Source organism: Rhyacophila brunnea, unplaced genomic scaffold (assembly GCF_057557595.1).
Source record: "Rhyacophila brunnea isolate RB1 unplaced genomic scaffold, BYU_Rbru_1.0 scaffold_23, whole genome shotgun sequence".
Classification (NCBI taxonomy): domain Eukaryota; kingdom Metazoa; phylum Arthropoda; class Insecta; order Trichoptera; family Rhyacophilidae; genus Rhyacophila; species Rhyacophila brunnea.
The window spans coordinates 3,664,098-3,736,186 of record NW_028232893.1 but is presented as its reverse complement, the minus strand read 5'-3'; positions in this window follow the sequence as shown (position 1 = coordinate 3,736,186).

The following is a 72,089-nucleotide window of genomic DNA, read 5'->3' as shown; positions in this document are numbered from 1 at the left end:
CAAACGCACGGCACGCAGCTTCATTTAGCAATGCAACGGGTGGCGTCTAGATGTATCTATAGTCTAAGGTTGGGCCCATCGGGCAGTCCCCACAAACAAACATCCCTGATAGTCTCAAATATTATATCTATAGCTTTGTTTTTTTTCAATGTCATTCTGTAAACCCGTAAACCTTTTGAATTTGTATTTTTGAAGTTATACTTCTTTAGGCGCGTTTGGGAAAACAGATCAGAGTGTATTTTTGGCGTGTGACAGTTGCGCGCGCCGATGTAACGCATTTGGCGTGTGACGGAAGTTGCAACACAATTTATTATTACATTGTTTCATAAAACTTTATTTATATTGTAGTGTATATTTATTTTTCGTTGTAAAGATTGTGTATCAAGATTTGAGGCTATATATTTATGTAAGTATTATTTATGAGTAAAATTATATATCAATAAATAAATAAATTTTGTGAATTTGGTAAATAATTCAAACAATGGTGTGTTGTAAATTAACAATATTATATAATACACAAAAATACATATGTTTACAGTTTATGATAATATTTGTCGTATATCCCATTTATTAGGGGTTTATAATATTTGAAGACAATAATAATTATTATGTTTCATCACAAAAGCCAATATCACGTTTCAGTAAAGTAAAATCATTAAATAGGATATGTTTTACTTTTGATTTGTAATAATTTTATTATTGTTACGTAACGAAAATAGTTATACAGTCATCTGTTTAAGCAAAGATGGTCAAAATAGCGGTTTACTAAATTTTTCAAACACAGGTTTTGAGATTTTTTTTCTTCCAAAGTAGGTACATTATGCAATAATATTATTTATTCGCATACATTATATTATTGCCGACGGTACCTTTATCGATAAAATGCCCTTGAGACCGAAATGAATATAATCATAATAACACGTCAATAAAATTTGATATTTTATTAATTCATCATGGACACTTCTGAATCGATTATAACCGCTGTATGGCAAAAATTAGTTTTGGTCCAATACAATAATTATTTGTTTTGTTACGCCAAAGAAGTATAACTATAACGAGCGTACATAAGTACAAACACCGATTTTTTTATTTTCACTACATTCAAATTGAAAAAAATTCAAAGTTATTTGAAAATATGTTAAAATCTACTTAAGACAGGGATACATAATTTTACGTAACGGTTTTCCTCCCAAACTGCAGGGCCAGTCATACTTTATCATGCTATGATACCAAGTGAATGTATGTGAGACTTTTCACCTCTCTGTATGGCATGCAATCAGTCCACCTTGTTTGCAGGTGAGAAACAAAGTCGCGATAAGATGAATGTACCTTACCGAAATATTGTAGGTACAGTTATGTGAGAACGTTGAGTCAAATTCAAGCTGGCTGAATTACAAAATTATATATTTATTGATGAAACTTGCATAGCTTGTAAAAAACTTGTTCCCACTGTGTTTCTGTTGCTCAGATGTGGCTCCATTAGTCAAAGCATTGAGTATGAGGAAGGTACGAGTAGCATGGACTTATTCTATTTTCCCTTATCTAGACTCATTCCAGTTTTTATGTATGCCATATTCTTTAAAACTATCTCCTCTCCGAGAATAAGACCAGAATTATTAGCTTCTGAAGATCTGATGCATATTAAATTAGCTTTAAAAATTGTCAAATAGGACAAACTACGTACTTAAATAAAACTTTCGGCCAGTGAGCCGTTCCAGAAAAGAGCTTATATAATCACCCACACCTTAGCGGCTTTATGCTACTATTATGCTACGAGCATCATGACAATAAACTAGTAGGTAATACATGAAATGCTTATCAAATTGCGTTATTATTGACTATCGGTTTTTGTGTATTAAATCAAAGATTATTAATTACCTTAATTACTAACCGACGCCCGGCGCTCACCATTTTTTTTAGTTATAACGTCTTCTTGAACTTGTCTAAAATTTTTAATAAACTATTTATTATATTCAACGAATAATGCACAAGATCAAAACAACATATTATGATAATTTGATTTATATAAAATCTATATTTTTATTGAGTACTAATATTATTTTAAATATTTATCATAGCTCATGTTTACTAAAATTAGCTTTAATATCACATTACGTGCAATGGCTTCCCACCTTCAAGATCAAAACTTGTAGCCATGCTTTGGAATATATTAGAGAAATTTTCTCTATGTACACGTATATACAAGAAATTCTGATAAAATATTACAACGCAATATTATATAAGTAGTATTTATAGAACAGTCCAGTTTTACTGGATAATCAATTAATTAATAAAAATGGAGACTCCAGACGAGGAAAAACTATCATGGACTTATATATATATATATTATATTATTATGTTAGTTGTAGTGTACTAGTGTGCCCCCCCCCACACAGGGTTTATCGTCCCTTCTCTACGTGGGATTTGTTTTTGTTTATTATTAAATATATACAACAATTAAGGATTTTCGATTCTTTATTATAGAAAGAAAATACATAATTTTGAAAAACCTCAGAACACGCCCACTAAAAAAGATCTTGGAAAAAAGCTAGATCGACTCGTATCTATCCGTTTATTTCTAATAATTACTAATTAGGTAATTACTTTTTTTAGTCAACAAATAATTCACAAGATTTAAGAATGTAACATTCCTACTTTGTACCTATAAAATATCTACTTTAATTTAAAATACAAAATCCGATAGCCAATATTAGCTCAATTTAGAAAGCGCTTCAGAGAGTATTGTAAGAGCCATTAGTTAAAATGTGTCTTTATTAAGTATGGCACCTTCAGCATAGTGGTATATGTGCATGGGCACGAAACCCGAGAGATGCAGGTTAGATTCCTGCGGGGTGTCTTACTTTTTTTTTAAATATTTTTTTATTGGTTATAATATATTTTCTCAGAAGTGTTTTCAAAAATGATGTATGTCTAATAATTACGTTTAACCCACCTATAATCTGAATTATTTGTTAAATACACTTATTTTAATGTCTTTGTGACAAGGTATTTCCCTCGTATCTCGATATTTTTTTTATAAAATAATAAAAATAAAAAATACTTCATCCCTAACGACGGGTAATTTTTCAAAAGTGCCTCTCGATAACAAGGGATGAAAATAGACCCAATATTGATACATTCCCACCCCCCAGAACGGCCAATAAACCGTAGAACAACGCCAAAAAAATACCCCGGATCAATTGTCCGGAAAATCGCTTAACCGTGCGTAAAATGCACCCGGAAAATTTCGATTCATAGACTGCAAAGAAGCCACCTAACTCGAGATTTAGCTAGGCTATATTTTAAGGTTTTGTGGGAAAATTTGATCCTCGAATAAGGAAAGTGTTTCACCTTATTGGATAACCCTAAGGCGTTAGATTAACAAATAATGTAAACATTTATTCTTGGCTTTGTCTTGGTATGTTTGAGTTTGGGGTAGTATTAGTCTGAGTAAAGGGATGTTATATTTCTTTGCAAAGTGCAAGCTAAAATAGGGTTCTTCTTTTTTGAGCATTCCTTCATAACTGAGGATTGAGGTCAAATTTCATCATCTTATAAGTGACCAAAACTTTCCATTCCTCTCGGTCTTCTGCTTCTCTTAGGGCAGCGTGAAGACTATCCTCAATAAGCTCATTCCTCCTCCAGATACTCTTCCTCTGCTTCTACAATATGTAAAAAACTGTAGAATGCGACTCAGACAGTGACGTCCCTAGACAAAATACCGCCCCTAGGCAGCGCCAAAATTCCGCCCCATTTTTTATACAGTATTTTTTATCATTCTTTTATGACTCCAATATCTAAGAACTGTGTTCTATGGATACATTACTTACTAACAAAATATATACCACTAAAATATACAAAATTAAATTTGGATATAAAAATCGAATAAAATAAATATAATAGGTTATAATGGTAGATACTTACCCAGATCACCAGAAGTATTAGGTTCTATTTGGTGGATATTTCTGACACATTTGGTCTGTGCCATTTAGTAATACACAGATTTATTATTTTCAGACCATTTTTACTTTACAACACGTAGATAAAATAATATTAGCTATGTCTATATATCGCACCGTGAGTGTAAGACCAACGCATCTGCAAAAGACATATTTTGGATATATTAGGGTTTGAAGTCTTCGTTTTGTTAGGAGAAATAGATTTTCTGAAAAAAAAAACATAATATTTGATTTATATCTACATTATATTGCATGTTTTTTCAGTTACTTCACTTTTACACGATCAGGTTCACGACTTCTGCAGTTGTTTTGCATTTAATCTCGAAATTGAAAAAATTGCAGATACGTTGGTTTTACACTCACGGTGCGATATACCTAATGTTTCTCCACGATCTCCGCCCTTCGAGTAACTGCCGCCCCCAAGCGACGCTCAATTTGCCTAACCCCATGGGACATCACTGGACTCAAATATGTGGTCATAGTGTTATGGATGAAGAAGTCGAGATTTGGTGGTTGCTCCGATGGATGGAGGAGCGAGTTTTATTTCCAGCGTAAACAGTCGGTACAAGAGTATGTTACAGTAGTTTTATTAATTGAGTTAGCATTTACTTGTTAGAATTCCATTTTACAAGAAATGAAAATATAATTAATATTACATTCTACAGGTTTTTAAAAAAGGTTTGTCGATAGCTATTTCGGTTGTAACACCATTATCAAGACTATTCAGATAGGCCTTGCCCTTGCTTAAATACTACACGTGTATAGATAGAGACAGAATACATTCTCTTACTCGTTCCAGCAATATTATGAATTTGTACACTTATTATTAATTGTAATATTATTAATACTTTGAAAACCCTAAGTGGGTTTTTTAATGGATATCAAATTTATCAAAACTGAATAGTCTTGATAATGGTGTCACAACCGAAATAGCTATCGACAAACCTTTTTTAAAAACCTGTAGAATTTAATATTAATTATATTTTCATTTCTTGTACAGTAGTTTTGTTACAATACTTATAATACTATTTCGAGGTCCGAATCTTGGTAGAATGAGATGTTGTGCGGAGCAATTATAGTGACTGAGATACTAACAGTCTGACAAACCGGGAACTTATATGCGAGTGACACATCCAATGAATTATGATCCGCTGTTTATTTACGTACTTACAATCAAAGTAATGTCTTGAAAATAATATTTAGGAAATATTTATTATAATTGAGTCAGCTACTATATAGAGTTTACGTCATCGGATATAGCTGACTATGTAGAAAATGGATATCGCAAAAATTGTAATTGCAGTTAGCTATTTACTGTTAAACGTTGTTAAAGAATTTGTAATTGCGGTAATATATTTAATATCGCCGATCAATATGCTGACACCGATTGAGTTGTATATCCCCTATAGACACATTATCGAGAACCGTTCCTTTATCTATAGTCTCTGGGTGACTGATTGATTCATTCTGTGATCTGTCCAAGAAATTTGAAACATTTAGCGCCAATAGTTGGCAGTAGCAATCTATTCTGACTTTGTTTATTTATAATTCGTATTATGTTTATATATTTTTTTGTTAATATACCATGAAAGGATTCCAAATAACAAGTAAATGGATCAATGCATTAAATTTTTATTTGACATTATTATACTATATACGTTCAATATATTCCATTTTCATAAAAATATATAGATATTCGATAAATACTTAAAACGTTAAAGTGAAAATTTAAAATTCATGGCCTAAAAAGTCAAGACATTTGAATCCCTTTTCTTTTACACAACAAAACATCTTATTTTTCCCTGTCGTTGTGTATCGAATTGATCTTTAAAATTTCCATAAATTCAATTTTGACTGTTTCTTGTACAGAGTGAATCAAAACTAATTTACTTTATTTTTATCGATTGATATACAAACATTCTTTTGTGTTTTTGTCTATATGCTATATAAGGCCTCTCTGTTCTGTACTATTTAGAAATATTGTTAAATATTGACCTGATCACTACCAGAGGCTAGTTAACTCGTCAAAGCATATATGTCGCATCAGGCCATGGACGAGTTAACTCCTGTGTTCTTTTAAACGCAATAACTTCTTAATAAACTGTTTGTGTATGGTTTCTAAATAATATTTATCATTTTTATGTGAAAATATTCATGATAATCTCGAGAAAGATGTTGATTTGGTAAGTTTTTACAAATATTTATCATTCTGTTCCTCTTTCATATTTTTAGGGATTTATTCTATTCCAAAAATGGCCTACAAGACAAGACAGTGTCTACCTAGCAAAAATTGGCTGGCAGTGATAAGCTGTTCATATTTTTATTTATTTTAAAGATTTAATTTTTTGTTTAAATTACTAATTTTTAACCGTATTCGGGTGTATTAATTATGTATTTTACAAAAAAATTAGAAGTTTTTACTTTTAAGACCTTTAATGTCTTCATTAATATTAATATTGCAAGCTTATATAGCTTAATATTGTATCAATACTACACAAGCTTCATTGTGTCTGTAGTTTAGATTAACCACAGTGATAGCTTCACAATGCGTTCTAAAATACTAATTTTATAAAAATCATAATTTGAAAAAGACAGTTATTATTGGTTTATAAATGCACAATTATAATATAATTATATAATTTCGGTTTGTTTAACCGTGTAAAGATTCTCGTGAATTCGTGCAACATTTCCAGCCCATACTGTCGATTTGCATTTCTCTCAGAAATACCGATAAATAAATAATAAGATTCAAAGTGCGTATGGCGCAAGAAGGGAGAAAAGGGGATGCTGCAGCTTTCCCCGATTCGACCCTGTGGTGCCATTGAAAACAAACTTATAGCACCATAATGTTAGCCATGGGACGTACTTAGTGCGAAAAAACGAACGTTAGATAATATATTACAGAATAATAATACTGAAATCGCGTTTCGCGTCATTTTTTCAATACAATATGTATTTATTTTTGTATTTTTCTTTATTTATTATTTCAATACATGTATTTGTTTCAAAAAAATACAGAGGTCTAAAATGATTCAGCGCCGGAACAACTGGACGTCGTGCAATCGAATGAAATTCGAAAATAAATAGACGTTCGTGCATTATAGGTAATTTTAAAATATATATTTAATAATATTATATTATTTTTAATACTCGGTGAAAATTTAAATATGCCTACGTAAATAATGATTAAATTATGCATATGTTTAAGTTCCAATAAGAAGAGAGTTCTTTTATATTTACATAAAACCTCAGGTATACTAATTCTTACTGCACAATAAAAAAAAACATTATGTTTAGAGCAAAATTAATTAAACTGATTAAAATTCCTCGTCTACTGTCTGTATAAAATCGTAACAAAGTCTATTTATTTCATTCGACAGTGCGGCGCCCAATTGTCCTGGTGCCCAGTTGTCCCATTCATGACAACAAATACTTAATGAAAACCATGAAAACAAATACCTAATTATATTATTATTAATACTATCGACCAAAGGTAGTTGGTGGAATTTGAATTTAAATTCTAATGGATTTAAGTTTTGTACTATTCCATTTGAGTCATTTTTTGTGACCCGATATTCGCTTTTCGGCATCTTCAGGCAATATGTACACTTAGTAAAAGGCAAACATACACTGACAATGAATAAAATTAGCTTTAACTTATATAACAAATCAATACAATAAAGTAGGTAAGAACTTTTTACTGTATGTCTTACAATGTAAATATTGCCTGAAGATGCCGAAAGGCAAAGCCCTGATTGCAAACAACGACTCAAATGGAATAGTATATAATTTAAAGCCATTATGGTTTATATACTTAATTATGTCTGACAAAGTTTAGTGTGCACTATTTATGCCAAATCTTAACAGCCTACCTCCACACTTCGCAACCTGCATACGTACAAGTTTCCGAACACGGTATTAATACTTTGGACGCTGAAGACGCACCTGGCGCGTAATTACCAGGCGGCCGATCGGTGTAATTAACGTGCATTTTAAAGGTCGTTATTATAAAATCATTATTCAGTCAGTTCCAGGTATTACATCGGCTAGAAAACCCACATCATCCAACACAAGGCTGGCAGAGACTAAAGTAGTAAAGTAAATCAAAGTATGACTAAATAATGGTGATGCTGATGATGATGATGACATATTAGCGATAGCTTTTCACATGCATAATATATTATTATTATTTGAAAGTTATCTTGGTAATTTCTTAAGCACGCCATAATATAATAATTATTACATATTTATTCGTTAGTAGGTGTATACTTGGCAAAGATCAGGAGTGATATGTAAAAACTTTGGTTAATTTAAACCCTGAGGATGAGTTTGCGGTGAGGTTCTGTAAAATCGAAGGGTGGCGGGAGGTCGATGTATGCATTGGTGTACAGAATTTATTTTTATTAAACTTTGTTTGATATTAAAATAAAGAATGTTTTTTTCTGATTTAATAACGACTGCTAAATAAGTCAATTAGACAATAATTCAAAATAAATACATATTCTTTGCTTCATTTACTTTGATCTTTCCTTAGATTACACGTAAGTAACTACTGTACATACATGAATCTACCAAGGGCCATCAAACAGACATCAAATGGTGATTGGAGATAACCAAATATTTGACTCCTGACAATCGCACCAGTCAATTTGTGACAGGCCACGGTGGGTTCGCTGGCAAGCTCTTTGAGCTTGGACTTGCCAGCCGTCCGACATTTCCATGCGGAGGAGAAATACAGGATGCCAACCAATCCTCTGGGAATGTCTGAGTATGTGCTCCGAACGGGAGGAGATGTTCCGGTCGGTCCAACTACCTGTTGGGCCCATCGGCCTGTCCGACTTGGTTACTACTAAGGCCAATTATCTTGCATTTTAAAATTTGCGGCGTCTTACTGCGGGCGTGAAGATCTCTTCACATAATCTTTACTGTCCGTATGATTAGCTTCGTTTTCTTTATTATAATATATACCTTAAAATCATTTTCCTTTTCGTAATTTCTATGTGCTTTTCTCTTCCTGGCATCTTTCTTGCATTAGAGTAAATTCTTCAAACTCAGTCAAAGCTCACCTTTAGCGTAGCAATCTCAGTCTTGGGTATTTTCTCCCAGGGCATTCCCAGGCAAAATTGAAATGGATGCTTCACATCGCCACTGTAGAGTCCCGCGAAACGCTCGATTAAGACCGAGCGTGGTGCTTGGGTTTTGGTTTGGAGGGATTAACTTCAATGTACATACTGTAGTTTCAGTGCTAGACGATATCAATATTTGGCCACGTATTTTTTTCGACTTCTACTTGGTGTAAATGAGAACTGTGCCATTCTTGGTAGTATTGACTTGTGTGTTCCTGATAACAATCTTAGAAATCGGGAGCATCAGTTGTTTGTTCTCACAAGGAGCAGTTGTCATTGGTGATGCTAATTGGGAGGGCAATAACTCTGTTCAACCAAATCCAAAGTTGATATATTCCACCTACGTGAGAATAAGTATTGGTGGACGTTGTTTTATAAATTCTAATAATAGGATCCACATAACTCACTTGGTGTATTTTCATGCTATATAATTTATATTTTTTATAATTTTTGTACTTTTTACTAACTTTACTTTTCATACCTACTGTTTTTGTGATACTGCATATATTTATTTCTTCTTTACACTGTTATTTTGTTTTTAAATGTCATGTTGTGAACGTCTTAAATTTAAAATTTGTAATGTTCACTGTATGTAAAAAAAAAATCAATTTAAATCGAATAGAAAGTTATTTTCTGATTTTGATATTATACAGAAATTCTGTTCTTACTTATGCGTTGTAAAACGTCAACATATTTTTGCATTCCTTCATTCTAAGGATTTAAAAGTATACATCGCCGTAATAATATGTCGAAATCTATGACATATTTTGACTTTTTTCTACACCTACATATTAAAGAATCAGGAGAACATAACACCGAACCACAAGTAGTGCCAAATCGACGCTTATGTCTTGATAGTTGATTTTGTGTACTTACAAAAACAAACTTAAAAAACATTTTTATCTTTTATAGTTATTACTATCAATTCATAATTGAAAATGCGATGTATTATTGATTTTAATGAAACGCAATTTTATGTTACTAAATCCATTTTTATTAAACTTTAAACTGGAACGGTTGTATCTGCCTCAGACGGATGTTTTCAACCAGTTGCGTTTTGTTTAAATGAATGAAAAATTCTTTTTCTTCTTTCACCCTGTCACGATCCAGCATTGGGGCATAAGACAAGCACGAGTACACGCCACTTCCCTCTATATGCTGCATTGCGTAGATCAATTTTGGTATACGCAATGGATTCCTTGAGGCTGTGTCATAAGGATACGAAGTGTCGCACTCTTTAGTACCATCCGGAACACATGTTCCAGCCACGTGAAGCGTCTCTTTGTGATTACCTCAATCAGCGAGGATTGCCATGTTCGCTCATGAACTCAAGTGTTTGTAACGTAGTCGTACCAGTGTATTGCTAAGATTCGGTCAAGGTATTGATTCTCAAAGCTAAAAAGCTGAGACCTTTAAAGCTTAGTAAGATGTTACGCAATACAGTCATACAGGAGCAAAAACAAAAGAAACATATCCGTCCGCAAACATAAATATAAACAGGTCCGTCCAAGCAATTATGTTGGATCGAGTCCACAATAGATTTCTTAGATTTCTCTACTTAAGAACATACGGATTCTTTCCTTATGATACTAATAATAAAATGATATTTCCAACTACTTTTCTTCTGGGTATGCTATCAATGCAATCCTTGTCCACCCGAAGAGTGATTGCTCTTTTAAAGCATTTCTTTCTACTTCTTCGTGGGTTCATTTATAATCCGTATATACTAGCAAATATTAATTTTCATGTTCCCACCAATATCACTCGTAACTCGACGGTCTTCATGATACCTCGTCGCAGGACGGATGTGATGGATCATGATGCCGTGTATCGTGCGATTAACTTATTTGATATCACCACAATGGTTGATTTATTTTTTATTAACTATATCATGTTTGTGGACGTGTTAAATAGGTTAAATTTACAATTGTAAATATCATTTTACTTTAATATCTACATTCTTTCTTGTTATATTGGTTGTTATTTGTAATTAAGTCATTTTTATAATTTGTAATTATTATGTATTATGGCACATTGGCCAATCGCTGTAATGCCATAAGTCTCTTTTATAAATAAATAAATAATATAATATACACAAATATAACGCATATTTTTTTTTAATGATGACCTTATATCAATTAGATAGATTAACGGGGTGCCACTGTGCAATATGAACGGATTGGTGGGAGGGGTAGTAACGTCTACCCCAGAGGGCCGATCTTTGACGCTTGATGAATATTCAAAATCAAAACTTGCCATCTTCTTCTTCTTCTTGTTCTTGCTCTGAACGGGACGGTGCGGGAAAGACTTCTTCGAATACATAACAAGCATCACACGAACACATTTATTGACAACCATAATAATGAAGGGTTCAAGCATTTAATAATATTACAAAAACATACTTTTATAATAATAAAATAAGATTAAACTGATAAGTGTTTTGGAAAAGAGAAGTATTTTAATTGTTTTGTTCTCGACAAATGAGAAGACAATAACTATCTTAAGAGTTACCCTACCTAATATGTATATTATGCAGACGCGATTTGTGCCAGTAACCTTCCATGATACTATAAACGTGTCTAAATGAAAAGATTTTAGTGTAATTTTTATTTGTCCCGAAATGAAGCCATATAGGACTGATGTAACTGTAGCAACCATACCACTCAGCATTAAATGAGTGACACACTTTAATATACATTTATTATGTTGTTATTAAAAAAACGCTAGATTTTGTGAAAATAAAATTGCAAGTAAATTTACTTCTTCTACCAAGAACGAAGCCAATACATTTTTACAATATACAAAATTTGAAAAAATGTTTACACAAATAAAAACCACACATATTAACAGAAATACATATATTTAAAAATCAACAACAAATTCCTATATTGTGTCAACGGCGTTCAAGTTTCGTTTCATGTCACTACGATAATGATAAACTGATGTCACATACCTGAGCACACATTACATAATTATATGAAACCATATCACTAGACTCCGGCGATCCGACGTCTTTTTTTTGGGGGACGGACTCTAATATTACAACATTTTTTAATTAAAAAAGGCGTTAATAATTTATGGAACCTATGTTTTTCAGAAAAATAAGGTGTACGATGTAGTAGGTACAATGAATTATGAAATAAGTAATATTGATATAGTTATAGTATCTTTATGGATACCGAGGAATTTTCATTATGTAGAAGCGATGGTATTAGTATAGTTTAGTACCTACTTATTTAGACAAATTATTGAAGAATACAGTCACAGTGGTTCATTAACTATTTAATGTGATCTACGGTGGAGAAAAAATAACAAGTATGTGAGAACATCCTATAAGTAGTTACTTACATGCTTCCCAGTAGTTTTCAAATAAATCACATATAAATGATATGTCAGAATTATGATGATTATGCCATTGTATTAATTTATTAGTAAATTAGAATTTATCGATGACAATTCTAAACACAATAATATAAGGCATAAAGCCCACCAAAAAAGCGTTCGGTGCGCTCACTACTGAGTAGGCCCCCTCCCACCCGCGCATTACCCTTCACCTATCTAATAAGTGGCTCAAGGAGCACAAAATAATTATTATTATCAGCGTCTCTCATAACAAAGCAATAAAAATATTATTAAATTTCTCGGGGCTTGTAATTAATATCGGACACGCAATAATGAAACAAAGAGATCACTGTTCTTAAATAATGGCTTCTTGCCCGTCTTATCGACGACGCTTCGAGGAGCGTGATTTTGCTTGCCGTGTTTAATGAATGGACTACGTTGTATTTTTGTTAATTCGTATCGCCGAGAAGCCAAAAAACGATGACTCATGGGGTAGGCGGGCACAATGCGTCGTCAATTTCAGTGTGCGCTGGCGTATTTGATTACGTTTTATTTTCGATTATTCACATAGAAAATGTGCGAGCGCCCCGCAAGCGTGCTTTAGTGGACTTTATGCCTAATAGGCATATTTTCGAGCTAAAGCCGTAATAAGTTACGTAATCCATAATAAGGCCATGAATGCTCCTATTGTTTGAAATGTTAAATTACGTTGTTTTATTTTTCACGCTACTAAAATAGGTAGTAAGTAATAAGTATGTATCTGATTTGACGCGCATGAAAATAAATAAACTAAATATCTAGCCACCCGCGCATTACCCTTCACCTAAGTAATAAGGGGCACGAGAAGCTCAAAATAATTATTATTATCAGCGTCTCTCATAACAAAGCAATAAAAATATTATATTATTTCTCGGGGCTTGTAAATAATATCGGACACGCAATGTCGTTATTCTACCAGCGAAATATCGGATACGCAGCAACTAAACAATGAGTTCACTGTTATTAAATAATGCCTACTTGCCCGTCTATCGACAACGCGTCCAGAAGCGGATAAAGTAAAGCAGCGCGCGCCTCTTTTGCTTGCCGTGTTCAATAAATGGGCTATGTTGTATTTTCGTTAATTCGTCCCGCTGAGAAGCCAAACCACGGGTGAATCATGGGACGGGCGGGCACAATGCGTCGTCAAATCCAGTGTGCTCTGGCGTATTTGATTACGTTGTATTTTCGATGATTCACGCGCCACTTGTGAAAATTTACGCGAGTGCCCCGCTCGACGCGCTCTATGGGCGCTATCGCTTAGAGGCATAAAAATGTAGTAAAATGCGTTTTTTTGCAAGCTAGATGCCTATCGAAAAATCCTAGATCTGGCAAGAAAAACACTATATTGGCATATGCATAAATGCAGAGTCTTCCGTTTAGAGGAATTATTTTCAGAAAACTCCTAAAATTATTTTATTATTATAGTGCTTCCAGGTTCTCTTTCTACTGGTTGACAATAGCTGCTTATCAAACTTACAATTGCGTATTAAAAACATTAACCTCGAGTTGTTTGAGAAAATAATATAGGTAAAATAATTATTAAATTTTATATACGAAAATGTTAGATATATTTAAAACGTATATAAATATTATTACCTGTTCGAATAATTTATATGTTATTTAAATTTAATATTTGAGGCAAATTAGTACGATAATATTGATGTTAGTATCTGAATAACAATTGTTATCTACTCGTCTACGCCTACAATTATTTAATAATAGCATAATTTCTTCTTCTTTTTTTACGTGAGTTTTTAACCCATTGAAGACAGATTAAAAAGAAGAGTTTTCTGAAACCTATATAATATGTGTTGCTAGATTTCAAAATCAGCCAAGTCCAACTTTAGGTATTTTTGACTTATTTGTGAATTGTTGAAGAACTACTGTTTTCTAACGTTTCTGCATTATCGAAATGCGGAACTTATTAATTTTAAATATTCTATAATCGAAATAATATAAACTTTCACCCTTGTTACTATGTACTTGAGAAAACAAAAAGCTAGGTTTTCTTCTATTCATCCATTATGGACTTGGCTGATTTTGAAATCTAGTGACACATATAACCTTATAACAGTGGCGAAGGGTGGAGGTAGGCTGTTGAGATTGATGCCTCAACTTGATTGATGCCTCAAATTGATGCCTATTGAGACAAATTGATGCCTATTGTCTAAAATCACTTGGTCAATAACGACGTCAAATTGACGCCAAATATCTCCAATAAGGTAATAAAATGAATCTTGCGTTCATATATTTTATTGGTAAAAAATAATTAGTAATAATTATTTATTGTCTTATTGTACTACTAGGTGTTTTGTTAATCTGTTTCGTTTAAGGAGGCAAGGTGATTAGCCCAGCGCTCCCGAGGCCTGAGCCACGAGGGCCCTGAAGGTCGGCTCGACCAGGTTTTTCTGTCGGGGATTTCCTTCTCTTAGCCAGAAGGCCAGTTTTATGGTGCCGGTCACTCGCCCTTCGCCCCCTGCTGTTAGCTACAGCTTACGCTGCATAGCCCGGAGGTCGCCGCGGGGAGGCCAACAGATGGGACTTGCTGGCAGTTTGGCATTTCCCAACTTTTGCTATGAACACATCTACTGGCGTCAATGTGTCCACTTGGGGCCGACCAGCCGTTGACCACCAAGATATCCTCAAAATACCTGATAATTTATCAAATGAATCACTTGAATTCATTTTTATCTATTGAAAAATCTCTATCAGTTTCTTCCAGCATTTCACAAATGTCAGACTTAACCACCATTTGTGTGTGCAGAAGATAAATATGGCACCCATAATGAATTATTTTATATTGTGATGACTGTAGATGGTAGTGTCATAAGACAGCATATTTGATATTTGAACCTGACAAAAAATGAATATTTAATATCGATAAGATCTATAACACAGTTTTTTTTTCATTTTTGTGGATTGGACAAGTCTGGTTCTGATCCACACAATATATTATATACATTACCAATTATTTCATATTATATTATCTTATTTTAGTTCTTATTACATATGTCGGTCTGTGGTGTCATAAGACAACATATTTAATATTTGAACCTGACAAAAAATGAATATTTAATATCGATGAGATCTATAACACAGTTTTTTTCATTTTTGTGGATTGGACAAGCCTGGTTCTGATCCACACAATATATTATATACATTACCAATTATTTTATATTGTATTATCTTATTTAAGTTCTTATTACATAAATAATGTCGGTTTGTCTGTTATTCGTAACAGAACATATTATTATTTCAATCTGATAATTCCCGATGATAAGAGGAAAGTAATAATTGCAAATGTCAGTCATGACGTCACGATTGACAAAGGTAGAGCATTTTTTCTACACGCATACCTGTCACACTTGATTTTGAAGGAAAGAAAATGAATCTTTTATCTATTTAGGGAAATTATTGTTATCGTACATATTCGTGTTATTTACCAAATTAGATTGAAGTTGCCCTGTCACTTTGCCATCAGCGGATGTATTTAACTACTAAATGAAGATCTAACGTGGTTCATCCACCACTCTCTGCATATGAAACGTAAGTAATTTGTAAACCCTCAAAAAAATATATATTTTTTAAATATCATTGAAAAGGTCACAATATGTAAATTGTACGCAAAACATTTTTCAGTGGCACAGTTCACCGTGAGCTCTCTTATCAGAAAGATATGAACGTATACTATACGGTCTCTAATTTTATTAGTATTTTATTACATTAATTCAATTTGCATAGCTGATTTTGGCAAAATTCATGAATTCAAGAATGAAAACCTAACCTAACCTAACAAATTATCCAGTATATCGGCTATTTTTAACATTTGTATGCTGCAGGTTTCATGTAAAGTGTAAACCGACAAGACAGTAAGAATTAAGCATGACAGTCGTAGCATAGTGGTAATGCACATGGGGCGATACCCAAGATACGCACGTTCGATTCCTGCCGGGTCTTACTTTTTTCAAAAAAGATTTTTTTTATTGTATATTTTCTCATGAGTGTTTTCAGAATTATGCATGTTCAATAAATAAAATGGTACATTTTTAAAATCTTCTGAATTATTCGTTGAATAAAAGAAATAGTTAATTTAAAAAACCACGAATAATCACAATTAACACAATATGAGAAGTACCTACTTCAGAGAGGTATAAAAAACTAGTGGTAAATTTCGTCGCAGTTAGATAGAACGCAAGTGGCTTAGTTGGTAGGGCATATTGGCGCGAATTCAGTGGGCGTGAGTTCATATCCCGCTAGGCGTCGTATTTGAGTACCTTGGTATCAAAGTGGGACATAAGCCATTTACAAAATTTTACAGGAGACTCACAAACATGTGTGAAAAGTTTCCGTTTTTCATATAACATACCAACTTTAAACTCAAAAATCTATATGTAAACTACCGTTTTTGATACTTTTACACTACCATGATCAATTAAAACATGAATTTAGTGGGAGGTGGCGTTTGTTCCACTTTGATACCAAGGTACTTATTTTTTTTTTTGGTTATATATTTCTCTAAAATGTTTTCAAATTATGTAGTAATAATAATATGTTCAATAATACGTATTTTTCTGAAATTTTCCAAATTTTTTATATTATTCATTGAATAAACAAGAGTTTGACCGGGTAAAGAAGACGTACTATTCTTTTCATCGTTTCTTACAAAAAATTTTACATCCTAATACACATTAATATAATTATATATTATATTACAATATATCTTGTATGGAGCGTATATTCGATGCGGTTAAAAATGGTTATATTTTATTTTTATACCCTTGACAATTCATCAACTGACGATTTTTCCTCAAAGTTAAACTTGTACGAAGCAGTGATTTATTTTTTATTTTTCTTTGTTGAACTTTGAACGATACAAAGTAATCATCTTCTTAGCAACTAAAATGAGCGTCGCGGCGCCACTTTGGAACGGAAAAATGACGCCCTCGACGTCGTCGGGGTATACCTTGTGATAGACATGCAAAGTGCCTGAGAATTAGTATGCGAGATATTTTGATAAGTTACTCGTTAAAGGAAAGTTTTATCGTATACTAATAAGTTAGTTTTCGCTCAGATAATAGATGAGTGGGAGTGAGGTTGATTGAGACCATAAGCGTTTTATAAAATATTGTTTTTATAGTAGCAGTCTACATAGTAAATTCACTCGGTTTTTATAAAAGATTATAAATATGCTTTACATGGCCCGCACATCCTGAAGCAGGCCCCCAGGCTAGGATATTTGGCGGGCCCCTCTACCTATCGATAAGGATAAAGGCAGTGTGATGCTCCACAGTAGCGTTTTCCAAATGGTGTACGCGGTAAAATTAATTAACTGGTATATTTTTAGTGTTTTTTTTTAAATATTGTAATACATCCATTTGAAATATGGAATTGTCGAGTATCGATATATAAATAAAAATTGTATCGTACAAAGAAATAATTTTAAATAATAATATTATTGAAGGAAAATAGCGCCGTAGGCTACTTTTTTTTACTATTAGAGAGAATTTTTGATGTGTATTTATATCACTTATCTGGTCGACTTGCCACGCCGGGCCCTTCTGAGCCCGGGCCCTCAGGCTAGAGACCTGTCAGCCCCCCTTTGTGGGGGCCATGATGTCTGTACACTACTAACGCAAAGACTTGATACATTAAAGTATACATAATATTATGTTAATGCAGGGATAATAATATTCTGTCAAAAATTTGAGAACTGTCAGACGCTGCAAACATGTAGTAAAAAAAATCTGAATTAAATAAAAGAGACGTTTAATGATTCACAACCAGTTTTTGGCGGAAACCTTGAATCATAATATATCGCGTAAATTAAAAATTCCAAATATATGTTACCGAAGTATGTTACCGAAAGTTGAGGCGATCCACAGATACGAAAGATGTGTGTATTGGTATATTTCTGAGGCAACGGATTATGCACAACGTCTACGAGAAACAGCCTTTTGTCTTGCTTACGCCTACTTATTACGCTTATAGCGAAAAGAGGACAACATGCGTATACGTTGATATTTAGAATATTCCTGACGATGTTACATGCTGTTCCTTTATTGATTAGTTCAATGGATCTTTTGCTTGTGAGAGGTCGTGTAAAGGCGATATAAAAATTTGAAACACCCTGTTTGTAAACAATGCGTCAGTGTGAGTATTGTCGTTGCCTCAACTTTAGTTTTGATATTTATAATAGTATACGTAGGCAAAGACCCAAAATTTCGCTCTTTGCTATTTTTAACACTCCCGTTACTGTGATGTCACTTTAGGTTACCCAGCTTATTAAACTGCAAATATTGCAGTTTGTTAATATTCACTTCCTCAGCCTAATATTTAAACTATTCCTAGAATCATATATAATACATGTAATTAAAGTGTTATTATATTCAAAATCGATACCATTTTACAGTAAATTAGATAAAATTAGTAGTTATCTTAATATATTATGTCCACATTGTCTAAAAATAATGGGCAGTTGAATAAAATATTAATACAATACATAATAATATTATGGGAAAGCATACATAATGTCCTATAAATCCGTGGTAGGCGGCGTATTCATTAGTCATCATCAACCGGGGTCGATCCACTGTTGGATGAAAGCCTTCCCTAGCTACCTCCACTATTCTCCGTCACAAGTTCTTTGCTGCCACGTAAATATACCAAATTTTATGAGTTCGTCTATCCAGTAGAGTTTTACGGCATCCCTGTGGGCATTTAATGCCATTTAGTTTAGTTTAGTAGTTTAGTGTCTAGCTGTTGTCCACTGGCCGAGTGACATGCCCAGCCGACTATCATTTCATCTGCTAAGCGACCTCTATCACATCTGGTATGTTTCCTTATGCATTGGTTTTTTTGTAATCCTTACACGTTATTCCCAACATGTATCTTAATATTGTACGTTGCGCTACTCGAAATTTTTGGATTTATTTTACATTAAAAGTACATGTTTCATAATTATGTGAATTACTCTTTGTATTTCAATAATACCTAACCATGGCGAAATAACTTTTAACAATTATTATAATAATTTATTGTATGATATTGGTTTTAAAAATATATTGAATTTTTTCTTTAGTGATTCGTTCAGTTAGTATGTGTCATTCCAATAAATCGATATGGTGTTTGGCACTTCTATTCTAGAGCATTTCTCTAGAATAACGTGGCTAACTTAATTCATACAGTGCTGATGACACGGCTGCCGTTTCGGTATTATATGACCATTTGATACAATTAGCATGTTATTTAAATATGGTAATTAAATAGTAATTAACTGGTCCGCAATGAATGAGTTAAGTGACAGTAGTTGGTAAAGATTTTGCAATGCGGTGGACAATGTGATTCAGATTTGTTTTCCGATGATTTTTTTAGCTTAGGTTTGGTCCCTTAATTAATTTTATAATATTATTGCTACTCTAATTTTATTTTTACTTAGTACACCCACGGTGGCCGCGCGGCATAAGCGTTGGACTATCATGCCGTGGGTCCCAGGTTCGAATCCTGGGTCTGGCAAGTACACATATTGTTTTTAATTTGTGTCTGTCCATACCCTGGACTTAATAGGTTGAGCAAGTGGCTGACATCCATTTCTCGTAAAAACAAAATCTGTTAATACAAACCTCTACTCTGTGGAGGCCCATATGATCCTATTAGGATCGGACATGGTCCAAGAAATTTTTTTTTGTACTAAGCCAGTTGTAACAGTCCATGTTTCTAATCTGTACGTCATCACGCGGATAACACATTAATCTAAGACCTTAGTTTTAATATTATTATTATTAAATTCAAAGTGCCTCCTTTCTCCCTAGTGTCCTCCATGTATTATAATATCTCTCCTCAGACGAAAACGTCTCACGTCAATCTCAGATTCGCGCACGAGTATGTAAAAGGAAGCACCGATTAGAATTCAGATTTTTGGGGATGGCCCCCTGAGGCGGGCGGTGTGGGGCGCAGGCTGGCTGATAGGGAGGCTCCGTTCGAACTCGCTTCGTTAATTTTCAAAGGGTAGGAAGGGGTTGAGAGAGCGCAAAGTTGCGATGAGTTAATAATCTACTACCTTAAGGTGTTTATGAATTATCCACTGTGAATGTGTACTACAGGTTGCTCTTTATTGCATTTCGTCTCCCAAATTATTGATTGTAGGATACAGATAGAGCTTGTGATATTTTACAACTGCTTTCATTTCTCAAAATTCGAGAATATGTTTTTGTTCTTTCAGCCAAAATGCTTGTAAATTTCAGAGCTTTTTTAAGCACAATTGGCCAAAAAAAATCATTTCAGAAACATGTTGGAGAGATTTTTAAATCTTATCTTATGCTAATTTTTTTAATCAGCGACTTTTTTCAAATTCTGCTTGCAGTCAGCAGCCTAGTCTAGTAACTTTTTTTTTACGATAAATGAGAATTCTCAAATATTAATTACTCGAGATTCGAGGTTCACCTTTTCTGATTATTTCTCGAGAATTCTTTAGATAAGATATTTCGATCACAACTTCTAGTATCAGTCAAACGGACATAAAGGCTGATTGCGCTTTTCATAGTGGACTAAAATTGATTGGTGAAATGATTGTGATAATGGACGTGGATGCTGTTAATTTACTTGTAACCGTATAATTGACCAGAGAAAGAGAGCGGATGACCCATCAAAGTGTGGGATTCTGGTTAAGAACTGGTTGAAAATTAAGAACAGTAGCCTAAATCTGGCAGTAGAAATAACTCTATTAAACACTGAAATGGGAGAGTATTGTTTTTATAATTTCAAGTACAATACGGGATTGTATATTGATGGCAGTGACGTCCCGTGGGGGTGGGCAGATTGAGCGTCGCTTGGTGGCGGCAGTTACTCGAAGGGCGGCAAATCGAGGAGAATCATTTGGGCTACATAGAAATAGTACCTAAACTTAGTTATAACGAAAACACCTTTCATTAAAAAAAATCAGCTCACTGGTTTTGTCGGGTTCGCGATATCTAGTTTACTTCCGTTGCCCTTCGACGTAGATGGTGACTAGAAACGACACGTGCAGATTTGCGAATATTTACAGTCTGATATTTTGTTAGTAATGTATCCATACAACACATTTCTTAGATATTGGACTAAAAATACCGTATAAAAAATGGGGCGGCATTTTTGCGCTGCCTAGAGGCGGCATTTTATCTAGGGACATCACTGATCGATGGTCTAATATTAATACCCCGTATCTCACCAATATGACGAAATGACTTCTTAATTTACTAAAACAACAAAAATTCTGCCCATCAACTGCGAAATTCCCGTATCTGTAGTTATTTTAACAAAAATGATACAGTACCATTTTAGTAATTTTCCGAATCTGAACATGGCAGGAATAAACCTGTAATAGCCAGTACCTTGCCTCTAAGCTGTCGAGCGTATTGTATGACTTAAATTGAATTATTTAAAAGGTAAAACAGCAAGTACTTAACACATTGACTGCTGACTAAATAATTACTTTTTAATTACCACATTTAAATAGCATGCTAATTATATTGAATGACCAAGTTAATCGTTACGTGCTGGGTAAGTCTTTAACGGTATTAATATAACAAATTTGGATAATTATATATAAATAACACATTTAATTGGATATTATCATTATAATAGGCGTTATGTGCTTTGCTTTACCACTTTTTACGTTACGGGTTATTGGCATGCTATATAGTTACAACATAACGTGTGAACTATTAACAGTCAGATTCGGCAGTGTTCCCCAACCTTTTTACACCTGCGGACCGGTAAAAAAAGGAAAAATTTTTCGCGGACCACTAATACTGAAATAAAAATGGTTTTTTACGTAATATTTTTTAAATCTTATACTGTGACAGATGGACATAACTATTACTAATAAATATACATGTAACAGTCTGATACAATTAAAATTCAACAAAAACAATGGATTTCTTCAACAAACTAATGCGAAACTTGCTGTTGCATCTTTGCTAATATATTGGATATTCTTGGCTGCAGTGCTGTCTATTCACGTCCAGTCTATTCCTTTGTTTCGATTTTATTGACGACATGGATGAAAATGCTTCTTCGCATAAATAGGTTGTTGAAAATGACATTAATAAATTTATAGCTTTAGAGCTTAAAGATGGATATTCATCTTCCACTAATATCCAAAACTATGAAAATAATTTAATGTTCCTTGGGCGGCCCGGTACCATTTGAATCCACGGACCGAGGGTTGGGGACCACTGAGATACTGGATATTAAATATTTAGTTTTTTTAGCTTCCTGCACAATTTGTAAAAGTCACTTACGGGATATTAACATTCTTCTTCTTATTGTGCCATCCCCTAGCGGAGGTCGGCCACCATCAAGGCGATCTTATCTTTGTCGTCTGCTACCCGGAACAGTTCGGTGGAGCTGCACTCGTACCAATCACGGAGGTTCTTAAGCCACGAAATGCGGCGCCGTCCTCTGCTACGCTTCCCATTGATCTTTCCTTGAATGACAAGTTGGGGAATGCTGTATTTTTGTCCTCTCATAATGTGGCCGAGGTATTGTGTTTTCCTGGTTTTGATACTACGTAGAACTTCTCGGTCCTTCTCCATTCGATTGAGAACTTCAACATTTGTCATCCGGTCAGTCAAAGGAATTTTGAGGATGCGTCTATACAGCCACATCTCGAAAGCTTCAAGTCTCCGTGACATCTCTTGGTTTAGCGTCCATACTTCCATACCATAGAAAAGAATTGAGAGAACATAACAACGTACCATACGCAGTCTCAGACCTAGGTTATGATCTCGATTGCTAAGGAGGCGTCTCATTTTGAGAAAGGCGCTCCTTGCGATCTCACTTCATTAGATATTAACATTAGACCATCGATATGATATAATATGTATAACTATATTCTTACTAAATATTAATATGCCTTTTGAATCACTCTGTAGTTTTTTCTTCTTTATGTATGCCAGTCAAGCAAAATGAGAATCCTCGCCCCCTCCCATCGCCTCCCCACCCTCCCCGCGATTTTCCATAATGAGTGATCTATGATTACGTATCAAGAGGAGGCTGGGGTGGGAGGGGAAAAATTCCCAGAGGAAAATAAATAAATGCCTCACTAAATTACTACCTCATTGCAAGGAAAGTAGATAAACATATTTCCTCGGCACTGGGTCGTATCTTGATATCTCTATATTAATAAATTCTCAAATATCATAAATATTAATACGTTGCGTTATCAAATATTTATGAAACACTGGTTTTATTAAGGCTGTAGCTGTAGTATATTAGCGATCAAATATCTATTTTTTAATGTATTAAATTATTCGACTGCAATAATATATTTCCAGCAAATCATATTCCAGTAAGCAACTTTTAGCTGGATCAGTAGATTGATTGGCGATATTAAATACGGTATTGCAATGGAAAATTAGCCGAATAATCATTTCCCATAGTATCATATTATCTTACGACTGTAATAATAAATAAAATTTCACAAGCTACTCAATTTAAACCGCTGACTCGTTCAATATAATTATGTACTAGAACATAATTTTATGTATTACTTTTGATTGTATAAATAACAAATAATGATGTATCAAAATGTCACTCGAATCCAAGTACCTGGCTCGTAACTATCTCAGTAGATTATATGTACTGTCATTGTATTTATACTATTGCATCAATCGTTACGCTGCTAATAAAACTCGCTCCTGCATACGTCATCTTCGACTTCTTCTTCATCATCATCCTCAACACCATAACCCACACATCGAACACCACAGTAGTGACCCAACAAGGCAATACTTCAGCTGAGGCACGGTCTAAAACAATCGTGACTAAGCAACGCGTAGATTGTGCATACGACGCGTGACGAACAAAACATAATTTGTCATAAAAATTTAACATTCGTACATTTAATGTTATGTTTATTGTTATTTAAGTAATAATAATAATAATATATTCATTGACATGTTTTGTTTTTCGAGTAAATACGTATCGGTTTTTAGTCATCTTTACACGATTTAAGAATTAATTCCTCCGACGCCATCACAAAACAAATTGACGTGCTCACAGGTCGACTATCGCTCTCCGATTGGCAACGCAAGCGAAATTACGTCCCATCTATTGCTGAAATTTATTTGCCGTTTCACTGAAGTATGCTCTTAAGAAGACACCTGCATAATACTTATATATTATAATATTCTAAGCGATGTTTGTACCTATGTTTTATATTTTTTTATTTGAGTTGTTTTTGCGACTCAGGGTTTCGCCTTTTGGCATCTTCAGGTACTATGTGCACTTACCAAAAGTAAAAATATACTGGCAACGAATACCGTTAATTCTCTTCTATAAAATAAATAATTAATACAATAAAAGAACGTGAAAAGCCTACTTACCTACTGAGCAATTAATCAAGTACATTTTTTTTTTGAATATTTGAAGTATTTGTAAAAAAACGTAGTGAATATAGTTAGATACTCATTGTTAATACATTCAGTAAACGTATTAAATTGTCATTACTAGTGAACAATGGAACTAAGTATGTATCGTGTTGTGAATTTAATAAATTGGTGAGTGCGCATAGTGCCTGAAGATGCCGAAAGACGAAACCTTGGTTGCAAAAAAAATACTCAAATAAAATAGTAGGTACAAAACTAATTCCACAAACAAATTTGAAATTTTAAGTCAAGTTCCATCAAGTACCCTCGGTCGATGATATGAATTTACTTATTATCACCATCATCATCAGCCAGGGTCGATCCAATGCTGAATGAAGACCTCCCATTGCTCTCTCCACTCTTCTTGGTCCGTAGTTATTTACTTCCACGTATATCTACTGAATTTTTTGAGCTCGTCTATCCAGCATGTTTTAAGACATTCCTGTGGGTGTTTAGTGCTTCTAGGTTACCACTGTGTGACGGCATTTGTCCAACGATTGTCTATTCGCCGAATGAATATTCATCTGCTTAGCAACCTCTATCACATGGAATACTCTTGTCTGTTTCCTTATCGATTTGTTTATTTTGTGATATTTACGCGTTATGCCTAATATGCACCTTTCCATGCCACGTTGCGCTACTCGTAATTTTTGGATTTCTCTTATATTGAGAGTCCATGTTGTATATGTATACGTGAGCGTTGGTAGCACACATCGCTCTTAAGACACGATGGGACCAATGGAATGTTACTTTTGAAGATACTATTCTGGCGCCAAATGTACTTATATATACGGTTAATAATTCTATATATTTTTAGACGAAAAAACATGGGTATATTAATTAATATTTCAGATGAAGTACAATGTAGATCTTACATTATGTATTATGTAACTTCTTCAGTATATAGCAATAAAAATTAAAGCAGCAACTGAGAAAAAGAACGATTTTTTTCAGTCCATAATCGAATATAGGTACTCAGTCCACCAGTCACTTGAATCAGACATTGTACATCCGGGATGATGTAAAATAACAAATATTAAATTCACGAGATAACTAGAACACAGTCAACCTCATTCAATAAAGTAGTTAAAACCACAACAGATCGCGGTGTTTAAATATAAATAAAATATATATTTGGTATATTAGATAATATATATCTGTTGTGATTTGGTATAGTGGTATAGTGGAACTTCTTTCTTTGGAGGAGGCCTTCACCCGAAGAGGGGTTTTTACAAACCAAACAAACTAGTATCTTAGCATTAAAAATATTATTTAAGTTACAAATACAAAAATATATACTAATATTATAATCGTTACTTAACACTGTTTAATATATAAACATTATTTATTAGTATTATATACAAAATAAAAATCTTAATATATATTATAATATGTATTATAAAAAAATATAAAAATATCATTGATAAAAAGGCTTTTTTATTTTATTTGTCTGTTGTGATTTATCTGTAATGCATGAGAAAAAACATAAAATTATTTGAGAGAGCGAGACAGACAGGAGACGTTTTAAACATATCGACTGGAGAAAGGCTAAAGGATTTAACCCTCAATTTTTGAAAATAGGTTATGTTGGATAATAATATTATAGGTAATGACACTAAAGTATTTAGCTTGTAGTTTTTAAAAAAAGAATGAAATGACGTGGGAAAACAGACTAAACCATATTTTTTATTGATTTTTCTTGAATTATCTCCAATAACTAATATCAGATTTTTATTTATAGAATTAAATTATTTTTTTATTTTCTGGTGCTAATTCAGTTGAGGGGTATACGGGAAAAACAAGAAATGTCACAAAACCAAAAGTTGTCGTAATTTAAATTTAAATTTTTGAACACATTGGACATTCCTAGTTTTTGTATTGGTGGAAAAAGAACTAGGTACTTTTTTATCTTTTACGCAATACTTACTTGTATTGCAGTGTTCATCTATACCGGACATTTTAATTCACAACAATTAAAAACTCGAAACACTTCGAAAATACAAAATACCAACTGCCAACGGGTAAAAACATAGCATAAATAAATATTGTTTGACATTCCTTGTTAGTTCATTACACATCATGGGACCTTCGACTTTTGGACCTGTACTGGGTATGACTATGATTTTTTTCATACTTTTTAATTAACGTAGATTAAAATACAAGTGGAAATGTAAGTGTTACCATACTTAAGGGGGAGAGGCACGCCAGCAGAGAACCTAGCGGAAAAATACGAAGCTTGCAATTTGAGATTTTTTTTTGATAATTTACAATTTCAACTGTACTAATTAATACATATTATGTATCTGAAAACATTAAAAAGATTTTTATTTATTTTTTAATTTAAAGATAAACTGGCAATTGTGAAAAAATGTAATAAAATGTGAATTCGTTGCATGGTCAAATCTTATTATTACATTATATTTTATGGCCATATTTATTATTAAAATTTAGTTTATTAAGTGTTAGATTTTCTGTCGTTTAGATTTTTGACTAATTCATCGTTTTTATATTTTTTATATATATTTTAAAAAACATCGATTTTTATAAAAATATAAATGTGTATAACTTGAAATCCTTATTATTTATATCAAATCGAGCTTCAATATTGAGACCATGCCTAAAATAAAATTTGGTATAAATAAAAAGGATTTCAAGTTATACACATTTATATTTTTATAAAAATCGACGTTTTTTAAAATAAATATAAAAAATATAAAAACGATGAATTAGTCAAAAATCTAAACGACAGAAAATCTAACACTTAATAAACTAAATTTTAATAATAAATATGGCCATAAAATATAATGAAATAATAAGATTTGACCCTGCAACTATTTCACATTTTATTACATTTTTTTACAATTGCCAGTTTATCTTTAAATTAAAAAAAAAAAATTAAAAATCTTTTTAGTGTTTTCAGATACATATTTATTAATTACTACAGTTTAAATTGTAAATTATAAAAAAAAAAATCTCAAATTGCAAGCTTCGTATTTTTCCGTTAGGTGCCTCTTTTCGCCTCTGATAGTATAAGCATCCCCCTTAAGTCATTATTCTATGTTTATAAATATTTAAAGAATTTATTTGAATTAAATGAATAATAAATGAGTTATATCAATATTTTAGTAATCAGTATGCCCTTTCAAGTGATCCTCAAAAATTCACCAAAAATATTTAAATTCAGATAATTAAAATATGTTACATTCATATCATTAAAAATACATCTTTTACTAATATTATTTAAAGTATTTTTTCCGACCATGTCCGATCCTAATATGATCATAATTATGGGCCTCCACAGAGTAGAAGTTTTGTATTAACACATTTTGTTTTTTACGAAAAATGGATGTCAGCCATTTGCTCAACCTATTAGGTCCATACCCTACCCTAACTCACACACAAATTAAAAAACAATATGTGTACTAGCCAGACCCAAGATTCGAACCTGAGACCCACGGCTTAAGCCGCGCGGCCACCGTGGGCTTAACGCACGTATATATTAATAATTTAGTTGCTAGGACCATCCGCTTAGCAACCAATAATGGTGTCGAAATAACTTTTTATACATAACAGAATTACCTGAAAATTAATTCAATTCTACTTGAAGATGGCTAAAAGTATTTAAAAAATGCATTGGCATCGTGTTCTGATATATTCTAAAAGTTTCAAATGTCTAGCTAGTTGGGTTAGTTAAAAATCGCTTGCAAAATTTGTACCGGACAAAGAACCACCGGACAAATAAGAATACGAGCTAAAAAAAACGTTGTAAAATACATATTTTACTATTTTATATAAGTATATTCTATATTTTTGAAGTTTTATAGAATTATATTTTTCAGTGATTAGAATGTAGAAGTCTTAAATGTTGTGTATAGGTAAATTATTATACAGTGGCACCATGACCACGGTAAAAAAAATGCTTGCAGTTTTAGTGGTATTTTTTGCTAGCATAGAAACAAGCATTGCAGCAAACAATTAATTACAATACACACACGAGCCGCTTACGGTGCCACTGTGGAATAATTTACCTCTACGTATATTTAGTACCTATGTATAGACTATAATACATTATTTTATTATGAATAGTAACAAAAAAAATGTTTCTTTTAACGCAAGTTATTAATCATATAAATTTATTTGTGTTACATTTAATAGGAAACTTTGACATGACATGAAAAAAAAATATAGAAATAGGTAACATTTTTAACGATATTTACCAAAAAACACCGTAATTAGAAGGGTAGGGTATATATATTTATGCCCTTCCAATCGCAGGCTACTTATGCTTAGGTCCCGGGATCCCGGGATTCTGAACTATTTTCGATACCTATGAATCCCGGGGTGGTAAACATAATCCCGAAACTTTCGGGATTGAGTTTTTTTATGAATTTTTATGGAAAATAAAATAAAACGAAAATAATATAACAGAAAAAATACTTTTAATAACATACAAATACATTAGAAATAAACTGAGTTTGAATGAAGTTGGATTTATTACCCATGTGTTGCCAATTCATTTTATTTTTTCACATAAATTAATAATAATGAGAAAGATTGGAAAAAGCAATGTTTCGCATTTTCAACAAAGTGATTCCACCATGTTTTTTAATGCATTTGTCATTTTTTTTTTTAAATTTTAATCGAACTTGTATTGTTATTTTTTCATAAATAAATAAAACTATTTTACTTTCACATTATTATTTATTCATATTACAATATTATTTACTCCATTAAACCTGTGTATTTCCAAGATTGAAAGTACACAATATTAACAATAAATGTCTTAAATAGTATAATTAATTATACTAAATTTATTTTTGACCAATTTTATCAACGTTATTTGTATATTATATAGAAATTTTATATTAACTATTGAAAAAAATACCAATCCCGGGATCGTCAAATCGTAATCCCGAAATCCCGGGATCAAGATTTTGGCTCGGGATTAGATTCACTACTTATTCTACTAATATTATTAATAATTTACCACTACTTCACCATGTTCGATCCCTAGAAGATCATATGGGCCTCCATATAGTGGAAGTTGTATTAGCAAATTTTGTTTTTACGAGAAATAAACGTTAGCCACTTACTCAACCTATTATGTCCATACTCGGACTCCAAACAAAAAATATTTTCCAGACCTAGGATTCGAACCTGGGACCCACGACATTATAAAGTTATTAACCAACGCTTAAGCCGCTCGGCCATCGTGTACGTATTAATACCTTAATTTAAATTACAAAGTTGTTTTACGATATCTTAAATATGTACTTTAGATAGCGTAATAATTATTAGTAATAAGTCACAGGAGACATTTATACGGATCAATATCTTAAAATATAATAGCACAAATCTGGACTGTGAATTATGTGGTTCACTGTTTTTTCAGGTTTTTTTCTTTAATTTTGTGTCTCTTGTTCATTTTTTCATTTTTTGCAACTTATCGTCTCCTACTACTTCCACTTGAATCCTCTAGTACAGAGGTCGGCAAACTGCGGCTCGCGAGCAGCATGCGGCTCTTTGGGTATTGGCGTGGGGCTCCTTGGTAAATTCCCAATTTCCAATTTTTATAAAAACTTTTTCAAAATTCACAATTTTTATTTTTTGTTATTGATTTGTACACTTATTATAATTTATAATGACATTATCGCGAGCCTAATTATTTCTCCGTGATGGTTGGTGCAAAAATGATGGAAAAAAGATTTGGAGAGAGAAAAATGGAATTTAATTTCACAACACAAGTGGAGCGTTCGAAAAGATCTACATAAGGTATATACTACGATTTTTAATACATGGAATAGTTTTCCGAACTCGTATTCGAGTCTACATAATAATATATATGTGAACAATTGTTTTCAAACATGAACAATTATAGCATTTAGAGAAGCCAAATAACCGATGAGAATTTGGAGTCACGCCTGAAATTAAAAATTACAAGTAACATACAGAACCTCCAAAGAAATACAAGGAAGGTCATTGTTCACATTAGTTTTAAGGAATGCGTGAAAATTGTGTGTAATTCATATTCTGTAAAAAATATATTTATAATTTCAGCAATAAAAACATATATTTACGTTAGTTTTATTCAGGAAATCTTCTTCGCTTAATAAATAAACAATTATAAAATGTAATTAATTCATTTAAATAAACCAAATTTATAAAAATATATGTATGGCTCTCGAATTTTTTTTAACCGTTGTGCTACTCATATTTGGCTCCTTCGGTCCAAGAGTTTGCCGACCCCTGCTCTAGCAGAATCACTGATCTAGCTAGAGTCATGTTAACTTAATAAAAAAATAAAACATCCAAAATAATGAATACTTACGATAAACGAAATACTGCACGTTGGTATATTCTTTGACTTTTACTATAAAATTAAAATTTACTTCGCAGAGGCGCAACGAGGAATTTGGCGTTATTTTGTCCCTCTGCCAAAACAATAACAACCACGATTAAGTAATCACAATTACAGTTTAATGTGTAGCATAAATGGCTGGCGAACGCATCGCTGATTTTTCATCTAGGCGTCATCACGCTACAATAAATCAAAGCGGAGCTGCTTTGCCGCTCCGATGATATTATAATGATGTACTGTGTTACTTAAATGCGCGGGTGGTAAAAATTAAACTTAATTCGTCTCTGTAATATTTACATTTTATTTATTGACTCGTGTTTGATACCTAATTGTTACGAATCCACTTGTATGAAAGAAAATATTGATCGGAACCATCAAACCGATTCGAAAAAGAATTCAGATCATTCAATTCATTAACACAGTCACTGCTCAAAACACACGTGGCGTGTGGTCATTAGATACATAATATACATTCACTGCTGACCAGTTAATTACCACATTTAATAATCATGCTAATTGCTATACCTAAGGCATTTCTTGAGCACTGACCAAGTTGTGGTAATTAACTGGTCAGCAGTGACTGTGTTAATCAGTTTTTATAAAAGCGGTAATTTGTAACCTTAATGGCTATTAGACAATATTTTGAAAATATATACTTGCAAATTTATCTAAGGAAAGTGTACATACATGATTTAGTTTTAACCTTATCACGTTTGATGTAAAGTTTCCATAGTTACAAAAGATATTATACGTTTGTAGGGATATAAAATCAAAATGATATCTACAACAACTAATATGTCAAATCAGCCATTATCTAAATATGTATTTATTTATTTAAGAAAAAAAAAACATTGTGGACATAACACATCTAAATTCAGGACGTACACAACATGAGATTTACATTATAACAAATATTACCGTCACAAGAGAGAATAAGAGAATATATTATAAAATAATAATAAATAAAAAAAAAAAAATACAGAAAAATAAATTCAGACACAATGGGAGGTCACTTTTGAAGACACTATTCAGACACCCAAATGTACTCCATGTCAGTTTGGTTCTCCAAGAATTCTTATCATATATGCCATCGTTAATTGGTATTTATTTTATTGCCCAAGTTAGACGTAGTCAATCCACTGCTGGATAAAGACCACCCCTAGATCCTTTGACTGTTCTCGGTCCTTAGGTACTATTCCTATTACTATAGAGTCAAAACGATATAAAAAATTAATCCAGTATTGTACGAGTATCTAACACAACATAATTTAAGATCATCACTATAATATTATAAGAAGTAAAATTAATTATCTGGTAGTGTATTCTTTGAAGTGGTCTTGAATAGTTATTATTAAGAAAGATCATTCTTTTTTAGGTTTATTTAAAAAAAATGTATCTACATATTTTATTATAATCAATGATTTCAATATAACTGGTAGTCAACTACGGATTTTTTACATGCTAGTTTGTTACAAACAAGTCATTAATCGCATTGGAAGAAAATAAAATAAATAATAAAATAATAAATTGTCCTGACATCGGGACACGGAGGCTGCTAATAATCCAGAACGATACAAGAAGCCAGTACGGTGGTATGAAGACAATTAATTTTATTAAATAACTCAATTCATTTCTAATTTGGCGAAATTACTAAACAACGGAACAACACTAGTGGAATAAGTACGAATGTGGCGCTGAGACGACGCTTCTGCTTTTGCTTTGCCTTGCCTTTGCATAAGACTATTGCGTCGATTTACTTACAAATAATTAATAATACAGGGATTAATATTTCCTACTGTTTAGGCTATTAACGATTCAATAAATAAGCAACGTTGTGTCTGGCAGAGAAAGGTTATTTTTGGAAAGGTACAGTGCATCAGGGTTAAAGCGATAATGGCAAAACCTGAATAATCAGATTGACCATCACATGCCTGCAGGTAGGTCTAATAAATTCAATGTAGTCACATACTAGTGTAATTTAATTTATTTGAATCAACTTTACACGACTGTTGCTAATAGCCGCAATCATATGGCTCTTGGTTACGTCGCAAATATTTGGCTGCCAAGACTTGACGTAGGTATGTGACGTTTTGTTCCAGCATCTCCAGCTGCCATGTTCATTATTGTTGAAGTGATTTGATATGTGTCTATTAACTGTTCAATAATCTCTTCATTAAATAAGCTTTTCATTATCATTGGCGTGTAGCAGCAGACAAAACTATTTTATTTTAATAGAAAATAAAAGAAACTTTATCGAAATCTGTGGCAACCATACCACTCAGCATTAAATGAGTAACACACTTTAATATGTATGTTTTGGTGTCAAAACAAAACAATAAAGCGATAATAATCTCAGCATTTCTTGATGATTGGTAATTGCGACAATATCTACTATATATATACTGAATTTGTATAAATTGGAAGGACAATTCAGAAACCTGACTCAACTCATCGAGTTCTTCGAGACTTTTTATAACAATCAATAAACTCTCCTTCGAAAATTCACGCAACAACGACTTTTATCTCGACCTCATCATCTACTGCCAAAAATCCAATTCAGTTGATTGGGTGTGTTGATTACTTTTTCAACATTTTTGTTTTTAAATCCGTAGCAATTAACAGAGAAAAACATATTTTAAAAATAATACGTTCCCAAATTTCATTCCAATTGAATCTCTCTGTCATTGAAAATCATCATATAAACGTAGATTTAAAGCAAGTGGCATAATATACGACGTTTGTATTCTTTTTGTTGAGATATAGCCGTCTAATAGAATAATATAATAGAATAAAGAAGTACGTGTCGACATCTAGCGCTTGCTCCGCCGAAGCTAGATACCGACTATTTTTTGTAAGAAGGAGACAGATTCTTCTTCCCCTTCTTATGCCGCACCTGTGTGTGGCGTGATAGTTGTCATCGGTTATTTAGAGCACACGCGCATATAAAATGTGATCCTTCTGTATAATAATATTCATGCAGATTAATATAAATAATGTTAATCGTATATTAAAACTACGTTGCTTATTTACGATCCTCAAAACAATCCACAATTCCCAACACTTTTAATCTTGTCTAAAATTAGTACCTACCTGTCAAAGTAATGCAATTTGATGTTAGTTACATATATTGGAAAATAATCTTTTATGTGAATTGGATATATTTGATGACCATGGTTTAATTATAAGAAACTCTTGATAGGTTTTCCTAATATATACCATATTGCAATAATTGGTGAACGGTACAATGTCTTTCTTTTCAATTTACTTATAGAGATACTCTCAGAAGATGTTTTCAGCAACATGAAATTTGCTACATATGTATGTAAAGTAAGAGATGGTATTATGCCAAGCTGACAGATATTACAACGTTTTTATTAGCTCGTATTCTTGTTTGTCCGGTGGTTGTTTGTCCAGTACAAATCTTGCAATCAATTTTAACTAATTTTCTGACTAGCTAGACATTTTAAACTTTTATAATATATCAGAACACGATGATTATGCATTCTTTTAATATTTTTAGTCATCTTTAAGTAGAATTGAATTCATTTTTAGTTAATTCTGTTTTGTATGGAAAGTTATTTCAGAAAAATCCGTAAAAAGTAAAAGACTATTATTGGTTGCTAAGGGAGTGGTCCTATCAACTAAATTATTAATATATACGTGGGTTACTATGGAAATCAAAGTGAAATGTCAAAATGACATTTCAGTATTCTATATTTGTTTGTTTGTTTGTTTTTTATTTACTTCATATCAAGTACAAGTTTAAGCATATTGAGCATAATAATTCAACAGAAAATTTAAAAACGTTGTATATAAAAAGTTTTTTTTATCTTGTAATTATTTAAATTTAGATATAAAATTACCGTATCGCATTTGGTTACTAAGTTACGATCGCAATAATCTTTATGTATATTATTAAATAACAAATGTGTGTATCCTTTCTTGAAATCAGGCTCCAACACCTCCTGGGTAAAACCATTTTCCATAACTTGAATGTTTCTTCTTCTTCTTAGTCATTCTCTCGTGGCTGAGAATCGTGACCACCTTCAAATTCTGGTATCTTTTGAGCGAGCAACGACTAGTTGTCATCCAATCCCTATTTTTCTATATTGCATCTAAATTAACCTAAAAATAAAAATAAATAAGAGCCATGCAATCGACGCAGTATCCTTGCAGGGTTGCTCACCTCCCGCCAGTTGAAAAGGCTCAACAGCCGGCGTCTGCCTATGGCTGCGTAAAGACCAACCCGCCATAACACCCAACAACCCCCACACCAACCCTTTGCCACTTTCAGCCGACCCACTCCACTTGTTGTGACCCCACTTCGATGATGATTTTAATAAGGTACACTGACTTATTGAAATGCAGAGAAAAGTTGTCTAACTTAAAGTATATATACATGATTTACTTCGTTATAGATTTAAAAGAGACTTTTCTAATTTTTTTCGGACGAATAAAAGCTTTTAATGGTGATTAGTGCTTTTTGGAAGGACGCAAGCGATTGGTAATCAAAGAGAAGGTGTGTGTTTAAACAATCATATAGACGGGCTTTTCTACAGTAATCCGGTAACTGTTAATGAACTATAGATCAATTAATAATTTACAGAATAGACCAGTCACCAGAAAGTGAAAGATGTGAGTTTGAGTGTCACTCAGTCCAATATTGTTAAGTTTTTTTTTTAAATTATGTATTTTATATTTTAATAAAATAATCTAATATTTTAAAATCTTATGTATATTGACTATATGACTTTTATAACCTCGAGTCAATTGCCGAATCAATTAATAAAAAATAAAAACTTAAGCCAGCTTAGTCAGAAAAATGGTATAGTTAAAAATGTTAACGAATCTGTTTAAACGTGCTTTTCTTAATGATTTTTGTATATTTTTCTGATTTGAAATACATTATGTTCAACATAAATGAAAAAAAGTATTTTAATTTTCTATTATACTTATATAATCATTATCATAATTATTATATCGTAAGTTAGCGATCTATACAATAATAGTTACTTCCATAATGCATTAAGTGAGCAGTCACATTAAAATTACATTGTTTTTTTTAATATACATACAACTTATTCACATCGAATCCTATGTTTTGTATGCCAAAAAGGTTATCCTTTATAATGTAGAAAAAATATTTTTAAATCATAAAAAAATCTACGTGTGAGCACGCGAGACACAGGTACAAAATAAATAATATTACTAACAATCAAAGTCAAAATTATTTATTTCAGTCAATAACATTATATAATATATAAAATAGTATATTAATATTTTAAAATAATTTGTTAAGTGCCCCTGATGTAGTATGAAATATTAATGTCCAACCTCATTAATTTTAAATTAATTTGTTATTGGGAAGGTATTATTGACGGATATTTTATGTACCTATAATTATAATATTGCTGTCGCTTTGGATTTTGTTTAATAAATATTGTTTTTAAAAAAATGTATTTAGTTGAAAATGTCCCTCTGAGGCGGACAAAATCGGTCCTAATTTATTGATCAAAAGTGGAATAAGTACTACAAAAAAATGGCGTTTTATTAAATTAAACAAAAAATATATATAGGGATTAATGTATGTACTATCTGTCAGTGGCGAATGGTGACTTTTGGAAAGAGGTAGGCTGTGAAGATCTGATAAAAAAAACACATTTGTCAGGTATACACTTTCGATAAATAAGAAGATAATACGATATAACTACTAATGAATAGGTACACACTAATGATAACGAGACAATAATTTAATGAAACTTCAAAAACTCACTGACGACATAAAATTAAGCGATCAGTTTAAATTACGTATTTTTTCAAAACATTTATACACATCAAAAATCATTACATAAAAGTTCTTTTTATTTTTAAAAACAGTCTATATTTATTATTATTCGATTAAACACCGTAGAAATTATTATTTTTTAATTATCTGATTATTATTTATTTAGTTTTAGGCTCTGCGATCGGAGCTTACCTTAGTTCATACAATTAGACAGACTGGGCGAGGCTACGTGACGTAAAGTCCATATGAAAAAAATTGAGAATTATTTGAAACATAATCCGACCTTTATTTACGTCAAGACAGATGGTGCGCTGTGGTATATTTTTATTATATAATACATATTATATATTTTTATCTGTGTAATATATTCCTACACATACGGCATCTCTTGTTGGCAAAATAAATTATTTTATAGAATATATAATTTATATAAATTAGTCAATATGGAATTAAAAAATATTTTTCTTAAGAGGGTAGGCTTCAAATAATCGCCTAGTATGGAGTCTTCGCCACTGCTATCTGTACTTTGTCTATAACGAATAAACTGTGTATCTCTGATTGACGTACGCGTCTTTGTTGCACAATCGTAAAAAATAGAAGACTTAAGTTGCAAGTTATTGGTACCTACTTAATTCAATAAATAATCACGAATTGAAACGTTTAATAAAATTGTCATCAACAAAAAACTCCTCGATCGTTAACGAAAATACAATATCATATCACTTACTAACTACCTATTTTAATTATCTATTGTATGATTCTTTTTTTTAATTAATACAATATAATTATTATTTCCACCAAGATTCACAACACAGAACAGATAATAAATAGAATACCGATAGGCTATATTCAATACGCCGCATGTTGAAGCAGGCTTTTGAATGTGTGAGTGTCCTACGAAAATAAAGCACGCATTATGCACGTGCAATAGTGTGTGTAAAACACCAACATTAAATGAGCGTAAATGCATAAACCGAAAGCAGTTTTCAGTATTCGACGTAAAACGTATTCTTGACACGTGTGTAAGTTTAACACGGATTCTTCCTTACTCGAGTCGGTTACCTGCTATCGCCTTACCCGTTATGTATTTCAGTTCCCATTATTTCTGAGCTCCTTGGTCTGCTCCAACCCTCTGTTGAGTAGGTATGTTTTTTATCTCAGAAATAATGGGAACTGAAATACTCAACGGGTAAGGCAATAGCAGGTAACCGTCTCGAGTAAGGAAGAATCCGGGTTAAACTTACACACGTGTCAAGAATACATTGTACGTCGAATACTGAAAACTGCTCTCGGTTTATGCATTTACGCTCATTTAATGTTGGTGTGTTACACACACTATTGCACTGCATAATGCGTGCTTAATTTTTGTAGGACACTCACACATTCAAAAACCCTGCTTCAACGTGCGGTATATTGAATATAGCATATCGGTATTCTATTTATTATCTGTTCTGTGTGTATTTCAGTTCCCATTATTTGCGAGTTCCCTGATTCACAACTATACCTTCTGAATAATGCTTGAATAGATAAAAACGTAATATTGAATACATGACATTCTCTGCTTACCGGAAACTTCTTATATTTTTTACCGGTATGTCAGAAATTTACCGGGATAAATAAATAAATGAAGAAGACTACCTAAATAAATAAACAAGAAAAGAGTCGCACGCCATAACTTCCCAAACTTTCCCGTTTTTCCGATTTCCCTCTTGCGCAGTTTGTCACCATCCCTAGTCATTTTCCTTCTTTATGATGTTCCTTTTCATTTTTTTTCCTTTGCCTTTTATGCGATCAATGCAGGGGCACAGCGAGTGTATTTTTAAATAATAAATAATATTTATCGACCCTTCACAGCAATATTTGATTTCGCATTGGCGTAGATATCAATTATGATTATTAAAATTGTAATGGATTTAAGTTTTGCACTATTCCATTAGAGTCGTTTTTTATCAGGTATACTTACAGGAAATAAGAAGATAATATGATATTACTAATAATGAATAGGTACACACTAAATCAATGAAATTTCAATAGCTTACTCACGATATAAAATTGAGCGTTGAGTTTAAACATTATGCATTTTCTTAAACCACATATCAAAAATCATAAGGTCTTTTCAGGCACTATGTGCACTCACCAATGGTAAATACCTACTTACAGTATCAAAAAAAAACGATTGAAATGGGATACAAAACTTAAATCCATTAGAATTTAAATTCAAATTCCACCAAGTACCGTCGGTCGATACTATCTATTAATATTATAATTATTATTTTAAAATACATAGTTTATTCAATTATTAGCAAGTGCAATTACGTTATAAATTAAAAATTAGGAGTGGTCCGGACGTCGGTTACTAATAATTAACTAATTTTATTGATGCCTTGATATACAAAAACCGACATTATTAACGCAATTTGATTAGCATTTCATGTAAACACTACTAATTTAATTCATCATTATTTAAGCAGGATGCCCGTAGTTTAATTTAGAAAACCATATTGGCGCAAATCCAGTGATTACAGGTTTACGTCCTGTCGAGTTTTTTTTAGTGGTTATACATGAGATTTTTTGTTTTTTTTATAACAAAAACAATGACTTAATACTTTACAATTGGTTTGTTAATAAATTTTGCTGCATTCCTATATCACCATTAACAGCCGGAGGAAATCTACTGCTAAATGAAGGGCTCTTCTAACTCCGTCCATTCTTCTCAGTCCCTAGTTATTCGATGCCATGTGCATCCATCGAGCTTTATGATTTCGTTTATCCAGCGTGCTTAAGGGCGTTCCTATGGTAATTTAGTGCCTCTTGGTTACCACTGTGTGATGGTTTTGGTCCAGCAATTGTTCATTCGCCGAATGGCATGTCCAGCCTATTGCCATTTCATTTACTTAGCAACCTCAATCACATTGTTTGAATTCTTAATTATCCATTGGATTATTTTGTGGTCTTTCCGCGTTATACTCAACGTGAGCACTGGTAGCACACATTGGTTAAAGACTTTACAATTTAGACACGATGACAGGTCACGTTTGAAGATACTATTCAGGCTCCCAAATTCACTCCATGTTTGGTTCCACAAGCAATCTCGTGTATTCTTATATATTTACATATTGTAATGTACCTATGTCAATAAAAAATGTCAATTTTATTTCCAATTCGAAAACAAAACCGACTCCATCCCTGCGGCCATTCTATGTGTCCCAACAAACTTTGTCCCATTTCTTGAACCTATCGCCTCACAAATGCCTCCCAGGGGTGTATTTAGCGAAAGGAAAAACAGATATCAGAAAATACTCGGAGGGCGTCTATCAGCCCAAATTTGCCTCAGTCACTTTTTCTTCACTGGTTATATTTTACTATTACTCCTTGCGGTTATATATATATATGTTATAGTACATACACTTGAAAACCTTGAAAAATTTTCCCGGCGTTAAATTATACATCACTATTTTCAACTGTCAATTCACCATGAATAGTCCATTTTTGAGGCTACGTACAATAATTATTATGTACATTCTTAAACAGGTACCCATGATAAAGAGTAGAAGTAGGCTGTGAATATTCGACATAAATAGTTACACTTAAAAATTTTCATTCATATTTATTTGTTTTCATTGAATATCCAATAGCGAGGACTGTGCGACTGGTCAATGCATTCCCTAGAGACGTAGATATTTTTATTGATGCGCTATATAGGTATTTTGTTTAATTTGTATTTATTACAACGTTTTTCTTAGCTCGTATTCTTATTTGTCCGGTGGTTCTTTGTCCGGTACAAATCTTGCAATCGATTTTAACTAACTTCCCGACTAACTAGACATTTAAATATTTTAGAATATATCAAAACACGATGCCAATGCATATTTTTAATACTTTTAGCCATCTTTAAGCAGAATTGAATTCATTTTCAGTTAATTTTGTTTTGTATGAAAAGTTATTTCGACACCATTATTGGTTGCTAAGCGGATGGTCCTAGCAACTAAATTATTAATATATACGTGCGTTACTATGGAAATCAAAATGAAATGTCATATGACATTTCAGTATTTTATGATCGTTTAAGCTAGTTAAGTCAAGTTTATATGATTCAACAGAAAATTTAAAAACGTTGTATATAAAAAGTTATTTTTATCTTGTAATTATATTGAATTATTTTTGTTTTTTTTTAATTTTATTTTTTGTTAGAAGTAGGTAAGTACTTTTGTATTATTGGCTTGGTTTTTCTCCTATACTACCTTGATTTACATATTAATTCTAAATGTCATATTGTGAACGATTACATTTAAGTTGTACGTATGCAGTTCATCGTAGGATACTTATTCGTGCGCCGCAGTGCGTGAAACATGAGTTCGTATAACATTTTATCAAATGACGAGTTTTTCGTTGAACATTTCACCGTGGAATACATTTGTACGTATCTTACAAAATGCGGCGATAGTTTGCAAATAGTACTGTTCTAATTAGATTAACCCTAACCTAACCTAACCTAACCTAGTAAAGAAATCTCATAAAATGTTGTAACACGTACTGCGGCGAACGAATAAGTGTCCTGCGGTGAAACGTACACATTTCCGGATACGGTTGTGACCATCTGTGAATGAAGAATTTGTCACGTACCTACTCAATTTGGTTTTTTTTAATAGATAAATAAATAGCAGATGGTGTTGGGCAATTTTAAAAATGTTTATTTAAACACTGCCTACCCAAACCTTAATCGATAGAAGAACATTAACAGGTATTTTTATTGAGATTGTCCGTCAATACGACGTAATTTCATCAAAAATTTGTTAACATAATTAATAATACAAGAATTCATTATTGCCATCTTTCAATGTCTAAATATTATTACATATTTCTAAAATGTTAATAAAAATCTCCACTCTGTGGAGGCCCATATGACGTTTTTAGAATCGGAAATGGTCGGGGATTGTGTTATTGTGATATGTTGAAATGGTTTATTGTAATGCGTCAATTACGTTGAGCTACTTGTTGGCGAATTTACAATCTGCCTGTAAAGTCACCCAGTGTCATCACTGAACAAGCTAACAAGCAGATTGTAAACAATCTACCGAGTAAAGTTGAAAGCCGGTCAACTTTACACGCTACACGTGTGGGCCTACTGCGTCTGCGCAGTAGAGCGCAGTAGCAACCTCCCGGTAAAAAAACGAACTGCGTTCTGTCAAAATAGTCGCTGGCTTGTGACTTCTTAGCGAATGGAAAGTTTTGTGTGTCATCATCACAATCGAAGTAGCTGAATCGCCCGCTTTTAATTCGCCAACAAACAGCTCGTAAAGTAGCTTTATCTAATTGACGCATAAGTGCTTATTGCTTCATATTTTGTTTTATGTTAATAATTTAGAATATTTGGTTTAGTGTTGTCCTTATTGTACAGTACGAAATTGATAAGTTGAAGTGTCATGGCTACCGTCGTGGCGCTGCAATCTATGTAAATATTGAAGTTCTCGAAATGGCCACGCTTCACGATAAACTTGCCGTATTATGAAATATATTATTGGCAAAATATTATTGGATGGATAATTCAATGTATTGGTAGATATTTTTTTTTAATTAATTAATTTATTTATTTAATTATTTTAATAAATTATTTAATTAATAACCATGTCCTTGCTTTTTCGTACAAGATGATTGTAAGTAATTTTGAACAATCACAAACACCCAGGCCTTAAGAAAAACACATACATGTTTTCGTCATGACCGGGAATCGAACCCAGAACTCTCGGGTGGAAGGCCAGCGCCTTACCCACTGCACCACGAGAGCCGCCTGGTAGATAATTTGTGTCACCCTTTGAATCTGTTTTAATAAATGCTTGTTTTATAAAGAATTTTAGTTGAAAATATCCCTCTGAGGTGGACGAAACTAGTCCAGATTTATTATTAAAAGTTGAAAAAAAAATGCGTTTTATTAAATTAAATTAATAATTATATTGAAAAGTGTGACATGATTGATAAAAGGTTGGAAATCACTGCAATACTAATAACCCTTCCGATACCTTCTCATTAAATATACTTTCACAAACTATCGAACGTTAATGGAACGAAAACACTGTGTTGAATGTTATTACTCGATAATTAACATTAGCCTGATAATATTCGATAAGTAAAGCAGAGGGTAGGTAACATGCAGACCTCAATTTATTGCCCTAAAGGGTGCGTTGTGATAATATAATAGTATAATAACAGGGCGATCTAATTTAATATTACAGACCATATTATTAATTAATTTTCTGGGGCCAGGTATCCACGTATTTATATAAACATGTGGAATGTTCAATGAATCTGTTTGAATTTTTGATTTTCGCAATTATATTATAACTATAATATTATTTTCAATTTCAATTTTAATTTATTTTACATATTGTGGACATTACAAATTATAAGTTTAAGACGTTCACAACATGACATTTAGAAACAAATAAATATTATTAAAAAAGTATTATGTAATATTGTAATTATGCAATATTAAGTTATTCTATAGTATAAATGTGTAAATACAAAAAATATGAAGTATATAGGTACAAGGAAGTACACCGGATGAGTTGAGCAGACCCTATTTTAAGAATTTATAAAATAACGTCCGCCTATACTCATTCTCACGTAGATGGAATATATCAACATCCGAAGCAATTTGGTTGAACAGAGTTATTGCTCTACCAATTGGCATCACCAATGGCAGGTTAGTTCTGCTCCTCGGGAGAACAAACAACTGATGCTCCCGATTTCTAAGATAGTTATCAGGGACACACAAGTCAATATTACCAAGAATGGCAGAGTGGAATGGTTTAATATTTGAAAATAAAAATTCTAAATTTAATACGTAGAGTGCAAAGGATTGAATTCAAAAAGGAAAAAATATATAATATTAGAGATAGCATTTTTTTGTACATGACGTATATCATTAACATATCTTAAAGAGTAGTAGATATTCAATTTATTATTTTAAGGCTTTTCTATATAAATAAATATCCATCCATAATATATAAAATCCAATCCATCATTCCAGGACTTTTCGATATACAATATTTGTGGCTTTTCTATTTGGTGCCAAAATATATAGATTATTACTACTCCCCACTCTTGATGCCGCTACATACAATTGTCCGTGAGTGAAGCATTCCAATCTAATGTGGCAGCACTGCGTCGCCCACGCCGCGCCGGCTCGGTTGACTCCCTGCCGATTAGCGATTCTAATAACACAATAATTATTTGCATCTAACTTTACCATTTGACCTCCGATCGAGCTGAAATAAGCGCCAATATTTTTAAAATGTATACATTCTAGCGACATTTTTAATAAAAAAAATAGGGGTTACAACATTAACTTCCGCGTTTCAAGGCCCTTTTCCGCAAAAACTGTAAAACTGCGCTAGTGGATTTGTATAAAGAAAAACCGACACGATGGTACAAACAAATATATTTTCGAAATTATAGTATAGATAAAAGCATTACAAAATACCATGATATGATATTTTTTTTTTTCTTCAAGAACTTATGAGCAATGATCGTAACTTGGAAGGTTTTGCTGTCTGACATCCATTTTCACGTCTTCATTACGACACGACATAGCAGTCTGAGCCTGTCATTAGTCGAGGTCGATCGACTGGTAGTTGAAGGCCTCCCTTAGCTCCCTTCACTCTTTTCGGTCCATAGTTCTTTGCTGCCACGTACATCCATCAAACTTTATGAGTTCGTCTATACAGCACCTTTTAGGGAATGTCTAAAAATCTAAGAAATTATCCCTCGTAGATACCAAATTATTGGCAAGTTCAAGTAAGTTACATCAGAAAAATATTGGAGAAATTCATCTCGTCGGTTAGTAATTAAAGTAGTAGGTACCTACTTTGATTTAATAAACAAAAACCGATTGCCAATAGTATATTGATTGAGAGGAGCGCTGATAAGCAGGTATTAAAAAGCCAATAGTTAAAATTTGTCGTAATAATTAGTATGTCACCTCGTAGCATAGTGGATCATACGCGGACGGGGCGTACACGCCCCGTCCGCCGGGTCCTGCCGGGTGTCTTACTTTTTTCAAAAAGATTTTTTCTATTGGTTAGGTATAATTTATTTTCTCGGATTTTTTTTTTCAAAATTATGTATGTTCAATGAGAGGATAAAAATACAGTATTCCCCAAATTGCCATTCAAGAAAAGATCAATGGGATGTGTAGCAGAGGACGGCGCCGCATTTCGTGGCTTAAGAACCTCCGTGATTGGTACGAGTGCAGCTCCACTGAACTGACAAAGATAAGATCGCCTTGATGGTGGCTGACCTCCGCTAGGGGATGGCACAATAAAAAGAAATAATTAGAATGGTACATTTTTAAATCTTGTGTATTATTCGTTATATAAAATAAATAGTTAATTCATAATAAGTTTACCGCGTAGGCAGCGATCCTCATAAAAATAATAGCGTCATTGGCAATGGAGGCAGTCAATATCCAAAATGGAGTCTAGTACCAATGATGACGATTGGTACTTTGATAAAAATTACATATTATAACCGTTCGTATATCCGCTATCGTATGTTCGTGTATAGATCCCAGTTTTCGTTAACAATACAGCCTAGTTTTATTATTATATTAATATCATACCAATCAAAACTTCCGGCGTCGATTCAATATTGTATTGCAATAATTAATAATCAACCCCAACCCAATACAAATATCTCGCGAATACCAAAACAACCCTTTGTCTCATCCCTTGACGTGAAGGGATAACACGTCGAATTTGTAGATGGCAATAATTGAATAATAATGATTGACGTAAATCACATTATTTGATTGGAAATATTAATTAATAATAGGTATATATACTAAGTGTTGATAATGTCAACATAGTATTCAATCAAGACGAGACAATCACACAATGTATTGTTCAAATTAATACAAAATATTTTATGAAAACTGTGCTTTCTAATTTAATATTAATACTTGCTTGAGCTAAAATTTACTTGCCAAAATGACATTTTCCGATTAATTCGATGGTGTGACTCGAAATATCTAACAAATTGTGCCGGTATTGTGTAAATCCACGAACTTGGGTATGATTAATTATTATTAATTTTATTATTTATTAAAGAAACAAACAGTAACATTTGATTACAGAAATATGTTTAAATAATTACAAGATAAAAAGAAATTTTTATATACAACGTTTTTAATTTTTTTGTTGAATCATGTTATAAACTTGACTTGACTAGCTTAAACGATCAAAAAAAATTGTACTTGATAGAAATAATACTGAAATGTCATTTTGACATGTCATATTGATTTCCATAGTAACGCACGTATATATTAATAATTTAGTTGCTAGGACCGCAGACCCCTAGCAACCAATAATCGTGTCGAAATAATTTTTCATACAAAACAGAATTAACTGAAAATGAATTCAATTCTACTTAAAGATTTCAAATGTCTAGCTAGTCGCAAAGTTCCAATTCTGCTTAAAGATGGCTAAATGTGGAAAACTCAGGAATTTAGTTAAAAATCGATTGCGAAATTTGTACCGGACAAAGAACCACCGGACAAATAAAAATACGAGCTGATAAAAACGATGTAAAATAGAATAGTTATTGCAACCAGTAAAGTTTCCATATATAAATTATAATATAGTTAAGCCTAACAAGATAGAAAGTAAGAAGACATAAATAAATATAAAGAAATTACATAAGAAAAATGAGGAAAAATAATTAATAATAATTATTATAGACAAAAAAGTAACATTTTTTAAAGTATATAAGTATATATCTATATTATATGTGTGTTAAGAATTATTGAAATTTATAATATATAATATGGGTGATCTAAGATAGAACAGAAAAAGATAATAATAAAAAAGGAAAAAAAAACATAATATTTAAAAATGTGATCAATGTCCATTATACAAAATTTTGGAGATAGCGCGTTTAAATGAAATATGTGAATTATTGAAAGGATCAACGGTCGAGAAATACAATAATGTAATTTAAACAAGAGCGCCGAATAAAAAAGTTTTGTGCATAATTAGAATCACTACGACTGACATGGTACAAACCTTGGCTTGCTATGCACATCTTATGAGTAACGTTCAGTATATTGTGACTATTTAAATTTACCCAGAAGCCTCTAAATTTCAAAATGGCGAAGACAAAATAATTTCCTATAATTGATTCGTTTTCAGTTTTAATACTATTTATTGTTGGTGCTGAATACTAATTTGAAATTAAACTTGACATTTCGCAATAAAAAGCCTATAAAATATCAAAATGGTATCAAAAAATTCTATTTCCTTTATTATTTATAGTGCTGAGTACTAATTTTAAAGTAAATTTGATATTTTCTGATAAGAAACCTATGAAATACCAAGATGGTGTACAGAACTTATACTATTAGTTTTTTTCATCACACAATTGATTATTTATTATTCTAGCTATGCCGCTGGACTAAGTTTGGTGATGAATTATTGTTTTAATAATATCTAAAGTCTACTATAAATGTATTTTATTTTTACTTATTCCTTCTGCGTTGTTGATATTATTGTCTAATAATGTGTACAACCTTTTTCTTAGCTCGTATTCTTATTTGTCCGGTAAAAATCTTGCAATCGATTTTTAACTAACTTTCCGACTAGCTAGACATTTAAAACTTTTAGAATATATCAGAACACGATGCCAATGCATTTTTTTAAATAGTTTTGGCCATCTTTAAGTAGAATTGAATTCATTTTCAGTTAATTCTGTTGTGTATAAAAAGTTTTTTCGACACCATTATTGGTTGCTAGGGGCCTGGGCTCCTAGCAACTTAATTATCAATATATACGTGTGTTACTATAAAAATCAATATGAAATTTTAGTATTATTTCTATCTCAAGTACAAATTTTTTTGATCGTTTAAGCTAGTCAAGTCAAGTTTATATGATTCAACAGAAAATTTATAAAAGTTGTATATAAAAAGTTCTATTTATCTTGTAATTATTACCATGTTTTTATTAACTCGTATTCTTGTTTGTCCGGTACAGATTTTTTCTTGTGTAGTAGAAATTTTTTTCTTGTTTGTCCAAGATTTTTAACTAACTTCCTGACTAGCTAGACATTTGAAACTTTTAAAATATATCATAACGCGATGACAATGCATTCTTTTAATACTTTTGGCCATCTTTAAGCAGAATTGAATTCATTTTCAGTTAATTCTGTTTTGTATGTTTCGGAAAAAATTCGTTAAAAGTAATATTTACTGCTCACTATTATTGATTGCTAAGTGGGTCCTAGCAACTAAATTATTAATATATACGTGCGTTACTATGGAAATCAATGTGAAATGTCAAAATAAAATTTCTGTATTCTATAATATTTATTCAGTATTTCTATCAAGTACAATAAAAAGTTTTTATTACTACATAGAATTGTCAAGTTTATATGATTCAACAGAAAATTTAAAAACGTGGTATATAAAAAGTTATTTTTATCTTGTCATTATTTTATTTATTTCAGAAAATACAAAAGGGTAGTTTAAAAAAATCATATACGTCGGCCAAGGAACGAAGCCCTCTATGAAAAGACTTAGGCCCCCAAAGGTAGCGAAAGGGTGAAGCCTAGTTAGTACCTACTGAATTAATACCTACTTAATTAAATTCTGCAATCTATTAATTAATATACAGACGTGACTCAATATACCCCATATATAAATCAATAATATTCCTCCCTTTCCGTTGATTTGACCCCTAAAGCCTTAAAGGGGGTGTTTGAATCTGGGTGCATTATCTAATACCTTCCGTTTTACCTATATAAAGGTTACAGGTTGCAGGCGCGGGAGGTTCGTAATTAACCCGAGCAGAGGTCGCTGTATTAGGGTATTAATTGTATATTACAATATTGAAAACGTTCTCAAACTATTCAACTTGAAAACGAAATTTTCATAAGTTTATTTTTGGTGCAAATTTATTGATTGTAGTTGAATAATGTGTATTTTAATTATTTAAAGTCATATTATGTTAGGGCCATAATTATCAGTAGTGAAGGGTAGAGGTAGGCCGTTGTGATCTGACATAAATAGTTCACACTAAACTTTGTCAGTCATACGTATTTGTTTTCAATAAACTCATTCGCTGCTGACTAGCTAATGATTTTTTAATTACTACCTTTAAAATGCACGTTAATTACATCAATCGGCTGCCTGGTCATTACGCGCCAGGTGCGTCTTCAGCGTGCAAAGTATTAATACTATCGACCGAAGGTACTTGATGGAATTTGAATTTAAAATCTAATAGATTTAAGAAAATTAATTTGTTATATAAGTGAGAGTTAACTGTATTCTTTGTTAGTATGTATTTGCTTTTTGGTGAGTGCACATAGCGCCTGAAGATGCCGAAAGGCAAAACCCGTGTCGCAAAAAACGACTCAAATGGTACAAAATAGTACAAACTTAAATCCATTAGTATTAATTTTCATTGAACTAGGAAGATCAATTAATTGCAGGTGGTTCTGGTTAGTTTTTAAAATTCAATTAAACCCTGCGTAAAAGAAACCATAATAGTTCATACATACTATGATGGCGATCCGACAAAAATAGTGCACATTTTTTTGGTTATACTTATTTGTTTTCGTTGAATTGATAATATGTATTATTACAGCTGATGTTGGTTAGTTTTTAAACCATAATAGATAAAAATTATTCTTTTATCTGTAGAATATCTAAAATTGTGTATGATTTAATGGCATGATATTCTATATTAATTAATATGTTAAAGTGTTGATTGAGAACCATCTCGACAAAGTTATTAATTGAACATTACAATAGGGTTGTAGCACGTACCTGAGTGACGATGTATCTAGAATTTGCAAGGTGTGAATCTCCGCTAAATCATTTTACGACGCTTCGTATCGGAATTTAATTTCGTTTTATGGTTTCGGGGATTCCTTTTAATTTGATTTATTAGTTCTCATTTAAGACGCCAGGTTTAGTTCGAAGACGTTTAGGCGTCGAATATTGGCGTTGTAAAGTGATAATAAATTTAATTTATAGATAGCTTATAGTACCTGCGGTGGAAAAGTAGCAGCGTGTCCATGTGTACCACCGATGCCAAACAAAATTCACAATACATAATTTTGAAAACATCTCTCATCTTGGAGTAATCCGTGATGTCGGTTAGTAATCAAAGTAATACCTACTTTGATTTAAAATACAAAAATCGATAGCCAATCGTTGTTCAATTTGGAAGGTACGTCAGAGAGTATTATACGAGCCAATAGTTTAAATTTGTTTTAATTAGTATGACAGCTTTAGCATAGTGGTCTATGCGCGACGGGCGCGATACTCGAGAGACGCAGGTTCGATTCCTGGGGTGTCTTACTTTTTTCAAAAATATTTTTTCTATTGGTAATACATTTTCTCAGAAGTATTTTCAAAATTATGTTTATGTTCAATACTTAGAATATTACAGTTTTAAATCTTGTAAATTATTTGGTAAATAAAAAAAAAATCGGTGTGTGTACTTATGTACGCGAGTTAGAAGTTATACTTCTATGGCGTAACAAAGCAAAAACAAAACTTGTGTTAAACTAAATTCTTCGACTAGCTCTTAATTATCTTGTTAAATTACACACTTAAGAAAAAGGACCGCTTATTGGAACGCAGTTGGTTTATTTCTATACACTTAAACTTATTTTACTAAATTATATAATTATTTATCGTTGTTTTTATTTTTAAAGTAACAATAATTGCCACTATGACGTTTAATAAATTGTTTACGTAAGGAATTGTAAATGGCCGACAATAATAAATTTGCTGCCTAGCAACGGAACAATTCTAAACTATAATATTATACTGTATCATCGTCACTTTTGCAGTACAATTCTGTGGCGTAATGGTTGTGAGTTCGGCTGATAACCGAACAATCGTTGGTTCGAATCCAATCGAGTGTGTTTTTTGGTGTGAAAAAATTAATTATGTGTCACATGTCACACGCCAAAAATACACTCTGATCTGATTTTCCACGCGCGCCTAAAAAAGCTTCAAAAACTTTCAATAAAATATTTTAAATTTTAATTGTTTAACCTAATAACTTTTAAATACTGATATTATAGTGTTATTATATCCCATTAGTTAACAATCCATTAATTCCCATTATGGTCCCAGAATAGACGATTTTACACCTCTTGAGAGTAGTATTTTTATTGTTTCGTATTGATTTGTTAAGTTAGAGTTAATTGTACCTATTCGTTGTCAGTGTGTATTTGCCTTTTGGTGAGTGTACATAGTGCCTCAAGATGGCGAAAGGCGAAACCAGCCAAGATCACAAAAAACGACTCAAATGGAATAATTAAAAACTTAAATATTTTTCGTTCACAAAAGCTTTTTTCATTTCTACAAAATTTATAAACGACCATAATATTATTATATATTTGGACAGTATTACTGAGTAATTGGTATCCTATCCTGATCACAAAAACTTATTTATAATACGCCGATATTTAGCAACCGATGTAATTGTACACAGTGCATTGCTCTGTCTATGATTTTCAGTATGTTTTAACTGACGTGTGTGTTCAGAAAATGCACACCTGACATATCATGTTTATTCAGTACACAATGTGCAAGTGTTTTTGGATTAAAGACATAGGTAATTCTTGAAGTGGTTACAACTAAAACGTCTAGATATCATAGTGCTATTTGGTTTCATACTAAGAATAGTGCGAGAAGTGCCAATGCTTCCTAAGTTTTATTAATATTATTCTTACATATACTCCATCTCTAATAATTATAATATAAAAGTGAAGCAAAAAAATAACTATGTGGGTGTATTCTATACTAATTATCGACCGCTAAAGTGATAGTGTGATAAATATTATCAAACTTAGGGTAGGTTTGTATCAAAGTATTAGCACTTATTGTAACAATTACAATAAGTTGGTAATTGATGCAATAAATGCTATATTTTAACAGCACCTCTATTGGCTGTGATAAAATTTAGAGCGAGTTTTGACTGTTTAGACAGCTAACTTATTATTACAATTATTATAATACCTTGATACAAAATATGTAATAAATACTATCACTTTACCATTTTAGCGGTCGATAGTCTCTTTGTGCATTGAATAGACCCGCTGGTCTAAATCAGCAACAAAATAATAATTTCACATTGCAAAATGATTTAAAGAGAATCACACAATTATGAAATTCTAAATACTATCGTAGAGGCGGCTCTCGTGGTGCAGTGTGTAAGGTGCTTGCCTTCCACCCGAGAGTTCTGGGTTTGATTTCCGGTCAGGACACAATTTTTATGTGTTTTTCTCAAAGTCTGGGTGTTTGTAATTTTACAAAATTACTTACAAAATACCTTGTACGAAAAAGCAAGGACATGGTTATTAATAATTCAAAAAAAAATACTATTGTTTCTGACGTACCCGGAAACTTGTGCGTATGCAGTTCACCGCATCACATTTCACCTTTAAATGGTGTGTCGGAAATATATGGTCGTATATTAAAAACCGTACAACCTCTTTGAGTCGTATAATAGTACTGAGATAAAATTCATGTCTAAATAAAACACGCTTCTTATCGGTTCACACTTTACAGGAAGCCAGCAGCAAACGAACTTTGAAAATAGCCGATGTACTAGATTATTTGTTAGGTTAGATTATGTAAGGTTAGGTTTTCATTCTTGCATTCATGAATTTTGCCAAAATCAGCTATGAAAATTTAATTAATGTTCATATTGAATCTAATAAAATTGGAGACCGTGTAGTATACGGTCATCGCTTTCCGATAGAAAGCTCATGGCAAACTGTACCACGGTGAAATATTCTACGTACAATTTACATGTTACCAGTTTCAATTTCACTAAATTAGCTAATTACGTGCATACATACATGATTTTATTTGCAAATATTGCCAAGATAACCGTTAAATACTTCAATTCATAGTATTGGATCTTCTTCTTTCACCCTCTCACGCCCCAGCACTGGAGCATAAAGCAAGCACGAATTCGGGGAATGGAACAACTGGACGCCAGGACAATTGGACGCCGCACTCTCGTAGACACGTATACAGAACGAAGACGAGGAATTTTAATCAGTTTCTATCTACTACTTAGTAGTTTTAATTAATTTTACTCTTAACATAATGTTTTTTATTGCGTATTGAGAATTACCATGCCTAAGGCTTTATATAAAAATAAAAAACTCTTTTTTCATTGGAACTTAAACATATGCACGATTAAATCATTATTTACGTGTGCATATTTAAATTCTCACCAACTATTAAATCATAATATAATAATTTAAATACAAATAATATTATTAAATATATTTTTTTAAAGTACCTATAAGTACCTAACGTCTATTTATTTTCGAATTACGTGGCGGCCAGTTGTCCCGGCGCCAAATCGTCCTAGACCCCAAATTCGCGCCACTTCCCTCGGTCCATAGCGAACTCTCGTGCCTCCCTCCATGACAGACCACATGTCCCAGCCACGTGAAGCGTCTCTTAGTAGTTACCTCAATAACCGAGGGCTGCCTTGTCCACTCATGAACTCGATTATTTGTAATGCGGTCGTACCTATGTATCCACAAGATTCGGCGGAGACCTCGATTCTCATAGCTCAAAATCTGAGACATGCAGCTTAGTAAGATGCTACGTCTTACAGTCATACAATGAAGTTAATGGCCCCACTAAACCACACTCGGTCTTAATCGGGCGTATTATGGAACCCTATGTTTGGATGTGAAGCATAATTTTTTTTATGACTGGGATTGTCTCAGGAGCAGTTACCCAAGACTAAGATCGCCATGCACTCAAATGTGCTTTGAGTGAATTTACATGACTTTAAACTAAGGTATTCATGAGAGAATTGAGCACGTAGAGGCAATATTAAAAATTCTCTCACTCAGTCATACAGGAGCACAGGCAGTATGCACGCATTGAACAAACGATAGTTGGTACTCACAAAATATAGCCTTGACCTCCATGCGAATCCAAGTTGGCTGAATGCACCCCGCCACACCCATGTGGATTTTTTGTCACATAGTTAAATTAATAAGTTGATAAATTAATATTCTATCAAAAAAAATAGAAGACACTGTACATTGCTGTTACACACACCTCTCGATTCGACAAGGTGTGAGAATATTTTGTTACACAAACATTTTGTATGTTGACGAAACAAAGTGGTTTTAGCTATATTGTAGATCCAGGACAACAATGTTCTATCAGAAACTTTCTAAAAAAGATTAACAAGAAATATAAATAAATACAAGATAAAAAGAACTTTTTATAAACCACGTTTTTAAATTTTCTGTCAAATCATATAAACTTGACAATTCTATGTAAATAAATACTTTTTTTGTACTTATAGAAATAGGTACTGAATAAATATTATAGAATACTGAAATGCCATTCTGACATTTATATTGATTTCCATAGTAACGCACGTATATATTAATAATTTAGTTGCTGGGACCATCCCCTTAGCAACCAATAATAGTATTTTACTTTTTACGGATTTCTTCCGAAATTCCGTGTCGAAATAATTTTTCATACAAAACAGAATTAACTGAAAATGAATTCAATTCTACCTAAAGATGGCTAAAAGTATTAAGAGAATGCATTGGCATCGTGTTATGATATATTCTAATAGTTTCAAATGTATAGCTAGTCGGGAAGTTAATTAAAAATCGATTGCAAAATTTGTACTGGATAAACAACCACCAGACAAATAAGAATCAATCAACATGAAATGACATTTCAATATTCAGTATTTCTATCAAGTACACATTTTTTTATCGTTTAAGCCAGTCAAGTCAAGTTTATTCTAAGGCAAGGTCAGAAAATTTAAAAACGTTGTATATAAAAAGTTCTTTTTATCTTGTAATTATTTTCATCTCAGTGCGATAGAGTTGACTGTTAAGATCCGCCATAAAAAGTGAACAATAAACTTTGTTATTAAACATTAAACGTATATGTTTTTATTGAACTAAGACTACAATTTACAGCTGATGGTATAGGTTAGTTTTAAAAAATCAACTAAACCATGCCATAATAGTTTTGGTTTATTTTGGGCGATACGATAAAATTGTGCACACTTTTTCATTCACACATATTTGTTTTCGTTTGATTAAGAATACATATTACACACATTGTTGGTTATTTTTTTTAAATTCATTACGCCCTGCATAAGCAAAACTATTATAGATAAAAATATTATTCTATTTATAAAATATTCAAAGTTACCTATGTATAGTTTAATTCCATAATTTTAGATATTTTTAGATAGACGAGTATTTTTGACTATTATCTATCATGCCTTGGTTTTTGCAGAGTTTAATTGAATTTTAAAAACTAACCAATACAATCTATAAATTATAGTCTTAGTTCAATGAAAACAAATACGTATAACTGACGAAGCTTAGTATGCATCATTTATGGCGGATATTAACAGCCTACCTCCACCCTTTGCCACAGCGTAAAAAATAGTATACAGTCATCTCTTTCCGGTAAGAAAGCTCACAGCGACCTCTGAATTACGGTGAAATGTAATACGTACAATTTACATGTAGCCATATTAAATATTATCTACTTGCTGAAATGTATACTATTTTGTTAGTAATATTACAGTGGAGATAAGGTTAGAATATTATGCAAACTCTCATTATATCTATTGATAATGAAGAAGTGACGCTGAATCTGGTTTTTGGTTACGTACTGTGGGTGCCTTTCAGAGAGAAAATTTCAACCTGGCTTGCCCGTCCTTCGAGCCAATCGGATTCTGACATCTAAATATAGCATCCCTTTTGTATTATTACATAACTACAGTATAGTTAATAGCCCTGCGAAAACACTTTGTAAAATATATTTCTGGTTGTTTTTACAATACTAAGTAATAAGTAACAAAATAAATAATTAGTAATAAAAAGTCTTTTTTTCATTATCTATATCCCTCACTAGTGATAAAGGATTAACTTAAACTATTAAGATCTGATATCAATAGTACACACTAAGCTTTGTCAATCATATTATTTTTTTTTTGTTTTATTTTTATTTTTTTTCACTCACTAAAATGCTACAAAAAATGTCTACATAGTAGTTGTTAGTTAGTAAAAATTCAATTAAACACTGCCTAAAATACAAGCCATAGTAAATAATAGTTCAAAGGCTCAATGTTTAAAGGTCCAATGTCATAATAATTATCAATTGTTGTCAAATGCAGTTTAAAGTTTCTCTGATTTTGAAATTATTTTTTTTGTTGAAAACACTATTTGCACTAGGTGCACTATTTATGTCGAATTTTAACAGCCTACCTCCGCCCTTCTCAGCATTTTCTTATTAACTCAGTTTATAACCTTATCTTTGCAATGTGGTCAGCCCAGGATAATATCTTCATTGTACACAGATAAAGCCACATATTGAAAGTCTTCAACCCTTTTATTATTCGTTCCTTTGACATCCAAGCTTTGAATCTGTAAGCCAGTGTATGATGTATCACCTGATTGTCTTCCATCGAGTGCCAAGAGCTATGTCTCGATTGCAGAAGATAGTATACCTATTTTATTTGTTTAAAATTATTTATTGTCATCTAAATCCAGAGTTTAATGTATGGTCTGGGCTTATGTCTTCGTTTACTACTGTTGAGAAAAATTTAGTTAACTTTGACCATTAAATTATTAAATTTTGTCATTAACAAAAATAATCACGAACGAGTTTTATAAAACCATTTTTTTCGAATTTGTTAATTTAAAAAAATGAAATCCATAGATAATCACTACACTTTTCCTAAATATATTATTTAATAATAAAATGTAATTTGAGGCCTTATTATTTAGGCTTCACGACGTACTTGCAATCTCAGACATTCATAATACCCCAACATATTGTAAAGACGTACATCTTTGTTAACAATAATAATAACAGCATATTTGAAGGAAAACAATTCCTAGACATATGAGGATTAGTTTGCAGTGCATTAATAATTTGGTAAAACGTCTGCATCTATTGACGTTTGGATTAAGGCTTTTCCATGCTTATTTACTATATTGTTAGCAGATGTACATAGGTGCCAATGCTACTGAATCAGTGGTTCTCACGTGAAATTTAACTGTTACCGCACAATTGACATTCATAGTTCTATGGAAACGTCTGGTGGCCGCACCAAATTTCACTTTTGTTGAGATTGAAAAAAATAAAGCAAAATTTTATTTACTAAAAAAATGGATTTGTAATGATTGATAATGGAACATTTTAGTAGATACATATATATTTATTTAAATATATTGCAAATGGAAATTCCTCAATACTCCTTTTTTCCAATGCGAGCCGCATGGTTGCTTCTAAGTTTACATTTGTCAACTGGCTTCGGTACCTCTTTGTTTTTTTATGAAGTGCATAAAACTGTAGCTGTAGTATATTAGCGATCAAATATCTATCTTTTAATGTATCAAATTATTTGACCATTCCCAGCGAATCATATTCCAGTAAACAACTTTATCTGTATCAGCGAATCGAATAGCAATATGAAATACGCTATCGCAATGGAAAATTAGTCGAAAATCCATTCCCATATTATATTATATTATATATATATTATATATTATATATATTATATATTATATTATGACTGTAATAATAAATAACATCCATAGCTACTCGTATTTAAACCGCTGACTCGTTCAATATAATTATGCACTAGAATATAATGTTTATGTATTACTTTTGGCTGTATAAATAACGAAGAATGATTTATCTAAATGTCACTCGAAGATATGTTTCTAGTCTGTTACCATCGCAGTCTCGATATCGCTTCGCCCAACATCTGATTGTACCGAGGTGCGGACCTCGGCTTCGTACTTATCCTATGTACTGTCATTGTTATCTGAACTGCTGTAACATCTATTGTACCGACCATTACGCTGCCAATAAAATTCGCTCCTGCATACGCCATTTCCAACTTCTTCATCATCATCCTACAACCATCCCAAAAAACTAAATGCTCTTTCACAGTATACAGTAGTAGGAAAATCGACAATGTTAATAAAGCAATTGTTGTCAATTGTTTGACTTTATTCTCAGAAACGGACTATTTCACACATGATCTCACCACAAAGACACATTATGGATTATTTGAGTGTGGGAAGAAATTTAAGACAAGTCATATTGTGTATTCAACCAATTTCATAATTTTATAGATAAATTTTTAAAGCGCTGATGGCCGCAGTAAAATCCTTTGGTGGCCGCATGGGCCGTACATGAGAAACACTGTACTAGATAGAGTCATTTTATATAAAAATATTGTAAAAAGGTTTACCAGAAATTTTCCACAACATTATCTTTTTTTTAAATAAATAACTGCTCTACGGTCAATCAATATTAATGCAGTATCAGACTTGAAAATAGGGAAATAAGTTACATTTTTAAAGTTACTTTAAAAAGATACAATAATATCATCGAGTGTAGTGATAAATAGCTTAAACATGACTAGGGATTGCAATACCGGTATTTCAAAACCGTTATTCAATTTTTTATCGATACCAAAATACCGGTTTCAAATATCTGAAATACCGGTATTTTCGGAATTAAGAAAGCATACACGTTAATGTTTTCGAAGATGAATTATTAATGTTATTTTTTCATTATTTACTACTAGGTATATTGTATAATATAAACGACCATGTCCGATTCTAATAGGATCATATGGGCCTCCACAGAGTAGAGAGTTTGTATTAACAGATTTTTGTTTTTTTACGAAAAATGGATGTCAGCCACTTGCTCAACCTATTAGGTCCATACCCTGACTCACACACAAATTGAAAAACAATATGTGTACTTGCCAGACCCAAGATTCGAACCTGGTACCCGCAACGTTATAGTCCAGCGCTTAAGCCGCGCGGCCACCGTGGGTGTATATTGTACAAATTTTATGCTGCCAAAACGCAAATATATTGACTGAAACCAACAAAACTTATATAATATTATAACAAAATCCTTCAAATATACCTATAGAATTGTCACAATGAATTAACATATTTCGAAAAAACAGACATTCGCGGCAAAATAAATGTCTGCAAATATTCTATAACAATTGATCCAACGTTGATAGTACATCCAGAAAACGTTGTATAACAGTTCTAAAATATTATCATCTATACATATTTATAAAGGTCAACATAATAAATGTAGGTAGATTGCAAAAAAATAGTATTTCAAATAGTTTTTAATAGTTATATTTTATTGATAGGTACTTACTTCATTTTTCTATAATAAGTTTTGACGAATACCGATATTCAATAAGAAATACCGAAATACCGGTTTTGATATATTCATTCGGTATTGCAATCCCTAAACATGACGTGTGCGCAAATAGTTATTATTATTATTTAAGTCTGCATGTAAACGAAATGCACATTCAATATTGGTAATATTTGAGGAATGTAAATTTTGAATTCTTGCGTCATATGACCTGACCTTTATTAAGTCAACAACAAAATTCGGTTTGAAAATCTTAGTCTAACACAGTGACCTTGTATTTCTATTTTATCAACCTGTTCTATGGGACGAACTATCCTGCGCAAGCTATTTTTGGAATAAAATAAGTCAAGTGAGAAATAGGAAATACCTATGAAACCTTAACAAATTAACACCTATTTTTTAAGTTATACATCTTTAAGCGCGGTTGTAAAATCACATCAGAGTGATTTTTGGCGTGTGACATGTAACACATAATTTATTTTTTCACACAAAAATAAACGCACTCGATTGGATTCGAACCACCGATTGTTCGGTTATCAGGTGAACGCACAACCATTACGCCACAGTATGATACTCCAATCGTGACGATTATACAGTATAATATTATAGTTTAGAATTGTTCCGTTGCCTAGGCAGCGAATTTATTATTGTCGGCCATTTGCAATTCCTTACATAAACAAACTATTAAACGTCATAGACGCAGTTGTTACTTTAAAAATAAAAACAACGATAAATAATTATATAATTTAGTAATATAAGTTAAAGTGTATTTATATAAACCAACGGCGTTCCAATAAGCGGTCCTTTTTCTTGAATGTGTAATAATTTAACAAGATAATTAAGAGCTAGTCGAAGAATCTAGGTTATCACAAGTTTTGTTTTCGTTTTGTTACGCCGAAGAAGTATAACTTCTAACGCGCGTACATAAGTACACACACCGATTTTTTTCGTCAATATTTTTACACTAATTTGAAAATATATATCAACTACTACAACTAACCTTGCCATGATGTCTAAAAGATCTCGCGAGCTATTTCGTTTATAGCTTGATGGTACATAACAACTTTTGCAAATAAACTCGCTCGAGGCACTTAAAGGGGTTTACTTAAACAGTTATATTTAAATTTTAATTGTAACAACTTGTTACGATTCAAATTTAAAAAAATACCTTTATAGAAGTATCTGAATGGTAATTGAAATTTTAATGGAAATTTTCAATTATAAATTATTAATACTTTTTACGAAAAATATGCTTTTATCTTTGTTATATTTTAATTAATTTACAAATGAATGTACGCCTTTTTTATAATCATTGTGATAACAACAATATTTTTTTAAAAAAAGAGCACCCATTTGACATAATATTACATAATATTGGTATACCTGAAAATCTTATATTACACTATATTTTTGCTTATATATTATCATAATAACAATAACTTATTTTCTTGTAGTGCTTAGATTAATAATAATTAATTATTATTTTATTTTTATTATTTTCGTGTCGCTTACCGACATCTGTTAGGGAGTGGCAGAACTAAACAATGCTAAAAATAACCGGCAAGATAAAATCAAGTGAAAATTCGTCCAAAGTGTTCGCGGAAAATTGTGTTCAAATTTTGTACGAATTTCTTTCATACAAACTTTGTAATGTTTTTCTTTAATTATGTATTATGTAAAACATTATGAATAGCAAATATGAATATTTACAAGATAGTAATAGTAAATAAGTAATTACATAATTCTTAGTAATGGAGATACGAGATATTATAATTAATGGCAACAATTAAAAAAATTATTATTTAATTGCAAATAACAATTATTATTATAGAAAAACATTTTATCCGTAAGTAATCCCCTTAAGGAGGAGGTTTTGTATAGTATAACATTAAACGTCCGAAATTTTTAATAGTGCATAATATGCAGAGTGTAAATTCAAAATCAAATTTTAATTACAAAATCTGGTTTTTTTTTATATTTAACCCTTCTCAACAGCTCAGTAACCATTGCATATACGATAAAAAACGTTCGTAATAATGTTTTTTTTCTTTATTAATATAATTTTCATTTATATTTGACAAAAATATAATTAAGTACCTACCACTGTTAAAATAAAATAATTGAAACTTATTACATTCAATATTCTGAAAATAACTGATTATAAAATATTTTTATATTTATATCTTCTAAAAATTCGTCAATGCATATAATATATATTATAAGAAAATAAGTAAGTAGGTACTTAAGTAAAATTACAAATTTGATTCTCACCTTAAGTCAATGCAAATCGGTTTCTAATTAAATGGGTACCTATAATATTGATAAACTTTATGTATTCAATTCATAAAAAATAACAACTTAAATAATATACTGTTAAACAAAGGTATCCAATAGTCGTATTATATAGAAATTCTGAATCATTCGACATAAAGTCATGTTTGTCGTATATAATAGCAATGAAATTAACTAGTGGTTTTTACAATTCTCAGTGAAGCACTTTTTGAATTGCGTTATTGTTTCGGCAATCGGCATTTGTATTTTAAATCAAAGTATTATTACCAATCGTTTGGTTAGAGCACATGGGCGATAATCTCAGGGGGCTAGGGTATTTTACCATGTTTTTATTAGCTCGTATTCTTGTTTGTCCCGTACAGATTTTTTCTTATTTATCCAAAATTTTTAACTAACTTCCCGACTAGCTAGGCACTTGAAACTTTTAGAATGTATCAAAACACGACAAAAATGCATTCTTTTATTACTTTTGGCCATCTTTAAGCAGAATTGAATTCATTTTCAGTTAATTCTGTTTTGTATGTTTCGGAAAAAAAGTGGCTCCTAGCAACGAAATTTTTAATATATACGTGCGTTACTATGGAAATCAATATGACATGTCAAAATGACATTTCAGTATTCTATATTTTTATTAACACATAGAATTGTCAAGTTTATACGATTCAACAGAAAATTTTGAAAACGTGGTATATAAAAAGTTCTTTTTATATTGTAATTATTTTTCTTTTGGTTATATAGTTCACTGACATGTTTTAAAATTATGTATGTTCAATGAAGAATGTTACATTCTTAAATCTTGTGAATTATTCGTTGAATAAAAAAATAGTATTTTATGTATATACGGATAATCATATAGTAAAATTCTGAACCGCTTTACATAAAGTCAAAAGCACTATAAAATTTATTTCTTATTTTTTTTGCAAAACGATAGTTATTCTAAACAAGAAAACAGTATAAAGAGATTCATAAGCAAAAAAAAACATATTGAAAATATTATACTGGTTTTCTGCTTGTACTATATATCAAAAGATTCATTCATATTATTGAAAATTTACTTAATAACAATTGAAAAAAACGTGAATGTCTCATTTTCTCAAAACATGACTTTGGAAAATAACTGCCTTTTGCTTATGGGAGCAGTATATATTGTAATAACATATTATTTAGAGTATTATGAGGATGAATTTATTTATATTTCTTAATAATTACTCTTGGTTGGACTATTTATGTTCCCATTCCACTCCGTATCTCCTCACCCACCTCCTAATAGGAGTGTTTTTGTCACCAGACAAGCAATAAGCAATTACGGATCATGAGAGATGGTGTTACAAAGAACATGCAGTTGCATCTCGACAGCGGGCGAGAGCGGGCTTCTAATAGCTTTCCATCGCCTTAGTGATTGACTCAATAGATACAGACTCATTCATAATCTATCATCATCATTCATACACCCTCACATATAATCCATAAAACTGTGTCACAAAGTGCGTGAGTGTACGAACCGGGTGACCCAAAACAACAACACCGCGCGAGCGAAAGTTGAAACCAGACCACGGAGCCATCATACATCATCACAGAGGTCAGTGTCTGGCATTCTGTTCCATCGCCCCCACCCCTAGATCCGACCTCCTCATCTTCCCTTAATAAATTTTTACAGTCCATTTAAAAAGCTTAACCAACTGTTAATATTAATAATAAGAATATGTTCCAATGCATTGTGATAGACGTCTACCGTCTCTATAAATCAAATATTTCAGATAATGTATTTATGTTATATAAACCACAAAATATACATCTTGCAAAACGAATAATATAATTATACACATATATAATATGTTGTAATATATCGGGGAACGTTTGTATGTGTATGTTCGAATCAACTATCGTTTGTCGTCTTTAATTGCAAGTGACCATTTTGCCCGAACGTCCCCTTTTATCTTTCATGCTTGACATAATACACGTCGGTCGATCGCGATATACCCAAAGGGTAACGATTGGCTGTTTATTTGTCTATGTTTTACCCTTTTTAGCGTAATAATATTTATTATATATATGTTTACGGCTTATACACGTTTGAATATAATTTTAAAGTTGTATGTTGTAATTAAAATTATTTATTATGACATCAGCTAGATACAGATAATAAACAAAAACATTATAATAAATAAAACAGGTAAATAAGTAAAATAATTATCATGACAAATAAACGTAACGACATATTGTGGCATTACTTGAACGCAAAAAAATCATTTACACCCTGGGAACACAGAATTAACGGGAACTGAAGTACATATCGGGTGTGGAGTAACAGGCAACCGATCTGTAGTGTGGAAGAATGTGGGATAAACTTAAACACGTGTCAAAAATACGTCATTATCAGCTTGTCCTTCGTTCTAAAAACTGCTCTTGGCTTGTGCACTGACGCTCATTCAATATTGATTTATTTGAAGGTTGTAATACACACTATTGCACATCTATAATGTGTGTTTTATTTTTGTAGGAACCCTGCTTCAAAATGTAGTATATTGGGGTATAGCCTGCTAGAAAAATCTATTTTGAAAAAATACGACGCCCAACGCGACTTGAACTTATAACCACTAGATTCATGCCAATTTGGTTTATCAATTTAAGCTACAGGGTTTCTACTTAATTACGACGAATATACTAACTTTATTATAAGCAACACTGAGCAAGATGACACATAAATAAAAGTCAAATTATAATTGCAATAATTGAAATCAATATAGATCACTTGTCATTAACGACTACCCAATATTGGAAAAAAGCGGTAGATTCTCAGATATTTGTAAAAATCTCATGAAATATTAAACAATAAAATGGAGAAACATAACAATGGTGCTCACTTCAGACTCCATCTAAAAACATATAATATAATATTATATTATCAGACAAAAATATGAATTATTGTTTAAAAGATACGTAGATTATTATTGTAATAATTAAAATATAATTAATCAAGAAACACAAATTAGTCACCACAGCTTCCTCTACTGTACTTGTCCAAGCCAACCTAGAAAATACAGCGCTACACTCCAAACCAGTACAGGCGACCATTCGTTTGGTCAATGCCGAAACTAGCAATAATACATGCGGCCCTTGCCCCACACCCCCATTTTAGCCCCATCTCCTCTTAACAGTCTGATGTTAGTTTGTTGTGAGTACGAGCCGGATACTAACAACGTAATATATTACAAACCCGTAAGTTGTTTATATATATACATAATATATATATATATATGTATAATATATCAGTGGTCAAGACTCTATACTAGGCGATTACTTAAAGCCTACCTTCTTAAGAAAAATACTTTTTAATTATTGCATATTAACATATTTATATAATCACTTGATTATTTGATATTCTAAAAAAATATTTACAAGATAAAAAGAACTTTTTTATATACCACGTTTTTAAATTTTCTGTTGAATCATACAATTCTATGTATTAATAATTTAGGACAAACAAGGAAACTGTCAACAAATTATTTTTTTTTGCTATTTTGCAACAAACAAACAAATATAGAATTCTGAAATGTCATTTTGAATTCCATAGTAACGCACGTATATATTAATAATTAAGTTGCTGGGACCACCCCCTAAGCAACCAATAATAGTGGATTGGATTACGGACTTCTTCCGAAATAACTTTTCATACAAAACAGAATAACTGAAAATGAATTAAATTCTACTTAAAGATGGCTAAAAGTATTAAAAGAATGCATTGGCATCGTGTTCTGGTGTATTCTAAAAGTTTCAAATGTCTAGCTAGTCGGGAAGTTAGTTAAAAATCAATTGGAAGATTTGAACTGGATAAATAACCACCGGACAAACAAGAATACGAGCTAAGAAAAACGTGTTAATAATTTTATTTACCAACGACAGATATCGTACATGTAGGAATGTATTATATTATATGCAATTTCTACAAAACAATCTGCAAAGGTTTAAAAAAAATATACCAAAGCGCGCCACCTGTCTTCACGTAAATAAAATGTCGGATTATTTGTCAACTAATTGTAATGTTTTTTCGTATGGACTTTACGTCACGTAACCTCAGTCAGTCTATCAAAGTGTATGCAATATAATAGGCTCCCATCGCAGAGTCTAATATCTTCGCGCATAATATTGTTGTCATGACTACATTTTGTACAAAATAATTAATAACTCGATAATAATTTTAATAAATAATTTCTTTGGCGTTTATTTACATATTAATAAAATATAGATTGTTGTGTATAAATGTTTTGAAAAATACGCAATTTAAACTTATCGCTCAATTTTATGTCGGTAATGAGCACACCCACGATGGCCGCGTGGCATAAACGCCGGCCTACAGAGTCGAGGGTCCCAGGTTCGAATCCTGGGTCTGGCAAGTACACATATTGTTTTTCAATTTGTGTATGAGTCAGAGTATGGACCTAATAGGTTGAGCAAGTGGCTGACATCCATTTCTCGTAAAAAAAAAAAATCTGTTAATACAAACCTCTACTCTGTGGAGGCCCATATGATCCTATCAGGATCGGACATGGTCGAAAGAAGAGAGAAAAAAAAGAATGAGTTTTTCAAATTTCATTGTATTAGTATGCCGTTGTCATTAGTGTGTATTTATTCATGAGTAGTAATATCATAATAACTTCTTATTTCTCGTAAGTATACCTGACAAGTATGCTCTTTTTCTCAGATCTCCACAGCCTACCTCTTTCTCAAAGTCACCCTTTGCCACTGTAATATAATATATACATATGGCTTTTGATGGTGTATATATGTTGCTATATTTATAATCAAATCATGCACATAGTCGGTGAGCTGTTAAAAAATCGATGTGACATGATTAAAATTGTACAGGATGGACGAAAGCTCTATAAATAACAGGTATAAATAAAAAGCACAAATAAAAGGTTTATAAATAACAGGCAGTAATAAATCAAATAAGCTTGTCGTCATCGAGTGTTTGTTATAAGCTCCTATATGATTACCACGTAACTTTGAGGTATTATGGTCTAATGAAAATGAGACAGATAAAATCGGAGATACATAGAACTTGAGAGTGTAATATAAATGAATAGAATATACATAATTTGAAAACATCTCAGAGAAATATATAAAAGCTAGAAAAAATCTTTTTGAAAAAAAACATGATGCCCAGTGGATTTGAACCCGCGCCCATATGCTCTAACAACTATACTATGTTTGTCCTTTGTAATTGCAATGAAATTAAATAGTGGTTTTAACAATTCTTACAGAAGCGCTTTTCAAAACTATTTACGTTTAATAGAGAATGTTACATTTTTAATTCATGTAAATTATTCGCTGAATAATAAAATAAATCCAGTTGGATACATCAAGAATATAAATGTTCTTTTCTACACTATTCAGCCACTAAAGTTTCTTGTTTTATCATTTACCATACCAATACAATACAATTACAGCTGAATCTTTCGAACATTTTAAATTTTATAATAATATCCAGTTCATGGCAAATACTCTGCAGCTCGTGGTTAATCTGGCACAGCCATATTTTTTTCACAAAATACCAGGGCCAAATTTATTGATATTATTAATGCGTGCAGAAGTAGGGTGCTGCGATACAAAGGGAGCCTCATAATTTAAAAAATCCAAAACTTTTTGACAATATAAAAAATATGAAAACACAATTATTACAATATCACAAAACTGCTTAGTAAATTAAAGACGCAAATTACTGCAGTATAAATGGTAATGAACTTAGTGTTGACTATAAAATGAAATCCTTACATATTTACCTTCAAATCATTTATTATCGAATTGCAAAAAGGTTTTTAGAATATTAAAACAATGCACTGTCTTTATTCAAAATTAAATATTCAATGATAGGTACTAAATATTTCAGAACAATTTATATAGGAAAACAATAAAAAATACTATTGAGTCAAATAACACTGTCTTTAATATAACATATGATTTTTATTTGTGCCACATTACTTGTCGAATTTCGGAAGAGAAAATAATTAATTAAATATATCGATATCTATGTGGCATTTTACATGTCGACTGTGTTTAGGAAAAAGGGCGTAACCCTCGATTTTTCGAAAAGTGCTTTTATTAGATATTAACAATATATACAACTAAATACACGTTCTGTAAAAAGGAAGTAAGCCGCAAATGCCAAATTATTATCTAAATTCAGGTTTTAATTGAGCTTCAATTAAGTTGTAGTTTAAGGAAAAAAGCATTTACACTCAATTTTAATAATTTTTCTGTAATAACTTCTTTAATTATTGTTAGATCGAAAATATGTTATACCAAATCATCAATCATCATGCAATCATGTATATGCTTGTTTTTTAAAAAATATTAAACCAAAATCATTCAAAAAACGTTTTTTGCCCCTCCTGTAAAATTTGTTCTGTGAGGATTACGCTCTTTTTCCTAAACACGGTCGATGTTATATTGATAACTTATCTTAGAAATAGAGAGCATAAGTTGTTTAGTCTCCCAAGGTGCAGAACCAACCTGCAACTGGTAATGCCAATTGGGAGGGCGATAACTATGTTCAACCAAATTTCTTCGGGCGTTAATATAATTCTACTTGCGTGAGAGTGAGGAATAGGTGGATACTATTTTATAAATTCTTAAAATAGGGCCTCATTAGCAAAGACGGTGTACTTCTTTCAACTTTTATAGATGTATTATTGTATATTCACTGCTTTTGTATATTTATATTGTGAACGTCTTAAACTTTTTTAAATTTGTAATCTCCACAATATGTTAAAAAAAAACAATTGATTTAAATTGAATTGAACTTGATCTTTAACATAATACATATGGGATTTGTAATTTGACTGATTGGTCAATTAAATCTATGTCTATATGGCATTTTACGTTGTATATTTAATGAGATGAAGAAAAATGATAACAATTTAAAGAATAGTTAAGGGCGGACATGCTCAGCAAAGGTCAAAATAGAGCTTTTATTGCATTTTCAAAGCACGATCCTGGACATTTTTTAAACGTTGTAGATAATATATTTATATAATTTTAAAGCCTTATTATCCTTTATATTTATTTTAAACATTTGATCACTGCAAAAAGTATTTTTATTATATGAAATAGTATTCTTTTAAACCACTCACTCTTTTTTTTTTAGAATATAGTCATATTTCAGTAAATACATGTGCAGTGGTGTTAAGATTTTTTACATTTATTAATTTTTAAACGCATTTATAAAACCGTTAGTATAATTTATGTTGACATTATTATAGTGAAATATTTACGGTAAAAATTATATTGATATTCTCTCTGATCCCAAATTTGACAAGAATTAGGCATTTATTATTAAAAAAATGAGCAAGATTAACACATTTGAAGATAATTCTAATGATACAATAAGCTATGTCATTGACCATTCAAGTGTGATAAACATCCTAATGATTGCTTTATAATAATTATTGACCTAAGAATAAGGTAGTGTTTTTTTGAAATACGCCACTTCTTTTGGCATTCCTCAGTGGTTAAGCTACAACATACGGCCGTAGCCATAAATTGACAAACTAAAACTTAAGTGGGGGAGTAAGATCATGTTAACGCGTGTATTTGAACATGTACCGTTAAAAAAAAGATTTTTTTCGGTTAGCCGATTATGTACCGATAGTAGATTATCTACAACGTTTAAGGAATGTCCAGGATCATGGTTTAAAAATGCAATAAAAGCTACATTTTGACCTACGCTGAGCATGTCCCCCTTAATAAACACACTATTTGTAATTATTAGTAATTAGTTTAAAGGTTTTTTTTAATCTAGATAATATATTTATGGTGCGAGTAGGACATATAAATAGCTAATTCTTGAACCCCTTAAAATTGTCCGAAAAATCTTTTTGAATATCATGCACTTAAAAAATATTTATTAGTTTTTGACACTGCAAAATATGATAATATTATGACGGTTTTGATCTTATAATAGTTTTTATAAAGCCATATATTAAATAAAATACATCATTAAAACGAAACATACTGGGTACGGATTCATAAATGCGTAAAATTCTATTAAATTACCGTAGTTTATCTAATTTCCGAAACAACAGTAAAAATAATTGTCCACCCAAAATAATGCCCACTTTCACCCCACACTCCCCTAAACTACCCCCAACGTGTCCGCCTTCAATTCTCGGACGAAACTGTCCCACCTCATTAATTCCGTCCGAATTTCACACTACACAAATTCTATTGACCACTTCGCCGGTGTAAGTGCTCCCAAACTTTGGGGCGATATCGCCCCCTCTCGCTCGCACGAAGGGTGACTGGGGTGTGTTTCTACCCTGTCTCTCGTGTTTCTGGGGTACGCCGGCAAGAGACGGACATCGGAAATACTGTCTGTATGATTTCAACACTAGATTGACGAATTGGAAAAATAGATAAATATCGACATTGGTTAAGCTTTTGTGGACTGTAATTTTAAAGGATGCTGGTAGATTCCTGATCGGGGGGAGGTATATATAGGATGCCAGATACTGATCATTGATGTTGAGAAGGCTGGCGCGCACTTGAAGTTGTTCGGTGTCCACGCACTCACGCTCTGGTAAACGGACGAAACACTTTTGGATGGATGATATATATTATTATGAGGTTGATAAATTTAATGATGATGATAAGTTCAGAATGGATGATTGATGGACTCGACGTTCACTTAAACCGTAACAGACTTAGTGCAATGAAGGTCGAATAGATATGTTTTAAGTAATGTTAACTTTTGAATCACTCTGTATAACGGCTGTGCGGCAACACGCAACCGTTCATTTTCTTGAGATGACTGAATGTTATTTCCAATCACGGTCGTCTTATGACCCGTAATTGCTTGTCGTCCGGTCTTGTGACAATAATAAATATGGGGATTTGAGTAGCTGGAGAATAACGGAATGAATGTGAATATTGGCCCAACTAGAGAAATACTAAAATAAACTTCCTTAGGAGATTAGGCCAGAACTGGCTTTTGGTAGTCTCATAGCCAGAATTTAGATTCAACCTGGTTAATAATTGTATTATGTTTTATGTCAAAATTAGCTGTAAAATTTGTACTAAAAACTAAGTTTAGACTGCCGAGTTCCGGGAAGGAAGACAAATCTGAAGAGTTTGGGTATCTTAATCGGTGAAGACATATTATAGGACTGCTATTAATTGAGGTCATATACAATGAAGAGAACCTGCCGAAGGTAAATGACAACGATTTCTTCACTGCAGTGTTTTGAATGTTAGTCAACGGCCAGGGTCAAAAATGAAGAACACCGAGAATATATTATTTGCAACCCTAAGTTCAACCTAGATAATGTGTAAACTTTCTGGGAAAGACGTATATCTCATTATATTACCTTGTTTCTTCTCAGTTTAGAAATTAACATTTAATAACAGCTATGTACATTAAATATATTTTTACCATAAAAGAATATACAGTGTATATTTACACTAGAGGTGGTAAAACTGGTCGATTTTGAAGACTGAGTATACTTACTACCAATATAAAAAAATACTTAGTATCGAAACTTGTTCCAAAATACTCACTAGTATTTGGAATATTATATAGATAGAGCGTTTGGCGTGCAAAGCTGTGTCAGTGCTTTTTAGAAGCCATCTTTACACAAATTATTTATATAATTATTATCCATTTACACAATCACGCATAAAATTTGATTTCAGTTTATAAGTTCCAATTATAACACTACAAAATTGATTAACTCGACGTGACGAAACCAGATAGATGCATAAATACTTATCAGTCTCATACTCAACTGGAATTAAAACTAAAACTAAAACTAACTGCTTATTATTAGGTACTATAAAACGAACTTGTCACCATTTCTGTCATTCACTATTAATACCAACTTTACAATTGGGGAGAAAGGGAGAGCAATGACGCCAATGACATTTGAGTATATCACGGCTCGACGTACGTGTATTATGCTATCTCGCTCGTGCGCATTTAATGTCTTTAGTATTGAAACCAATTAGCGAGTCGCGGCGATGATCTCATTGCATGTGTTCGAACTTCGAACAAGTCTTTTGAGCCACACGTACTGAGTATGGGTAGTAGCATGCCAAGACTTGAGTACACAAACTGGTGACAGTATTTCAAACTCACCTGTAATATACACGTCATGTTGTCCCAAAGATATTTTCTTCAGCTGTTTGAACCGAGAACCGTCTTAACATTTTATTTTTATTAACTTAGAAATTTCAATATTCAAGGCTATAAAATATTATTATTCAAAATTGAAGTTTACACTATCAGAAAAACTAATTATTAAAGTAAATTTTAATGCTGTTATATACATACATTAATTTGTGTTTATTTATTTATTTATAAAAATAGTATTATGACATTACATCGATTGGCCAATGCGCCATAATACAAATTATAAAAATGACTTAATTACAAATAACAACCAATGTAACAAGATAGTAGAAAAAAACTATGTGCTTGTGTAGATATTAAAGTAAAATGATAAATACAATTATAAATGTTACCTATTTGACACGTCAACAAACATGATATA